This window comes from Plodia interpunctella, chromosome 7, assembly GCF_027563975.2.
Source record: "Plodia interpunctella isolate USDA-ARS_2022_Savannah chromosome 7, ilPloInte3.2, whole genome shotgun sequence".
NCBI lineage: Eukaryota > Metazoa > Arthropoda > Insecta > Lepidoptera > Pyralidae > Plodia > Plodia interpunctella.
This window is the reverse complement of record NC_071300.1, coordinates 9,282,220-9,350,038: the sequence shown is the minus strand read 5'-3', so window position 1 is coordinate 9,350,038 and position 67,819 is coordinate 9,282,220. Positions and strand designations below refer to the sequence as shown.

The window sequence follows — 67,819 nt, the reverse complement described above, 5'->3', positions numbered from 1 at the left end:
GGGGGGAAAGAAAGAAAGAAAGAAAGAAAGAAAGAGAAGAAAGAAAGAAAGAAAGAAAGAAAGAAAGAAAGAAAGAAAGAAAGAAAGAGAAAGAAAGAAAGAAAGAAAAGAAAGAAAGAAAGAAAGAAAGAAAGAAAGAAAAAGAAAGAAAGAAGAAAGAAAAGAAAGAAGAAAGAAAGAAGAAAGAAAGAAAGAAAGAAAGAAAGAAAGAAAGAAAAAGAAAGAAAGAAAGAAAGAAAAGAAAGAAAGAAAGAAAGAAAGAAAGAAAGAAAGAAAGAAAGAAAGAAAGAAAGAAAGAAAGAAAGAAAGAAAGAAAGAAAGAAAGAAAGAAAGAAAGAAAGAAAGAAAGAAAGAAAGAAAGAAAGAAAAAGAAAGAAAGAAAGAAAGAAAAATAGTTTATTTGGTACACAATGACAATTAAAACTAAGTTGACAATACAATCCGGAATTAAAGCATGCACCAAAGTGACCCCCACTCAGCATGTGTCGTGGCTAGGCCATGACGCTGGTTTTCTGCGGGTACCATACCTAAATTAAAAACTAAATTTAAAACTTATAACTACGTAACCAGATTGTGGCACTACGCAACAGTTATGTTGAACTAAAATTACACATAAGAAAAACACAACATTCCAATGCTGCAAAACTATGATATCTGTGAACTACTTAAATATTTTTGAATTTAGTCTTAAAAGTAATAACCATACAACATAGCACAATTAATGTCCTAAATCATATATATAATCATGATAATTAATTCGCACATGAAAAAAGAATATTATTATTGACAATAAATCTTTATTTTAACCGAGTTTTCACAATGTTCACTATTGCTCACTCCATTTCCATGTTTATTCTTGGTCTAAGGTCTTGGATAAGGTTTTTACTTCAATGATAATTCCAAGAACTTTAGTGGCAAGATATTATTATACTGAAAGCTTTCCGACTTGCACTTGGATGCAAATCTAGTAATGTTTTCTCTAATTGTAAGTCTTGTAAGTCTTTTCAATAGATAATATATTTTAAATGTTAAGAAGAAAAAAAAACAAAAGTGTAAAAAACATCAAATTGACGAAATACTTTTATCAGATATAAGACTATCAAACTTGTATGTCAACACGATCTGATTTCACTGATAATTTTGCATATTTTACATGATATTTGTGGATAGAACATGGATTTGATATAAAAAATCCAATAAACGACGACCTCGGTGGCGCAGTGGTAAAGTGCTTGCCTCTGAACCGAGAGGTCCCGGGTTCGATCGCCGGTCGGGGTCATAATGGAAAATGATCTTTTTCTGATTGGCCCGAGTCTTGGATGTTTATCTATATATGTATTTGCTATAAAATATAGTATCGTTGAGTTAGTATCCCGTAACACAAGTCTCGAACTTACTTTGGGGCTAACTCAATCTGTGTGATTTGTCCTAATATATTTATATTTATTTATTTAGGATCTGTAATTTCATTGTCGTTACTTCTTGCCCCTTGAATTTTATGGTTTCAGATCAACGGAAAGTACTATATTGATTTATATCCCTGTAAAATGTGCGACATAACCACAAATAACAAATAATACATAAGAACAAATGTATTGACAGGGCGTGTGGTACCACTCCATATCCGCCCGTGGATGTGGTACGAGGCGACTAAGGGACACATATCTGACAAACAACCATAGCATTCACAAAAAGGGTTAACGTCAGAAAGGCGACTGGTTGTAAAATCACAGCCAAATCTTCAAAATGTCGTGTTTGTTTTTTTACGCGAACCCTGGGCTTTGGGGCGTCACAGCTTCAAATGTAACCGAGAACACGCAATGTTGAGACAGACAACGGACTTATATATTGACGCAAAACGGTGAATCGAATTGGGAAGAGGGGTAAACTTTACACAGTTGTATATTCAAGAGCATGCGTGCGAAGCGGTCGTGGTGAAATGGTTAAGACCTAATCCTGTGGATCGAAAGGCCCCAGGTTCGAATCCTAGTCATGCCACATGAGTTTGTATACCAATCTGACTCATGTATAGCAGTTTTAATCGACCGCCACTTGTGTTTGAAATGGAGAAAGTAATGGCAAACCACTCCATTAATAATGCAAGAAAATTGTTGTGTGTGTTTCATTCCACGTAATGGCCACGACCCTCAGCCATGAGGAATACGACTAGGAAGAGAAGAGAAGAGATATTCAAGAATAAATATTAATAAAAATTATACACGCCGTGATTAGTGTTAAATGTACAGTTGTACACGAATCCCGGCTAGACAACGCGGTTCTGATAAAACGCTGTCGCGTACACAGACCGACAGGTGTCTGGTTATCTAACGAATTGTCACAGAGGCTACATTACTGACGGGTGTAACTGTCTATTGTTGGCATTAACTCACAATATGCTACGAAATTTCACGACTTTTAAACTTTCGCGTTGCATAATTTTTGACGATCTCGGTGGCGCAGTGGTAAAGTACATGCCTCTGAAACGAGAGGTCCCGGGTTCGATCCCCGGTCGGGTCTTGATGGAAAATGATCTTTTTCTGATTGGCTCGGGTTTTGGATGTTTATTTACACATGTATTTGTTACAAAAATATAGTATCGTTGAGTTAGTATCCCATAACACAAGTTTCAAGTAAAGAGTTTCGTTTTTTGTATATTTCACGACTTACCAATTATCATTATCAGTGATAATATGGGGATACAAATCCTAACTTTCACACTTTTCTGGGACAAAGTGTACATGATTTGATTAATTCTTCTATTTAATAGCGTTCAGTGTTCCACTACTGGGATTTGCCCTTACTATTGTTATGGTGTGATTATAATTTACTTATGATATTTGACACAAAATTGGGGATCGAGTCGCACTTGTCTCCTTAAAAGATTGAAACTATAAAGGTGGGTTGCACCAATTAATTTTAAACTGCGCGCCGCTGCCGATAAGACAAAATGGCGTACTTTGCGTTGTTCTACGCAGGTTAAAATCAATGTCAAAGTTAACTGGTGCATTTAGTCGATAACTACTCGTTAGTGACCCTTATCCAATATCTATTTTTTAGGTTCAATAAAAAAGGGCACGATAATAATAAAATGCGTGATGAAATTTATACACGACACGAAAAATTATTGCGTATAATTTTAATGGTGCGAAATTTAATAGCGTTTGCTTTTAACAATATATGGGTGCGACCACAATGTAACAATACGGATTAAAATTAGCAACGAATTCAAATTTGCGGGCATTGGTTACCGCGTCATTTGCAACGGCCGGTTTGGCGGTCCCGTGTTTATGTCCCGCGGGACCCTGATTATTGCTAAATGTTACAGTAACATGGAGTTACATTTTCTGGAAGTGGACTTTTCTTGACAAAACTTTTCATTCTTTTTCATTCGTCATTTATACGAACATCACTCTTGACGGTGGAGTTTCTTCCATCTCTCTCTATCCTCAGCCATTGTTTTGACCTCCCTATAGGATATTAATCTCGCTTGCTCCTTTATTTACGACGACCTCAGTCGGTGGCGCAGTGGTAAAGTGCTTGCCTCTGAAACGAGAAGTCCTGGGTTCAAACTCCGGTCGTGTCTTGATAAAAAATGATCTTTTTATAATTCTCTCGTGTCTTGTATATATATATATATATATATATATATATATATATATATATATATATATATATATATATATATATATATGTATTTGTTATAATATATAGTATCGTTGAGTTAGTATCGCATAACACGAGTCTCGAACTTACTTTGGGACTAGCTCAATCTGTGTGATTAAAAAAAAATGTAAACCATATATATTCTTTCCTTTTCTTCTTTACGCTTCTATTTTGATTTTTATAAGGTTTTTAATCAGATTTTCATGTCGCACAAGATGTTCAAACATTTTTCCACGCCACAGGTCTATAACTTTTAATAACGTTCATTTTTTGTTTCATTCTTATATTTCTTAAAATAAACTATCATCATATTTAGTGCACGTGTAGAATATAACCTAGAATAACACATAGGCTACTTTATATCCCGAAATTCCCACAGGAGCGAAGCCCTGAGGCGCTGGTAGTTATAAAATAATGTTACCAATTTTAGGACTCCGTTGAACGCTTAGCTTTCAAGAAAGGTTCCATTTTCAATGGTCTAAATAATTAAATTTTCGAGAATTTTTGATTTTATACCACAAAGGCATATCCAGTGGCACTCAATTTAGAAACCAATACGCGGTGCTAACGCGATTTCAACTTTCATTTGTATTTGTTTATTAGTTGATTAAACGTTTGTGTGCAATGGAGCGCTAAATTTGAGGTAAGGTCGGTAAAACCCAAAGCGAATTTGTGTTTTTTTTTTTTAATCTTATTAAAATTCCGAACAGAGCGAAATAATTAAATTGTAATCAGGCATTTCTTTGATGTTAAACGAGTCGAAGGAATGAATAATTGATTTAAGTAATTGGAGTACCTAATTAGCTCAATCCATTCTAATATTATATAGAGGAAAGATTTATATTTTTGTTTGTAATGGATAAACTCAAAAACTACTAGGCCAACTTTGATTAAATTTGGCACAGACATAGGCGAAACCTTTAGGAGTGACATAGACAAATTTTTATTTTGATTTTACCCGATTGAATCAGGGGCGAGACTCTAGTCTTTACAAAGAGGTAAGCGTTTGTGAGTTTGTATGTTTGAGTCGAAAATTACTACATTACAAAGTATCTAAGATTGCTATAGGCTCTATTTTATCTCAAAATTCCCAGGTGAGAGAAGCCCCGGGCATTATCTAGTTACAAATAAGTAGGTAAAGTAAATGTGGCATGTGGTTTCACCCTAGAATACGACCAATAGGCCTAGAACTAATCCATATGGATGTCGTACGAGGCGATTAAGGGATGAAATGATATGACAGTTGATTAGACAACAACAGAATGCTTGCTTAACGTTTTTAAACATTTCTAAAAAGGTTTGACGTCAGGCTTGCGACTGGTCGTAAAATAACAGCTGAACCTTGAAATTTAATAATCACTTTTAACGCGAAAAGGCTTAACAGCCAGGAATGCAACATGGTGATGTGAGAGAGAGGTATTAAACAAGGTACTTCACACAAAACGCGTGCATTTCGTAAAAAAAATCTATACAAAATGTTTCTATAAAAAAAAAACACCACTACACTGAAAAGGTTTACGTTCAAGTTCAAATACACAATTTTATTTTCTTTTTCAAAAAAAATTTTGTGGTTTTAATATATATATATATATATATATATATATATATATATTGTATGTATTTGTACCACATGAAGCACATTTTTTTCCCAAAACTCCCACAGGGACGACGCCCCGGGATGCAGCTAGTCAACGATAAAATCTGCTGGTAATTAATCCACTGGTAGGTAGTGCCCCGACCGCGGTGGAAGTGATTTATCACTTGGGTCTTATGGTGCTCCGTCTTAATTTCCATGTGGTGAAGTTTGATTGAGGACAGACCCTTAATATTCGCTCAAAAATTTAAGTTGCTCGCATAATCCACACTAATAACATAAATGCGAAAGTCTGTCTGTCCATCTGTCTGTCTGTTCCGTTTTCACGGCTAAACCGCTGCATTAATTTTGATGAAATTTGGTGCATGCATGTAGTTAAAGACCCCCGTTCATACATAGGATACTTTGTTTTCCAAAAATCAACCCCCCAAATGACTTTAATGGGGGGTGAAAGTTTGTAAGAAAATTGTCTGTTTCGCTTTCGCAGATAAATTTACGCGGGCGAAGCCGCGGGCAAGAGCTAGTTTTCCATATAAATACATCAGATGGATTATGTTATTAGGTGAAAGGTTTATTTTTTAATCCAGTACAAAAAATTTTAAAACATAATTACAATAACAATATACAAGCAACTTATCACCAAACAAAAATAATTTAATGTATTTAATGTACAGGTAATTGTAATTTGTTGTATTTAATGTACAGCTAAATACAGGGCACTGTTTTAAAATTTAATGGCAAAAAAGCACATTTTTCATTCACATTATTCACAGAAGACTAAAGTCTCAATTAAGTATACAATGGAAAAGATAAAAAGCAATTAAAAAAAGGAGTATTCAGGAACAGAACAGTTTTAATATTCCAGAGAACGAACGTATTGATCGGCGAGCCGTATTAAAACGTAAACACTGAGCTCTTAATTTGCATTCCTCATAAGGGTTGCCAATTAAGCAATATTCTTCATTTATTTTGAATACAGTTTTGAAGTAAACTTTGTGTGGCTCGTGTAATGAAGTGGTGATCTTTCAGAAGCAGTCGTCTTCCAGAGGTTCAAAACACTCGTAAGGTGTTAGATTCGTGTCCTAATTTTGCATCATAAGTTTATATAATAATCTGGCTTTTTTGTTTTCATCGACGACCTCTTGCTTCTGGTAAAAAAAAAAACATCGTGAGAAAACCAGCACTCTTTTTAATCATTTGTTAGCTACAGTGTAAAATGGAGACTGTAATGATAAACAATCCGAAATATTCTCAAGATTGTGTTTTTTAGTTTACATGACCTCACGATCCTCGTCTATAAGGAATACGTTGAATTATTAGGTCTTTTTCTAAAAAAAACAATAGTTATAGTTTTATCTCCCAATTAACATAATAAAATTTTGCCTTTACAAGATACAATACAACAAATACTGGAATGTGAGAAAACTCTGATGTTGGTAGGCACTTAAAATCGTAGAATCTCTAGTTTTATAGTAGTATCGTAGAATCTAGAGTTTAAAAATGCCTTTTTACATGTAATTTGTTACTGAAGGGCTAAGTAAGAAACCAATTATTATTTACTAATATGTAATTGAATTTATCGGAAGGTTCTAATTATTAGGTTCGTATTAATAAATATTGGAAAATGAAGAATATTGTCTATGGACAACCCTAACAGTTGTAAAATGTAGATGCTTTAATATCACCGCTTATTTACAACAGGACGTGCAGTATACTTAGTAAATTATTCAGTCCGTCAGTCTGTGCTGTCAGCGGGTAGCATTAAAAATTATAAAAAATGACCAAGTTGTTTCGATGCAGTAATTAGGTTTGCAAAAGGAATAATTTATTATTTAAGCAGTGTGGGACCGAAAATATTATGGCGGAAAAGAGGCGGCCCCAGAACAACATAGCCGAACATTTAAATGCATTAATTTGACTTTTTTAAAATCTATTTTCAGGCGAGGCTTCAGTTGCTTGGTGCGACTATGCCAGCCTCATGGGGAGATTCCATTTTATTTGGTAATATATGCCTTTGCATCATCATTCAGAATGTGTAAATACATCTGGCCTCCCGAGATAACGGTTTGTTCAACGTAATGTTGATCTCACCATTGCTCAAAGAAGGATTTCGCAAGAGTTCAGTTCTTAAGCTTGAGTACTGATCACATTAATGTGCATTAATCTAATATAATTTATATTTTATGTCTTTCGACTAGTCGTTTCCCGAGCCAAGCCGAGACAGTCTGCTAATAGGATTTTATAGTATATAGTAAGAATGTGGATTCATGTATGATTTTAACAATCCATATGAATTATTAATTTCGAAATGACATAGCGGCTGCACGAGTCCATTTTGTCTGCGCAAAAAGAAACCTCATCTCCATACACCCACTGAATGGATACAGTGTTTTACATGTAAAAGGAAAGGCTCTGTACGGGAAAAGCAATATCGTGTTCAGTGGTGTTGCTAGGTATCTGTGGCATGTGTATGTACTTCCTGAAAAATAACTACTATATTATCCTTCGGAGGATATCGTACAAGGCTAATACATACATACAGATAATAGACAATAATAGCACGATACCAAAGATTGATTTCAGTTAGGCGATCGGTAATAAACTCGAAGCCGAATTTTCAAAATTTTATTTTTTACGCCGACTCAGGGACGTTGGGACCATTTTCACGAGGGGCAGGGAGTGGCCGTACCTGCATATTAGCACTTTATTATACTATGAATTCGATCACAAGCGTTTTAACCGCTGAAACGCCGCCGCTTCACAACACAATGACTTGCGGTCCACAGACCAAGCTCATTCACTGTTCAAAACCGCCAATATCTATAAATTAAGCCGCTGTGGACCACACTAATGATAAAACGATACTAGGTATGTAAAGATGTAGAATATAATTAAAATTGTCCTTACTGAAATCACACTTAACCTGGCAACTACTAAACTTAAAAAATATATATTATTGTGGGAGTCTCCTTTTAAGCAAGTCTGCTTGTGCCAGGAGGCTCTGCTCTTTCATAACGCAGTAATTATGTTTTTATTATTACCAAATAAACTGTTTATACACACAAAGCAGATATAACGAAAGTCTTTGATAGTATAGAAACGAGTTCTGTTTTTTAGCGACACGAGTGAACTGTTTATATTTGACACCCTAGAATTTACTGTTTTCATACTAACAAGTAGACATGCGGCCCACCTGATGGTAAGTGGTCACCACAGCCTAGCAACGCCTGCAACACCAGGGTTGTCTACGCGCGTTGTCTACTTTGTGGCCTATTTATATTTTGTTACAGATCTCTAGACTACACAGACGGTGGCGTTTCATATATTTATACAGTCCGTAATTGTGATATTTTTATCTTATTGGATAATCGAATAACTAGGGATGTTGTTCCCTCTGGTATTTTTTCCAGTGAACTGAGCGCGAAGTGCGTGTTTCCATTTCACTTCTCACTATCGAGTCGATTCGAAGTGAGACACAGTGAACTTTGCGGTGTGGTTGTCGTTGCGTCACAATTGCGGACTGTGATTGGTTAGCTGCGTCTCACTGCGAGTCGACAAAGTCGCACTATGTACACTGCACTTCAAATAGTAAAACTCCAAAAAGTTATGTTTACAGAACTAAGTATGATCTATTTAAAAAAATCAGAGAAAAATTTTAACAATTCAATTGATCACAAAAACACAATTGGCGGGAAATTATATTCTCAAATTAAATTACATTTACATTTTTAAACTATATTGTATTTTTTTATTTATTTGCGGCCAATATATTTCAGTAACTAAGTAGACTTAGTATTAGTATTTTTATTACTATATATATATATAGCTAAATAAACTAAAAACTTATACATTATACTAATACCTACGTATATGTACTTCGTCCATGTTGGTTAAACCAAGTAACTTTGTTTTACTTTTATTGCCGCATAGGACGAAAGTAGTTGAAAAAATCTTCCTTTACTTTCCTTTACGTGCCGATTTTATTGTTCGTTTATTCCTAGTTCTATTTTTTATGGTTACTGTTAAGGGTCATGTTTTGTAGGTTATGTTTCTTCCCTTTGCGAAAATGTTATGTTAGGGCTGTTGCCTATTACTGGAAATGGAATCCTTACATATTATAAAAAGAAGTCCTCCTGTAACGTCTGTTTGTATGAACGCGATAAACTCAAAAACTAACGGATTTGTTTTTGTATTGGTTTCCTAATAGTGTGATTTCTGTGGAAGGTTCAGTGTATACTATAACGCAAACGAAACCGGAACGGGCACCTAGTATTTTATAAGTGGTTTAAAGTTAAATATTTATCAAAAATTTTGGAAGACAAAGCTATCTACAATGAATTTTTCACAACAGATTTTTGTGAATATAGTTTGGAATTTTTAATTTTAAAAAAATCTATACGCACTTTCTCATATAAATTTTGTGAAAAAATAATATGTTTGCTATTCGCACTATATTGCGAAAATCTCTTTATTTATTGATCTATAGGTAATTTTTGTGACATTTTTCTTTTATATTTTAATTGGTAGAAATTCTTTTTGGAAACTCGTGATATTGTAATAATTATAGCCGACTAGTTTTTGCCCACAACTTCGTGTATGTGAGTAAAAATCCGTTTCCCGTGGTAATTTCAGGAATTCTTAGTGCTCCTCTACATTGTCCTAGAAACCTACACACCAAATTTCAGCTTTCTACGTCCAGTAGTTTCGGCTGTGCGTTGTCTGTCAATCAGTCAGTCACTCAGTAACGCAAGAGATTTATATACATATAGATGTTGCCCGGGGCTTCGCTCTCTTGGCAATTTTGAGATAAAATATAACCTATAGCAATCTTGGTCAATTTTTCTTTGGTTAGCACCTTTCTAATGGTGATAGAATTTTTGAAATCAGTTCGATAGTTTCGGATATTACCCGCCTCAAACATACTCACAAAGTCACAAACTCACAAACGCTTACCTCTTTATAATAAATAATATATATTCATGTTACTTAAATAAAAGTTATACAATAGATCTAAATTATAATTTAAAATAAAAAAAAACAAAGGGTGCCTGAGCTAGGAAGAAAAATCATCCTGTGTTTCAGGCATTAAAAGGTAGTTATCAAAATAATTATAAACAAAATGTCAAACTTACTTGTACAAAACTAATCATATATATATAAAAATCACATAATAATAAGCTATATTACAAAATAAACAAGTAAAATTATTTTAAAACTATAAGTAATTCTTCTGTTTCTTCATAGGTCATATTTAGGAGGGTTTCAAGGAGGATTTTCTTGTAATACTCTAAGTGAGAGGATAAAAACTTATAATAATAATATAGATATATAGATATGAGCTATAATTATAACAATACATATATATAATTGGTATAGTGTATCCGCTTCTCTTCTTCTGTTTTACCGCTTCTTGAAAGCACTTACAGTGAGTTGTACCAGTCAACTTTGACGTTGACTCTGACCTGTGCGCCACTGACGTTTATATAGATAAAATGGTGTTTGGGTTTTTATGCGCAGGTTAAAGTTAACGACAAAGTTGACTGGTGCAATCCACTCTTAGACATAAGTTTGCTAATCATTCTTGATTGCTAATTCGTACTTAAGCGTCAATTTATTCCTGAAGAACTCGGCGACACTTCCAACGACCTTTAATTAATTAACTTTAATTAAAATTGACTTTCCTCATATAATTTCATTACGCGATAAAATGAAACAAGAGTAGCCTCATAACACGAACAAGTTCCAAAGGAACTCGATTTCTTCAATTTTCATACAAAAATGCGACTTCTGCAACGGGTTTCTTTGTAATACTGTGTACATTTCCTCTCAACGTGAATGACAATTATATATTTCCTCGTACAGTACAGTCGACCACACATTAACCACTATTCTATACACTGATCAAGAATCCATAAATTCCCATCTCTGGTAGATTTGTTCATACCTCCATACTAATGTTATAAATGCGAAAGTCTGTCTGTGATGTGACTATCGTGACTAAACCGATGGGCCGATTAAATTCGAATTGAGATTGTTATATTAATAAATAAATAAATTATAATAATATATAATAAATAATTCATAGTAATCAATTAGCCCAAGTTTAAAATAAAACAAACACCGAACAGCTAGATTAAACTAAGGAGTGCCAATAACATGTACTTTGATAAATTCTTTAATTTGTCGCCTGTTCTCTTAATTTATACAAAGTCTTCCCACGTGACTACGCTAAAGGCTGTGAACATGGTATCTATTTCGTGTCTTTAGTTAAAAAAAAAATTTAAAAGCGAGAAAAAAAAATACGAAATAATCATGATTAATGTTCAATTTAACGTCAAAGTTGACTGGTGGACTCCTATAGTATTTAGTTTTTAAATATGTCACTATCCCAATTTTGGGCAAAGACATATTTTACAACAATTTTCGCAAATAATCTTTGCGAAAATTCCAGAAATTAGACGGGAATAAATATAGGTATTTGACCTCATTCAAAATCGCAAATCCCGTGTGTTAAAAGTGGCTGAAATCACAGGTAAAAGCTAGTCGTGATACAGAATTGTTTTCACCGTTCCACGGCAGCAACCATAAACAAAATCTTTGACTACAAAGTCTCGTAGAGACGTCCATAGAGGAGGAATATCATAGAGTAGAAGGGTTAAAACTGTAGTAGTGTCCCAGTGCTACCACAAACAAAATTGTATGACTGCAATGTGTCCTCGCCCTAACACAAACAACAATAAGGAGTGCTGTTAATCTTGCTTCGACTGTGACCGCTTTATTAGATACGGCGACGTGTATAGAGAAATACGTGGCGAGGAAAAGTTGAATCCGCCGCTGTAGAGTTTTTGGAAGCGACATTATGTTTTATCGAGTCACGGCTGAAAACTCAAAACAATAAACTTGTATATAGTGGAAAAACATACAGATTGAGTTAGCCCCAAACAAAGTTCGAGACTTGTGGTACTAACTTAACTATACTATATGTTATATATATAACAATATATAATGGACATGATTGATTAATATGGCTAATATAATAATTATATTTATTCCACTCATTATATAATATTTAAATAGCCTAAGGGACTTTTTAAGCGGTTGCCGATAAAGTTTCTGATAGCCTGTATATAACATATTTGACAGATAGCGTTAAAAAAATTCTTTCACAAGTGTTAAGTAGGGCTAACTGGTAAATAAATTCAGGCATATTTATCTAGCACTTCGTTTATATATCAGTAAAAAATATATATACAGGAAGTGTTCAAACAGGCATGTCATATCCTACCTACTTTTTAACTGAAAATAATTGCTTTAAATGACACATCTAGGAACACATAAATCTATATTGAGTTTAAACTTACAGCGTACAAAATTTATGGGGGGGCACTTTAGTTCTCCGTGCATACTTGCATATATAGGTGTGTGTGAATCGTATGCTTATAATGCCTCACTGTGCCTGACTTTGCGCTTACACACAAATGTTATCCCACAAAACTAAATCCAAACACAACGGAAATACGATTCATTTTTGAATAGCAGAATGTGACTTTAAAATTCAGTCACAAAATTTCACTATTGCAGTTTTATAAATATATTAACTCAATACGATTTGTAGATGGATTCATATTAATATTTCAGTATAGCATACAGAACGATGCTTTACATGGTATGGTACCAGTTACATTTGTGGTTGTGACGCCACGAAGCCTGGTGTCAGAAAAAAAAAATGATATCAGTAAATTTACACAATTTGGACACATTCTGTTCTGGGGTGGAAATCCGGATAAGTTTTATTTCAATTTTGTTTTTTTTAATTCACAAATATATTATTTATTCAGAAGGTAAATGTCCATGTCCAAATTATAAATAACATAAAGTACTATAAGTTAAAATTAAAAATTAAAACTAAATAATAAATACTAAATTAATTTAACTAAAAAATTGACACTAAATCGTCGGTCGTCGTGCGGTAAAGTTCCCAGAAGGCTGGCGACATTTCCTCTTTGTATGGCCAAACTCAAACGCCACTCAAACCCTTGAGTCCCCAGAGACGTCAACCATTTTGTTTATGTTTTAATAAGACCTACTTTATTAAAATAAATATTCATACAAGTACAATGTTTTTTTTTAAATAAAGTAGGTATTATTATAAAGTCAGATCGCAAGTAGAGTAGACCACACTAAGGTAAGGTGGTCGATGACTTGTGAACGTTTTTTGGCATTGTTTGCTGCATCAAATCAAGCATTATATATTACACCCACCTACCAAATTTCAACTTTATAAATATATAAATATAAATTAGGACAAATCACACAGATTGAGCTAGCCCCAAAGTAAGTTCGAGACTTGTGTTACGGGATACTAACTCAACGATACTATATTTTATAACAAATACATATATAGATAAACATCCAAGACCCGGGCCAATCAGAAAAAGATCATTTTCCATCATGACACCGACCGGGGATCGAACCCGGGACCTCTCGGTTCAGTGGCAAGAACTTTACCACTGCGCCACCGAGGTCGTCAAACTTTATAGTACACATAGAATCCGAATGAAACGACTGTGACATACGGACAGACGGACGGACATGAGTTCTGTTTTCGCCATTTGGCTACGGAATCCTAAAAACGCCGCATTAAAGTTATAAAGTAGTTTCTAAGATCAAGTTTGGAATATAATACCAAATGAGGAACGTGCCAACAGTATAAATTAGCTTAGGGAATAGTGAAATATCTTTTTAACTAGGAAATTCGTTTCTACCTGACAAAATTTTGAAAATGACTATCTGTATTACAGCTACACTATGTTATACTGTATACTTTTTTTTTTAATTAGTGCGTTTTTCTAATTTCTATCCGTGATTGTCAGAGCCTGCTTTCCGATGCTTTCGGTTGGTATTCTAGTTATTATATTTGCCTTCGTCGGATGCATGTTCATAAAAACTACTATACATTTAAGTCAGATTTGTATATTACCTCATGTGGCACGAGTACGATTTGAAGTGCGGAGCGCAAGTGACGATACAAAATGAGCGAACAAACACAACCTAATATTTTCTTCAGTTAAGTTAAAACAATGTCTTATTGTTATAATTTAATGAATGATTAAATACGTAAGTATATTTCGAATGTAATTTCGAAATTAATATTTCGAATGTTTTTTTTTTTTTCATAATAGAAATTAAAAAAAAAAAACAAAAGAAAAAATTGTTCTTTGACCCGTTACGTTTAAAATAGAACGTTAAGTTTAATATTTCGAATGTTTTTTTTTCATAATAGAAATTAAAAAAAAAAAAACAAAAGAAAAAATTGTTCTTTGACCCGTTACGTTTAAAATAGAACGTTCTAGAATTTCAGCTTTATAAGGGACGGACCCCATTACCGTCATATAGCGTTTATAGGGGATGGCTCGGGCGACTCGGATCAAATTATTCAATATGTTATGTTCCATTTTATTTGAAACCCAAGTAGCTTATTGTGTGCTATTGGCTTGGTGCGAAAACGTATTTTTTTTTTTATTAGAAATGGAGGACCGTGCTTTGTCTAGTTTCAAGTTGGTTTTTCAATATGATATACTATATTACTTTCTAAGATTGCGTATTTTTTATTTGTCCGTGTTACGGCCAAAGGACTCGTTTGCCGGGAGAAACTGAATTAATCGTCGTTCTGAACTGAAATTCTTCTTTTTTTTTCTTAAATTAATCTGAGCTTAAAGCATAATCCATATGTAAAAATGTATAAAATTACCATTCACGCAGATGAAGCCACGAACAAAAACCCTAATCTTAGTCCCATATGCATAACCGTCAATTAAACGCACACATTCAACCCCCATATAATATTAAAGTGGATATTATATTCCGGAGTAATGAGAAGACAAATTAAGTTACAAGTCCGCTGAACAACATCATGGCACTTAAAATTTCACTAACCAAAACGGTTTATTCTCGACTATAATGTATGAGGGTATGTGCCCTTTTCTTGGTGCAAGTTAAAAGAGATTAGATGGACCCTAATGATGAGAGAGAAAATTTATTACGACTTCAACAATAAATAAATGAAAATTTAAAAAATGAAGTATTTTTTTTTTTTATTTAAAATAATTTGTTGTTGTGTTTTCATTTTTAGGAATTAAATTTATTAATCACATTCTAGCAAAAAAAAATCTTAGTTTTTATTATCCACAACACATAATGATTATCTATATATTTAATAAAAATACAAATTTAATAATTGCTTTTTTATTTAACTTGACCTAATTGAATTGAAATAAATTTTAATCTTAATTTGTATTGAATGTTACTTGAATATAATTATTTTTATCTTTTTTAATATGATTAATTTTGTATGCCAATTGGCGCAGAATAGAGCACAATTAAAATCAATATCAAAATCACTTTCCCTCATTTAACATAGATTCTATCATGGCACATTTTGACATGACACATTTGAACATTTGACGACCTCGGTGGCGCAGTGGTAAGGTTCTGGCCACTGAACCGAGAGGTCCCGGATTCGATCCCCGGTCGGGTCATGATGGAAAATGATCTTTTTCTGATTGGCCCGGGTCTTGGATGTTTATCTATATATGTATTTATATATTAATATATTATAGCTCAATCTGTGTGATTTGTCCTAATATATTTATTTATTTATTTACATAGTTGTACTTATGTTGTTAAAGGTACATTAAGTTCAAACATGAACCACGTAAGGGCGCAGCAAAATAAATTAATGCGATAGGTACATACAATAAGTTCATGAAAATAGTTAATTAATTAATTAATTAATTAATTAATTAATTAATTAATTAATTAACTATTAATTACCATGTATTCGCATTATAACAGTGCAATTGTTGAACAAATACTCTAGAAACGATGCTATCGAATTTAAGATAAATTGATTATTCTGAGTGAAACATTATATTTAATTAGATGTTGTCCGGGGCTCCGCTACCTTGGAAAATTTGAGATGAAATATAGTCTATAAATATAGCAAACTTAGACCTTTCTAATGGTGAAATAATTTTTGAAATCGGTTCGATAGTTTCGGAGATTACCCGCCTCAAACATACAAACTCACAAACGCTTACCTCTTTATTATAATAGTACAGATTATTATATTTAATTTATGTAGATTTTACTTAAAAAGTAGACTAGTGGGCAAAATTTTAGATTTATTTTCACGTTGACCGAACGCAGTCTGGAACACACGAGAATGAGAGAGACAACTAGTATTCATTTTTGTAGTTGGCTGTAATCCAGACTGCATGTGACTTGGACCACAGTTAACAAGTTGTATCCGAAGTTTAAACATAAATATAATTAATCAAACCTATGCTTGTCAGCCTGTTTACTCTCCCTTCATTTCATACATAAATTCACTCAACTTCGTTCCCTGGGTAGATGTAACTACCTAACTATATGCTTCATAATAAAGCAACAGTTATATAATAATGAGAAGCTCAATAGCGCAGATGGATAGTGCGCCATTGATAGTGACGGTCAAGACACTCTCGCAATAGTCAGTCATTGGATGGGTGAACAAAAATCTTGAGCTCCTGTGTGCTTTGTCAGGTACGTTAAGCCGTTCATTCAAGGTTATATGTGCAGTCGTTAAAACCCGCCAATCCGCAATAGGCCAGCGTGGTCCATGGTCCATACTCCAATTCGTAACGAAAGCCAGTGCCCCAGTAGTGGGTGTTAATATAGCTGTTGATATTGCTCCCGGAATCCCGCCCGAGCCTGGCAGAGGGGGTAAACCCGATAAGTGCTAGCTTGATGTCGTCCAAGAGGATATGCGTGTCAATGGTCTGACTATTGAGGATGCCAAAGAACGCGCGAAGTAAGAAAAGTTGACCCTGAGCTCTGACGCTTTACGGAAACAACCATAAACATTACTTAGATGAGAGAGAGAGAGAGAGAGTATATTCCGATCACGTGCATATTGATGTTTAAACATATTTAGTAGCGGCAGTAAAACCATAGTAAAAAAAAGTAACCTACGTTACCTATAAAGGATTCGTCTGACTCTGTGCTAAATTTAATAAAAATCGGCGCTGTAGTTTTTGAATTTTTTCATTACAAACATAAACACAAATCTTTTCTCACCGCTAGAAATAGCCTGGCCGGTCAAATGAAGAAGGTAAGTACTTTACTTCTTGAATCCCAGTAAATAAACTCACTATATTACCGAGCTTCAGCGTCGTATCTGTTACAGAATTATATTCTACCAAGTGTTCTTTGGCTACTACACTTTGGCTTGCTTTCAGCAACGTAACTACACAGTATAGCAGGTAAAGTACTTTTGAGACTGCGGTAATCAGACGCTGTCATCTTCAGTCACTAATGCCAAAAGGATATTTCCTTCTTGATTCGCATTTATAATATTAATAGGATGTTCTGTTCAAAACAGTTCGGAATTAAATTGTAGATACGTTTTAAAATCAAGGAAGCGCCAAGTTTAGATGTTATAAAATAAACTGCATCTACCGGAAGTGTTGTAATGCAAGCCGGGAAGCACTCCCACACAATTTAGCTTGTACTCGTCACAAGCGTGACGTCACATCTTATAGTTCCGGGCTTGTAGCAAATTGACCGCAAATTCGATAGTTCCGGATTCAGCCAGCTCGTTTCATATTTATATATGGTGTTGTTGATATAGTACATAGTTTAGTGAAATATGTGGAATATTTGAAGACACTGATTTTGCACAAGCTTAGGCATTTTGTCTAATTTTTTTAAACCCCGACGCAAAAAGAGGGGTGTTACAAATTTGACCGCAAATAGTGTCTGCCTATCTACTCGATGTACATGGCATCGTAGCTCATTAACGGATGAACCGACTTGGATGAGATTTTTTTTATTTGATAGATAATTTTTATGCGGTGGTTCTTAGATATATTTGATAAAAATCGGTTCAGCCGTTCAAAAGTTGTAGCGAAATTAATTTTGAAAGTAGTGTGAAACCTTTCCAAACTAATGTTGTAATACATTGGATAAAAATCTTATAAATAACATGTCAAATACATAACACGTATTAATCCCAGGGGTGTGAAAAACAGCGGCGGGTCGCGATGGCACTACAAGTAATGGAGTAACGTTGTACCCAGCCCTAAAGTGAAGAGTTTGCCGAATTTCAACCCCTTGACAGTACGTAAAACGTATAGACTAGGGGCTCGCGACTCGAAGTCCAATTTTGTATATATATTCTTGTTGTTTGAATATTTATTAAAGCTAGAGAATTTTTTGGTATTTATTTTAATAACATCTATAATTAGAGGGTTAAAAATAAATACAGACATATTTATACAAAGTAATATTACATAAAAACGAAGTAATTACGAAATTATGACTTGTTATTTTTAGGCGACGTCGGCATTAAAAGAATACACAGTTTTTTATATAATCAGTCATTTTTGTTTTGTCTTAGATATAATGTGAAAAATTCAAGAGTAATTTTAAGCAAAAGCAATCGATGGGCACCTGGTGGCTTACCATTGATATCCTGAGATACAGGAATCTTCCTAGTTTAGGTGTCAACCCACCATAATTCTTCTTATTTTTTATTAAGTAATACATTAAGATAATCTAAGTAATTCTTAAGTTGTTTTGTAAACTTTTTAATGGTTATGGCGAGACAATAAAGAGATTTATTATCGAGAATTATAATCTCTTAACGCATCACAAATTCGTACCGTCGACTTAATTTTTTGTATGAATGCGATTCATTTTAGATTCCTGAATTGAACTAAGTTACATTGGAATCGTTCTGTAAAAGTTGATAGTAGACCTGCTGATGTAACTGAAAATTCAAATAAAACATATATTTTTTAAAATAATTTCACAAAAACCGACGCCTAATGTCACCATCAATCTAAAAAGAAACACAGGACAACTGAGTACAGTTACTTTCGCGGGAAGGCAACAAAATTGGAGCAACGCTCACGATACCGATATTTCACCGAACAAAAAGAAGTACCTGGAAATGTGATAAGTTGCGATACGTTTTAAGTTATTTCCCGCGCTAACCGTGGCTCCCCTCGGGACACCGGATAAATACCTGTCCGAACCTCTCTAATACCGTGAAATAATGAAAGTATAGAATAAAAAATTCTGTGGCCAAACTAAAAATTAAGAAATATGATGTTTGAGAGATTCCATTCTGTCTGCCCAGGGTCCATTTAAGAAAGAAACGATAAAATTTTAATTCATCATTTATGCCAACATTGTGCTTGCGTGGCAAAAAAATCTTTATCTCATAGGTAGTCGCCTTTTATGACATCCATGAGAGGATATGGAATAGTTCTAGTCTTCTTGAGTGGAAACCATATGCCACATCAAAATATCATTGATAAGTTGTTATTATATTTCTGACCGTATCGTTCACCTATCAAGGATATTTGACCAGCTTTAGAATTGACATCTATAGCACCTTTATATAGTATTTTTTTAAATGCAAAGTATTTCATATACTTGCATTTGTATAGACAAATAATATTAAAAAATAATATATCTCTATCTCATCAGAGCGGTTCCTCCTCAGCCATTCAGCCATAAAGTATAAGTATTTAAAAATGTGTAAAATAAACATATGCATTTCAAAAATTGTACTAATTGATTTGAAATTACATTAAAAACAATTCTGTGTTGTCGATATTTTGTACTAATGCTCCCTCTACACTTTCTTCAAGCTGATCTTTTAAGGGGATGTAGTTAATTCCGTGTAAAGAAAAATGGGGGCGACGCAAATAGGAAAGTAATTTTGACCCGTGTTGAAAGTAAATCTTTTAGGTTTTTATATCTTCCTTTAATCTTTGTATTATTTTTTGTTGATCTCGCCCACATTCAGCCTTTTTGATAAAAATATAGACTTATAATAATTAGTGTACCTACTATTATTCTTGTTACCGTGCTAAAAATAAATTAGATTTTATTAATAAATGTTTAAGCATCAAATAAATGGTGCAGCATTCTCACAATCATTGCAATTAATTTATGTTGTAACTAACTGCACCGCGCGCTGTGTTAAACGTGTTATTATTTTTTTTAAAAACTTACGTTTTATGCACTATTTAAAGAATGAGAATGTATTGAACACAAGTGAGCATTAAAATAAACAAAAGCAATGACAGATAAAAGATAAAATTTTCGTGAATTTTTAAAGTTAATAAAAAATAGTTTTCTAGCTCCCCGACTATGATATACTAAAAACTTCTCGACTACAGCTCAGGTAAAAGGGGAAAGTCTACGACAAAAAAGTTCCCAAGAGTAAGCTAACCACACTATCTAACCTCCTAAACTATTATTTTACTTTCAACATTATTAAGATTAATGATATGATACATACTCCATGAATCAATATACCAACTATATAAACAAAACAATAGTTACACCTATCCTAACTTATATTATAAAAGCAAAATTAATTTTGTCTTGTTTGTTAACTCTTCACGCTTTATTTACCCAACTAATCATCTTAAAATTTCGCGCTTCACACCCATATAATTTACATAAATTTGATAATTAATCCGCCTGTCGTTCCATTTTGTTAAAATTTTAATCTAATAACCCGACATCGTTCATATTGTATCAAATTATAAACAGTGTGCAAAGTGCTAAGAACTGATGTACAGTTATACAATTTGAATATTTTCGCCATAATTTTCAAAGTCAATTTTGTTTATCAAGTTAATTCTGACAGAAATTTCTAAGAGATGACTAGAGGTCTATGTCTCGGTTAATTATTCGCAGTTATTTTATATTTACTGTCATTATCGTTTTACGTCTGTTTACTCGATAAAATGATGTATTACTAATTGTGTTAGAATCTTAAACGTGTTATTAGGTTCTTCAAATCAAGCATTTAAAATGTCAAATCATATTTTTTCGTGTAGTTAATTACGAACTATCTTGGGAATATCGTGAAAATAAATACTTGGACTTTTAAAACTTGATGCCTCACGCCCACAATGCGGCCAGGCCAATAAGATGGCGTCTAGTTTAATGTTGGCGACAAGAAAATATCGCTCAGATTAGTAGATTTTTTTTTAAATTTCGGTATATACCAATTTTTGGAATTAATACTTAAATTATTGTCTCTCAAAGCCATAGTAGGTAGTACAGAAGTTAAATTAATAACAGAAGCAAATAAATTGGAACAGTGTAGTACGAGAACATAGTTCTAGTTAACGACAGTTCTTAGCGGGACGTTGATAAACATCCGGATTACACTTAGGAGAAATGCATTAGTTTGTGCAGCTACCAGTTACATTATCAGATACCATTTGTATAGAGCTCCCAGCTAGATTTAATTGGAATCTTGTCTTATTAATTCAATTGACAGTTTACCAGCTTAAAAATATTTTTTCGTAAATCCTATGTTAGTATTTAAGGAATTTTAAATATCGAATGATTTCTTTTTTATTCGGCTTTTCGCGGTCAGTAGTGCGGTGTCTGTCAGTCAGCGTCAGAAGTGTTTGCTTTTCGAAAAAGACTAAATTTTTTTTTTATCATCAAATTACATAAATCGACACATACATAGTTCCATATAAAAAAAATATTTGATAATTTTGTTACCTATTGTGCCAAGATTTTAACTTAAATTTCTTTACATGACAACGAATAATTATGACAAGCTCGTCCAGGTGGAGCACCCACGATCAGCTCCCAATGAAGGAACCTCTCAACGGTTAAAAGCACAGTCATACATTTTTGTTACAGGTTCCTGATGACAATAAAAGCTTGTATCAATAATAGTAGTAGCATTATCTCATTAGTTTATCTGAAGATAAGATTAAGACAGGAGATATATTATATATATTTATATTAGGGCAAATTACACAGGATTGAAGCTAGCCCCAAAGTAAGTATACATATGTAGATAAACATCCAAGACCCGAGCCAATCAGAAAAAGATCATTTTTCCATCATGACCCGACCGGGGATCGAACCCGGGACCTCTCCGGTCCAGTGGCAAGAACCTTACCACTTCGCCACCGAGGTCGTCAAGGAGAAGGTGAAAAAACGGAGTGTATGATAGATAAGGCATACAATATTCAAAAAAATAGATACTTACATAATACATACATAATTTACAATAGAAACCTCATTGTGTTTTATGAGTTGTATACCCTATTACTGTTTTCTCTTCACTCGAACAATCTCAAATAAAACGCAGCGGTAGCCTGTTAATAGATGGCTGGATTAATGCAGTTGCCAGAGAAGTGCATTAGTCTAATAGATATATACGTACAATAAAATAGCTCCGTCTCCGTGTACGTTGTTCAAGTTTGGCCCTGAATTAGTTGCGGTTAAAACGTTGAACTCAGTTTATCAGTTGATATCTTCAAGCGAATAAAGTTTGATGGGTTTTTAAGTGGATTTTTAGTATATAAGTTTACGATGTTAACAATAATAAACATACAGAATATACAATAAAACTGTTTAAATGGCCATCTGTATTTTTATACAATAATGTTGGTCACTAAAAAACTTGTTAAGTAAACAATAAAAAACTAAATTAGAAGTTTAGTGTTTCATATAAATAACTTGAGGTATATAAATATAAGGACCCCTTTTACCACCAAAATCCGAAGCTTTTGCTGACTAGCTGTTACCCGCGAGCCTGCCCGCATAATAAAATAGATCTACTCCCTAAAAATCACCTCATCCAATCCTCCAGTTTTGAAATGAAAAAAGGACAAAGAAACACACATTTATCTTCATATTATATAACATTATTTTTATCTATTTACATTCTCGATTGAGACGCTTTAAAACTAGTTTCCGCCAGAAAAAATAAATCAACCTACACATGAAACCCTAAAGACAGAAGATTTGTTCATACAAATAAAATATACAAACAACTTGGTGTGAATCGCACCAGTCAACATTGACGCTGACTTTGACCTCCGCGCCGCCGTACGGCGTACTTTGTGTTTTATGCGCAGGTCAAAGTTGACAAAAACCACTTTCAATCTTACAACGTAATTAAACAAAGTCGGTATGCCGACAATCAGACACAGCTCACCTCGCCACATTAATCTAGCTTAATCTGCATGACAACAGTACATGGCAACAACAGTTGCAGCGACAAGCGACAACTCGCGACATCGCGACAATAGCGGGAATGTTAATTGCCGTCATTTGTTGCGCGACACTGACTGATGTTGAAGCTTGTCATATAGAGATTTTGGTGGTTTACGCACTAGATTGTTTCACGCGTCGGCTTTTTACGGTTCCTCAAAAATGGACAAACAAGAAAGTTTTCGTCATGCCTGTCCAGCCGTTCACCTCAGAGGCTAAAAAACTTTAATTTATTTTATATACATGTTAATCTAGGGGACGTAACAGTGGAAAAAACATCTGACCTCTAGACCTAAAGTGGTCGGACACGCAATTGATCAGTTATTAAATGAAGCAATTATATTGTTTTTGTATTGCCATACATTGTTGCCATGTGGTGTGCCGTTTTGATTATCAGCACAAAAAGTAACAGTTGCAGACGTGATAATAAAATACAAAATTTTAAGTTTATATTAGCACGTATGGAACTATAACAGTATTATTATGATATTATGTTATTTAATAAGTTGAGAGAGAGAGAGTATAAGAAATAACTATTTAATAGGTATATCTAAGTATATAATATCGTATTTAAAAAATCCAAATTCCATTATACCTACATCTGTTTAATATGTTACTTCATAAGCTGTGCAAAACACATAACAAAAAATATTTTGTTTAATTTACTTGTTACGCGCTGATATTTCCTAAAACTATCAGCGTTATAATCGTACAGTGCGTATCAAGATTCCTTGGCCACAGTGAATTTAATCTCGCACCGTTCGCCGCAGACCGGCATCTCTATAATTTGATCACATGGCCGGAGATGTTGCTGCACAGTCTGCAGCTTACAACATGGCCATTTAATTACATCTACACGGATAATAAAATTCGTTTGTCTGTGAATTCAGTTGTAAATGTGTTCGATATCTTTATTTACTATACATACTTCCTAAGATTATAAGAGAAAATACATATATATAATAGAAATGATTCGTGTTTTTGTTTTTTAATTTTATGTTTGCATAATCATAATTGCATAATGCATAATCAAAATTACTGGGCACATTTTTATGTAATTTGACACAGAAATAGACAAAACTTTCAGGAATCCGAGCAAAGCCGGAGCGGGTAGCTAGTAAAATATATAATATGTCCAAAATAAATGTAATAAAACTCGCACAAGCACTTGCGAGTTTTATCACATTTATTTTGAATTTTAATTCGATGATAAAAAAATTGGACCATTCCTAAAACTTCTACCTGTCACACTTGATCTTACCTTTTTACCTGTATGACAGGTTCCATTGGATACCTAGTTCAGGCACCAGTTCTCCACAGCAGATCATTTACAATCCTCAAATTGTTTATTGTAAACTTAGTCTAGAAACCTGCATTGTTGTGGAGAAAAATAAAGTTCATTTTTATTTTATTTTATTTTTTATTCGAGTATCGATATTTCGACATTTACTTGTAAAACATATACGTGTGAAGTCTGAAAGTAACATAGGTATCTATTATGTTAGATTATGGAGATCGAGTACGTCATGCACACTCAAATGGTCAAACCGGTGGCGGCGTCGTGGATCGGGTCAGGAGGTTCCCTCTATTGTGGTTGAACTTCTTGACTCACGCGTCATTTCGTGAACGGGTGCTGCCGGGGGAACTGGTCAGCTCGATCTTTTATTAAAAGTAAATATATATATATATATATATATATATATATATATATATATATATATATATATATATATATATATATATATATATATATATATATATATATATATATATATATATATATATATATATATATATATATATATATGTCTGAATTCACTGTCTGAATGAGTTTCTTTCGGCATTTCTTCTCAGCAGTGGTCGTTCCGAAATACTAGTAGTTTGTAGCTTTGGTTAGTGATATTTATCATTTAATTTAGAATATTACGTGAAAAAGTGCCTGTGAAGGCCTAATTTCTGAATAAATGATTTGATTTTGATAATATTAACGTAAATATATTATGTCCGGCAGTGTGACACATGCGCGGAAATTGCTCATGTGAATCACAAGCACATTCTGTAATAGAATGGACCACGAACTTGAACAACTGATCCAGAAATAAGCCATTTTAATGTTTTACAAGTCATAAAGGCTGCGATGAGAAGGACATTTGGATGACACCAGAGCTATCAAAACTACTCCTAATTGTACTTCGCAACTGAGGACCTAGAAGGCGATGGGAAGATCTGTCTTCAACAAGACCTGAAGAAACTACTCGAAAGACAAGAAAACAACTCGGCGCCTCGAAATACCAGAAGTTTGTGGAGGAGGCCAAGGTATATACAGAACTACACGCCTAATAAAGATAAAAAAAAATATTCTTTACCACAGAGAGAAATAGATTTAAAAAACATTAGACGTACAAGTTTCAGTGAAAATTCATAAAGGTACCAGTTTAGTTAATTTCAGTTAATCAATAATAAAAGTGAGCAAAGTTGAACAGTTATTTATCACTGGAAAGGTAGTACCCGTGCATTTAATGCTGTTTGAAAAAAATGTTAAGCATTCAATCTTTTATCAGAAAATTTGGATATTTCAAACCTGTCATCGTAAAGTTTGGGCAGCCGATAGTCAACAAAAGTATTCCCAAAGGGGGTCAATATCAAGCGGTCGTTTATTAAATCGCAGCAAAAATATTCATATTGTTAAATTTTTTACGCTAACCCTAAGGATTCGCGGCGCCACAGCCAAGAACGCAAACATATCGAGTTAAGGGAGAAAGAGAAAATCTTTTAGCATATGTGAAGCACACTAATTCGATCTGACCCCGACTGTTCTTACCATGCATCGTTAACATCAAGTATTTTTATTATCACTACATAGTAGACTAGCGTCCCATCCCGCCTTCGCTCGGGTGAAGATTTCGTCTATCTCTGCACCAAATTTCATTAAACTCGACACAGTAGATTTTGAGTTTATTTTCGTTACAAACAAAAAAACAAAAATACAAATATTTTCTCTTCTTAAAATAAAACGTATGAAGTACGAAAACAAAGTCGTTTCCGTTGTCTGTCCCTATATGTTTAGATCTTTAAAACTACGCAATGGATTTTGTTGCGTTTCTTTTAACAGATAGAGTGATTCCAGAGGAAGGTTTATATATATATGTTACATGCATAATATATAGCCGTGCGAAGCTGGAGAAGGTCACTAGTATGAAATAATAAAGACAAAAACTTAACTAAGCTTTAAAGCTAGCAGCAGAAATTAGCAAAACCTCCGCTCGCCAACAAAGCTCACCACGGCACCGAACACTCACGTGTGTTCGTTTAATCATCCTGTACTCGGAAACTGAAAACTTTTGAATTACTGGACGCTCCTGCAGGATTATTCTTGGGCCCTATCAATGTTTTTATACGCTTTTATTTAACTTGCAATGTAACTAGGTTTGTCCCTAATTCGTGTGGAATCTTGCAACTTAATTTTGAAGTACATATCTTCAACCAATTGAGCTGAAATCTTGTAGATAGATTTACGTTGGACGGCAGTGCATTATTATAAGTATGACCTAATGGTGCAACCAAGAATAGCTACAGACGTGGGAAATCCTCAACGGTTTACTGTTTATTTTTTTGTCACATATTGAATGTAATTTTATCAATTCACTGTCAATTTGAAGCCTGTGTTTTTTGTCTATTATCAGTGCAAATTTTATAACGACCCAATTTAATTTATTTTTCTCTTAATTTCCGTTCTTTTTTTACATTTATAGTAATTTTGATTATTTTAACTGTTTCTTTAAATCCTGCTTTTATAAAATTATAATTTTTCAAATCTTGTCCGAATACACTCAGGGCTTGTTTCTGACAGAATCATAGAGGATTTTTCTTGTTTATGATTAGGTATAGTGCCGGTTGTTACAACCCCACCCGAATCTTAGACATTTGAAGGTTTTTTTTTACGTTGACCTCGAGCTTCACGGTGTCACAGCACCGAATATAAGACTGAACAAGTGAAGATAACAGAGATTAACATTAAATATTCACCTGACACCTACCAGCTTCATTTCAAACTAAAAGAACACATAAAAACAAAACTTTTGCGAGGGAAATAAGGCAGGCGAGTTTCTCCACCTCTAGTTAATTTATCCCTGACAAAGTCTGTACATAACAATGGAAATTAAATTATTTTTGTTTGTCTCGCTGAACGCTAACTTTATCATACATTGATAGATAGATAGATAGATAGATAGATAAATCATTTATTCGTACTACTGTTTCACACCAACATACAATAACAATCTTAAGAAAATTTTAAAGATTACAAATCTAACATGCAGTAAGTGTGCACAGGCGCACAAACAGGCTACAGCTCAGCTCAATGTTGCCCGGGGAGAGCAACCGCTGATTTTCAGCTGTCACCTCAGCGAGGACGCAAGCAAACATAATTCAATGATCAAATAGTGTAAATAGAAATTAATAATTAAAATTTAAAGGTGCTAATATTTGTACATAATACAAATGCAACAATTTAAATGATACAAAATATAAATCATGCAACAAACATACAAAAAAATTATATAATTCAAATGCAATAATATTTAATCAACATACATACAAAATTATATAATTCAAATGCAATAATATTTAATGGAAAATATAAATTAATTAAGGGATTAACACAGCAAAAATAAAATAATTATTGTATAAATATTAATCAAGATCTATTATTAAACCAAAAAAATAGGGTTTGGTTATAAGTTTTGGGTAAACTTTTATCTACGCGGCAACAAAATTGTTAGAGAAATTCGTTTTCTGTATTTCAAGCAAATAAGTTTTGAATTTTTCCTTGAATGTGAGTTTAGTATTAAGAGACCTTATTGGTGGGGGAATATTGTTCCAACATTTTGTTGCCGCGTATTTAAAACTACCCTTAAATGCCTTAGTTTTATGTTTTTGTATTGCCAGAACAGGGCGAGTCGATCTAGGATGACGTTGTGAGGTGAGCTTTAATTTACTAAATAAGTATTCAGGCTTCTCAAATTTCAAAATGCCAAAGAGTAGACTAGCCAGATGCAGTTGCCTTCGAGATTCCATGTTTAGCAAAGAAGATTTAACTAGAAAGGGTGTAATATGTGCACGCGGAGGGATATCGAAGCAAAAACGTAAACATGCATTTTGAACTCTCTGCACCAGCCTTTTAGTATTAGATAAAAGTCTCGGCCCATATACCAAATCGCCATAATTGAGTCTTGAGAGAATCAGAGACTCGCAAATATTTTGACGCGATGCTACGGACAAATAGTTACGAATCTTGTATACAAGGCTGAGCCGATAAAAGCAGTTTTTTACTAGACCTAAAAGATGAGCCTGGAACCTAAGCTGACCGTCAAAAATCACACCCAAATTTCTAGCTTCTTCAACCCTTTCAAGAACCTGATCATTAATCATGACAACGGGATTACTATCTTTCATTTGAATAATTTGTCTCTTTGTACCAATGAACAAGTACTTTGACTTATCCGGGTTTAAAACCAGACCATTTCGACGAGACCAATCCGCAATACTAGATAAATCTTCATTTAATTTCCGAACGGCAGTAGAAATATCACTGGGTGCTGCAGAAATATAAAGTTGCACATCGTCTGCATAGCAATGGAATTTACTGTTTTCAATAATTGTTGCCAGATCGGCACAGTAAATGATAAAAAGCAAAGGTCCCAGAATGGAGCCCTGCGGTACACCATGCTGAATTGATTTTAGCTCTGACATTGATAAGCTACTATCATATTTTCGAAGTTGTACAAATTGCGAGCGATTAGTAAGGTAACCTTCAAACCAAGCCAATGATTGAGCACATACTCCATAATAGGACAATTTTGCAAGCAAAAGACGTGTTCTCAGGCAGTCGAAAGCACGTGTCCAGTCCAAGAGCGAAAGAATAGAACCCTTACCCTTATCTTGCTCCTCCAATAAGTTATCAACGACATCAATCAGAGCTGTTATTGTACCACGCCCCTTTCTAAACCCAGATTGCAATGATGGAAGGATGTTATTTTCTTCAACGTAGGATGTCAACTGATCAGATACTACTTTTTCTAAAAGTTTAGAGAGGAACGGCAATTTGCTTATTGCTCGAAGGTCTTTAAGCTCCTTGGGGTTACTAATTTTCGGAAAGGGGGTCACCATAGCCACCTTCCAGCAGCCTGGCACAACACCAGAGGTTATGGATTTATTGATTATCGCAGTAATAACATTCAATGTACAAGGTAGGGTCAATAAGATCATATCCTTTGTAATGCCATCATTACCAGCTGAGTTAGACTGAATTGAAAGAATATAATTTCCTATTTTATCACTACTTACAGTCTTTAAGATGAATGTCATATTAGAAAATTGTTTATTTTGAAAAGATGAGATTTCAGCCGTTGTATCAATACTGGCATTCGGTAGCTTAAGGAAAAAATCATTGATTTTATTGGGATCATCAAAATAGCTTGGAAGAGTGTGATCATTTTTAGCATTAGGAAGAACTTTACTATTAAGATTTCTCCAAAATTGTTTACTATCATGAATTTGATTATTGATCATAGTATTAATATACGCACGTTTTTCTCCAGCTATACACAATTCTACATGCTTTTTTAGGTCTTTATAATATTTTTTATCGGTGTCTGTTTTTGATTGACGATATTTTTCATGTGCCTGGTTACGTTCATTTATCATTCGTCTGCAAGTATCAGTAATCCAAGGTAAGGATCCAGGTTTAATAATTACTTTTTTTAATGGAGCATGCTTGTCAAAAAGTGTTGTAAGTATGCTATTAAAACTTTCAACCATCAGATCAACCGTAGGCAAATCCAAAACATTTGACCAATTCACTGACTCTAAATCTTGATTGAATTCTTTCAAGTCTATATCATTCAGTGGCCTGTAAGTAAAGTGTCTAGGAGAGGGCTTATGTTTCTTTAATGACAAGATTACAGTTATCATCGAGTGGCCAAAACCCCCAGTAATATTGTTGACTGTAACATCGCGATATGGAGCGTTCGTGCAAACAACATCAATAAGTTTAGAAGAGTGCGAGGTAAAATGAGTAGGATCAGAAACCACCTGAGTCAATCCCATGTATTCTAAAAATGCATTAAATTTAATGGTACTACTGTCAGAAACTGCCAATAGGTCAATGTTGATATCTCCCAAGAAGACCACATAGTCATATCCAGAAAAGTGATTTAAGGAATCCGTAAGGGCATCAATGAATAAATCCTCGCTGACCCACTGTGGCCTATAAGCCGTACCAATCACTAACTTAAATCCGTTTATTCGCGTTGAAAGCCACAACTGTTCAATGTTGTCATTTGGACGCGGTAGATAGCGCACATTGATTTCTTGCTTAATATAGAACCCGAGCCCACCTCCACGTCCACCACGCATATGCTGTGGCCTTTGAGCGGCGTGAAACCTATACCCGGGCGCAACGGGTGCGCGTTCCAACTGATGATCGCTAAGCCACGTCTCATTTATTGCTACAATGTCGGCACTGTAGTGGTCCATCGCCACAAGAAAGTCATCATGGCCAGTATTCAATGAACCCGCATTAAAAAGACCTAACTTAAAGTATTTGAATTTAGGACCCATTATAAATTCCGAAAAAGAAACGGTGTGTACTAAATAAAAAAATCCGAGTTAGCGGGTCACTATATCTATCCAACATAACTAAATATACTAATCTATGTCTACGCTTAGTCTTCACAACAAAAGCAAGATAGCAAAATAAATTATTAAATTCATTAAAAACAGATACTAAAGCAATTTCAGCCAACAACAGAACCACAAAACTGCAGCAAATAAGTTTAAAAATGAAAACAAAAAATACATGCCTACGTTGAAAATTACATAACAAATTAGCCAGACATTAATTGTGATTGTATTTATTAGAAAAAATAATGAATTATTATTAATGCGATTAAACTGAAAGAAATTATTAAATAATTGACAATACAGCCATTTTAGAATAAAATTATGACAAAAATAGGATAATATTATGTTAGAATAGAATAAAATTAAACTACTTAAATTGTGAGTTACAGTTAAAATAGCATGACGAATAACTTTACAAATTAGATGGACTAACGATTTCAGTAGGAAAAATTTTAACAAGGTCCTTTTCACCACGGATGCGATGTCGTGGAGATTCAAAGTGCGAGTCACGACGCGCGAAGATTTTTCCATCTTTTGTCCACACATACCGCCAACCTCGAGATTTGCCGAGTTCTCTTGCTCGGCTAAATAGAAAACGATTGGTCTTAGTCAGACGCTCATTAATATAGAAGCGGCGATGTGGTGCGGGTAGGCCTATGCCCTCAGTCGTAGCGCCCCGGCGGACGCGGGCTGAGCGTAGCAACTCGTCACGTAATGCGCGCCGCACGACTCGGACAACGATGGGACGGTGGCGTGTATTTTCAACCCCGGCCGCTTCTGCAGATCTGCCTACTCGTGTTGCGCTGACAATATCTTGAACTGTCATATTTACAGAGAGCTTGTCAGCTATAGCGGTAACTATATGTAATAAATTTTCACCCTTATCTTCAGGTATATTGGAGATTTCTAAATCATTCCCCAAAGAATCTTGATCACGGTCATTTAGTTCTGACTTCAGCTGTTCGATCGTTGCCAGCAATGACTTATCACTATTAGAATTTAATTCAGAAATTTGATTCTCCAGGCTATTCACACGTCCCTCCAACTGGTTACATCTGCGATCACTATCCTCCAGTTTTTCTGTGAGTTTAGCGATCGTTGTAGTGAAAATCCCAAGCTGAACACGCATCGCTTTCATTTCCTCCCGCCATTGTCGCGCTTCCAGCAAGAATACTTGCATATCTGTCATATCCAATGTATCATTCAACGCGCTACTGTCATCTAGGTTCTGCGACAGGTTGCAGGCCGCCGCGCCTCTATTCAGATTAACTCCATCAGATACGCCGCGCACTGGAGTGTTGGTATTATCCGACTTAGGTTTTTTACTAACACAGCATACGCATTGCCACGACAGTCGGTGTTCACCTGTGAGTGTGTTGTAAAACCTTTGTTGCGATACATTAGCGCAAATTAAATCATATTGCTTTCTGCATAGGAAACATATCAAATATTCTTTATCTGTGATTAAATTTTGGCAACCAGCACACGTTCCGCAGTTACTAGCCATTATTAGACGAAGAAAGAGAAGAAGAAAAAAATTTGAAGAAAAAAAAAATAATAATAATAATCGACTGCTCCTCGTCGGATTCGATCTCTGGTCACCAGCACGCCTAGCGCTTACGTTAACCGCTGCGCTAAGTTCACTTGTTCGCAATGGGCGAAATTAAGTAGTAGTTGAGCCAGTTCCGGAGTAGTTGAGCGGAGTATAACGCACTATAGTCGATGAGTCACAGCATGATCGCGCACTGACACTGGTCGACGACAAATTACGAAGCAAAAATTGAAATTGTTATTTGATGAATTCACTTATATTTGTATATAATTCACTGTCAACACAAATACTAATCGGTAGATTGTGTACTAAGGATTCGTTTAGTAATAATTTTGCAACGAAGTAAGCACTTTAATAGCACCAAATATTTTTAACAACACGGAGATAATCGTTTACATATTGACGGTATCACAAACGGTATCACAACTGACATTGTTTTAATATACTCATGATAATAACAAGAAAAGTTTGTTGAAAGACAAAGACAATTTATCGTTACATCCTCTCGTATTATAAAACAAAGTCCTCTGTCCCGTCTGTCTGTTCGGGATAAACTCAAAAACTACTGCACGGATATTCATGCGGTTTTTCGCTAATAGATAGTGCGGTTCCTGAGTTTAGATAATTATACATAAATTTATATTTAAAAAATGGTAAGCCCTTCTGGCCAACACTGTTTGAAGAGTTTCTTTTGGCATTTCTTCTCAGCAGTGGTCGTTCCGAAATGGTAGTAGTTTGTAGCTTTGATGAACATCATTTAATTTAGAATACGACGTGAAAAAGTGCTTGTGTAGGCCTAATTTCTGAATAAATGATTTGATTTTGATTTTTGATTTTGTATAATTTATTATATTTATATTTTACCGAAGCGAAGCCGGGACAGAATTTAGATTTGCATAAACATAAGTTTACATTATTCAATTAATAAAAACAAAAAACATTAAAAGGAGATGCTAAACTTAATTTCACAGTTATAGTCAGAAGGTTATTATATAAAAAATTATTATATAAAAAATATCTCAGCGAAATTACACAATCGAGAATTCGTGGTAATACCTCCCATTCCCACTCGGCACCATTCGAACAGTGAGAATTTTAAAGTCGCAGTAATCGCTGGAATTCTTTATGATCCCCGTAAAGAATCCTAACGTGTTGCAGTAAAACAGAAACCGGATCTCACCGGTTATTGCCGGAATGTTACCGGTTATGGCTGGATGCTTTTGCTGCATTCAGTATGAGAGTTTCCTCTTGGGGTTAGTTGTTTTATATTGGTTGCTTTTTTTATGTTGCATGTGTCCATTACGCGAAAAAACGAAACTTAACGAATGAGTTTAAAGTGGCCTTTCAAATGTAGGTACATGTTTTAGGGTGAGTTGCAGTTTTTTGCGCACGTTAACGTCAAAATTGAAACCCACCCATAATTCAACTTTTATTATATTATATTTTGCTGTTGTTGTTTTCAATAAAACACATTTTATTATATATCTTAAAAATATTTCCATTATGGACACCAATTTCACGTCAATGTCAAATTAAGCAGAATTAAGAGCGGCAGCTCAAAAATAAAACTGGAATAAATAACTATTATAAGAATTGCAAAAGCTGTAAAAAAAAATTGTTTTTCATTTTATTGGTTTTAAAAATAATGTTACTATAGCTAAATTTGATTTATTTATTTTTTTACAAAAATGAAATTTTTTATCACAAGCCTTTATTTTCAGAGTGAAGGGTAAACTGGAATTAGTTTTTTTTTTTACAAAAATGAAATTTTTCGTCACAAGCCTTTATTTTCAGAGTGAAGGGGCGACTTGAATAAAGTACTGTATTGTCTCATAATCGCGCCGTCGATGTCCGTCCTGGTCCGCGTCTAGTTCAGCACTCGCAGCCCTCCGTCCCAATCGATAGTTATTTTTTTCCTTAGTCTGTCATTGTTTGTTTTAAAAAGTTATAGAGACGTAGTTAGTCAAGTCTATAAAGCGACTGAACACCACTACACAGAGAGTTCTTATTATACTTAATGTGTCAACGGTTGTTGATGAGTTCCCAAATCTGAAATCGTTCCTGGGTGCCCCATCAGGTCGTACTTATCATAATAATGCATTGTCATTCAAACTAAACGTGTGTACAAAATTTCATGTCGCAGCTCAATCAGTTGAAGACATCTCCTTCAAAATCGAGTTGCAAAATTCCATCCGAATAGACATAAGGACATACATAATTACATTGCAAGTTAAATAAAATCTTGTAATAACAAATTTTACATTTTGCTCACAGAGCATTTTATATTAGTCGATTTATTTTCCAAAACTTTCTGCCTTGTAGATTTAACATTTGATACTAAAATAGTTTAGGAACTTTTTGCGAGAGAGTAATTGTATTGTATCATTAAAATTATACTGAAAAACAATCTCATCATGTGTAAAAGGGACTATCAATTTTCTATATAAACTTTGACATTTTCAATGCTCGTAGAAACTCTCGAGATAATTTCACAGACGCACGGCGTGAATTCCCGCTGCAAGCTGGTTGAGATCATAAACAATTCTTAGGTATTTTGTGCACAGTTGGTACAACGGTGCGAGCGCAAATAGCTTGAAAATTGTTAGAAAATGTTGAGACATAGAAGTCCGGTCTTTGCTCAGGTAAAAACGTGAAGTTATTCACCAAAACCTTCATCAGGAATCACACGATTGGTGATCTGTTCTTTCTAGTTTATATCTATTAATATATCTGCATGAAAATCCGTGTAGGATTTTGAGTTTACCGCGAACAGATAGACATGAAGCGTTATTAAACGCAGCAGAAGACTGTGTTTAATAACATGTAAGAATATGCAATGATATTATTTACGAATGCCTATAAAATAGAAATTATTATAAAGTTGAATTTGTATCAGTAGATCAGTAAACCAAGTATATTGTAAATATTTCTATTTTATCTCATATGTCGGACCCTATCGCCGAACTCAGATCGACGTCAACGCGAATGCAAAAACTTTTACTTACCGCAAAAAGCCAGCAATGTATGTCGAATCCGTCCAAGTTTAAAACTGTTTGCCGAATGTGTATAGCCCGCATAGCGTTCGCTTACCTATAACTTTTCAATTCAATTCTTTTCACGAATTTAAAACCTAAGTATTAAAATCGTGCAAAACAAAATTCATGTACTGAATTTAAATTTGATACTGCATCTCTATTACGACGACACGTGAACATTAATCTTCCTGACCATTCTGACATCAGTTGACAGACGATTGTTATGTCCAGCCCTCTCATATCTAAATTCAGTCAGTGGATCGCAAAACGAGTAACAGCCATGTGGAAAACCATACATCATATCATACAGGACTATTTTGGGGAAAAGTCCGGCCTAAACTGGCTTTTTACGATAACGTTTATTAGTTTTAGGATCTGTTTCAACACTTTCTGATAAATACATCATATTGTAATATAACAGAACTTACTACTATATAAATCTATCTAATGTAATTGGCTAGTTTAGTTAGCCTTATGCAATACTTATGAAACACAATTTTTAACGTTATATCTGTGAATCAGATTGGTATGTAATCTCACGTGACACAAGTGGATTCTGAACCTGGCACTTATTGAAATGATCATCATATCGAGTGTGTTATTGCTAACACTGATGTCAGATTTTATTCGCCTAAAGGCATCTGACGTGATTTTTACGACTACTTACCTCCATCTAGTGGCAGGTAGTCGCATACATACTGGTGAACTAAACTGTCCACCAGTGTGCAGGTTTCCTCACGATGTTTTCCTTCACCGGAAGCAAGTGGTGGTCGATGAAAACTATATTTAATTCAGATTGATATACAAACCCATATGGCACGAGTAAACCTTTCGATCCACAGGCGCGCATAACCATTAATTACACCACCGCCGCTTCGTTGTTTATTATTAAAATACTTAATACCTTTATTGAAATACAATGCATTAAAACTAGATTCTTTTAAAGTCCATTTCAGCACAGTTTTCGCCTGCTCTGCATCACTTAACTTTTGAAATGTTTCCGCAATCCCATAACTCATTCAACGGGTTTTGACACTATCGTGGATCGGGCCCGGCGCGAGAACTAAATTCATAAAGAGCCCAAATTTGCCCAGATCTCGCCCGTTGATTCGTGATCCTCAGAATTATAAGGTAAATAGAAGTGCTATCTGCTGCCTTTTTACTGCTATTATTTAGATTCATTCATGTCTTGATCTTTGTCTGTAATCAAATCTTGCAAGTTAAACATAACAAATAGTTGTTGCAATTTCTGATTGGAATTTTCCACATAGTCGCTTCAGTTTCCTTCACAATTTATTACTAATAATTATAAGCACGACCTGTTGGTGCACCCTAGATCGGCTCCTAACGAGATACTCCTTAACAGTTACTGCACGGACATATTTTTTGTCACGCGTTGTATGCAACAAGATCTGAAGACGTTTTTGCAAAAATTGTACAGAAACATATCTGTAGCCTGTTCTAATTGCTGTAGAACACACATTTGTACCTTTCATTTGGTATCTTTTAATAAAAAGAATTCTATTGGTTGTTCGAAATTTAGCTAATAAGCACAGCATAACATGACGATTTCGACAATCTATCTGCGTCACTTCTATCTGCTTTATAATTCTAAATATTAGATTATAGAATGCTCCAAATCCTGACCTTTCTCAATGTCAATTTCGTGTATTAAACGACTCTTTCTTTTCAATCGGAGCGTACAAATGTTATCTGATGTTTGGCAAAACGGTTTGCAAATAGGAAATATACCTACATTTAAATTTTAACCGAGTTCCCAGAAAGAAGGAATTTTTAATAATATGTTCGGGTGTAATTTTTTTTTTTGTTTCTTGCTTTAACTTGTGAAATTATGAATGGAAAAAATGTTGATGATTTTTGAATTTACAATACGAAAATACAGTATATCCGTTTATATCTTCTTCTTCATAGTAATATTTCTCATGGCTGAGGATCGTGGTTATTACGTGGAATGAAACACACACAACAACTTTCTTGGCATTATTAGTTTGCCATTGCCTTCTCCATTTCACACACAACGACGTTGGTGGTCGGTGGACGACGAAATTAAATTACTATAGATTAGTCAGATTGGTATACAAACTCATATGGCACGAGTAGGATTCGAACCTGGGACCTTACGATCCACAGGCGGACGTCTTAACCATTACACCACCACCGCTTTATATATTACCTTATATATTTATTAGAAAAACCCGTGTAAAAGCTAGCATATCTTTCCAAATCTTTATTAAAGTTTTTAGACCATACTCTAGATCAAAATTGATCTGATGATGAGATTCATCTGGGACTTTGAAGTTTTTCTTATCATTGATTTAGTATCTTATTAACGCAAGACACTTTGTGGTTTATTAATCTCCGTGGTTGGTCTCGAAATTCCATTTTAATTAAGAATTTATGGAAATTAACTTTCACTATATAAAATTTAGGAAAATTTCTACGAATTGAAAATAGATTTATTTGATGATATATTGTTTAGTTCCATGAATAAACCGAATTGATATGAGATCTATTTGATGAATATTAATTTAAAATATTCCGATATGAAACTATAGAATGTCTAGACTAGTTTAATGAACTTTTGCATTATTATTGATATCATTATCATACACAAGATGACCCAATGGGGTTAAAACATACCACGAATTAATTTAGAATTATTTTTTTCGTCAAATACGAAACGTCAGCTCAGACCCCGCAATCGTTTATTGGTCTCTATCATCTGAGCGTTATCCCCGTCTTACACCGTCATAGAGTATCAGAGCATAGAATTCACTTTCCTAATATTTCTCATTTATTTTCTAAGTTGTCAGAGAGCTCCTTAGTTGTCAGACCATTTGCATGCATATCATCATATCATCCTTGACGATAAACTCAAACTCAAATCAATCATCACGTAGGTTGTTCATAATGGTGTTAAAGTTACATTCAGTTCAAACATGAACCCCGTAAAGGCACAGCGAAAAAAAATGTAAAACAAATAAGTACCTACAATGATAAGTTCGTGGAATTAAATTGTAATGAATTAATTACTTAACTATTCTATCATGTACTAGCAAAGGGCAAAAGCCCACAACTTCGTATGTGAGTAAAAATTTCCCGTGGGAATTTCAGGAAATCCCTTCTTAGTTCTGTGTAGAGGAGCACTAAGAAGGGATTTCCGAAGGGTCCTAGGAACCTACACATCAAATTTAAGCTTTCTACGCCTAGTAGTTTCGGCTGTACGTTGTCAGTCAGTCAGTCAGAGTTATATATATATATATATATATATATAATAATTTGATATGTAGGTTATTATATATATATATATATATATATATATATATATTCCAGTCAAATTAAATTAAACAATGTTTACGTCAAAATTAAATTGCATTACGAATCAATCTCACGAACTTGAGATAGCGGACGGCCGGTCACTACCGGCCGTCCGCTACCGTTCCGTGACGTGATGTTCACTAACATCACGTCACGGAAGGAGGGCATCATATCTCAAATCTCTCTCTCTCTCTCTCATTCTTGCTTATTCCCATTAATATAGACAAATAGTCAATAAATACTCGTATATTCAATACCATTCAATAGAGTCGACAAACTTTTGCTGACTTATCGAAGCCTATTATATTATTGGAAATACTAGTGAAAAAATTACTGTGACAATGACAAAAAGAAAATTATGACATATCATATTTTACAACAAAAACAATTTTTTATTTTATGCTGACGTTTAAAACTCGACCAAATAATGAACACGATACATTAAGCCTTTCACCTATCAAATGTACTAAAATAAAACGGCGCGATGTAAAATATATTTTATTGCAAGGAAATAAGGGCGAATAATGTTTTGTTAATATTTCTGTGAATTCGAATGTCCAGTGGAAACTGTTTATGAATTATTTTAACGAAACTGATGTGTAATATGATTTATTTAAACTGATACACATTAAATACGTAATACAATTAAGAATTTATACTATAGATTATATATACTATACATTAAATATAGTGATATTTTATATCAATTTTATTAAAATAACACAATACGATTTATTGGATACACTATGATAGTAGGTGTGAACAGGAATATTGCAGTAAAATTACATTTGTTGAGTGCGGATGCGCAGATCTGCGCAAGTATGTATTATTTTAAACTATAGTTGTCTGTTATTCCCAAATAGGCCAGACGTTAATAACCCGGCTTCGCTCGGGCAAAACCATAATAAAATTATACTTAAGAACCTGCTTCAGGAGTCACACTATTTAAAAAACTCACATGAAATTCCGTTCTGTAGTAGTTTTAAAGCGTACGGACAGAAACAAGTGAGTAACGAATTTGTTTTATACTATGTAGTGGTACAAGAACTTGCAGAAGAAAATAGTCAAATTGCAATATAATAACGAATCTGTTTGCCAAATCCGATTAGTTGATTGGTTAATTTGTGTGGTGAGAGCCTGAAAAATTACAAGTTTAGTTATGGATTTATGTTATGGAACGCTAGTGATCAAAATGTGGACACAGAAATTCTAAGATAAAATTTAAATAATAATATATATTTTAGCTTTCAAACAGTCATTTGAATCAACATAGTAAAGGCTTGATAGCTGGCTTTGAGGACCTGAAATCAATAAGTTAGAATCATTCATCGATCTAATCTATTTAGAACAATTATGGTGATTTTGAAGTGAAAACTTCTTTAGCGGAGTTGTGAACTTTATGTGATGAGTAAAAAAATGTTAAACTCGTGTCAGGACATGAGACCTAAACGAAAATTCGTAAGATGACAAAAATGCACAACGTTAATATTCAAATTTTCACTTCTACCGGGACTCTCGAAATGCTACTCGTTTTATTTTTAATGGATATCTCCGTGAGTGAAATGTACCTTTTTTTCACCGCGGTCGGAGTCGCGGTCAACAGTTCATTTTTTATTGTGTAGCTATTAACTTACCGACGTCATAGTTATAAGCGAGAGTTCGCTCCCAAACGCGGTCGTAACTCCAAAATCTTTGTTCATGAAACTCACTATTACGTAATAATTCTTTTTGTCTTTCAGTTGCAAGTTTACCCAGTCAAAGTGTATGAGAGCATCACGTAAGGCATTAGACTGAAATTTAATACAGTATGATATATATATATTCCAGTGAAATGACTAGAGGTCTGTCCCGGCTTCGCTCGGGTAAAACCATAATAAAAAAGTTGCCTATGTCACTCCAGATGGTTTCGTCTATCTCTGTGCCAAATTTCATCACAATCGGCCCAGTAGTTTTTGACTTCATCCATTACAAACAAAAAAAAAACAAAAATATTTTTTTTTTTCTCTTTATAATATTAGTATTAATTTATAATACTTCCATAATATTTTGAATGCGAAAGCCTATGTCTGTTCCGCTGTCACGGCTAAGATCGCTGGACCGATTTTGATTAAATTTAAATTAAAGAACCCTGTTCAAACATAATTACTTTTTTTCAAAAATCAAGACTTAAATTGTATTCATTTGGGGGTGAAAGTTTGTATCAAAATCGGTTCTCCTAGAAAGTCAAGTTCAAAAAAAACCTAGTAGACAAAAGTGTAATGGATCAAAAGTCAATTATTTTCTTATTTACTATATACATATACTATTATATAAATAAATGTAATTACAAACTCTACCTTGGTTTTGATTTGCTCCCCAAACCAATTATAGACAAATACCTCTACGATTGTTGGTGTAATGTTCGTGGCAAAGGTCAAGTCGAATTCCTAGAAAACAGTAAATTTGTTAACATTATAACATTATTGATTAACTGAATACTTACTAACTTTTGACGAAGCTTGTGGCGGATACTTTTCTGTATACGTTTTGAATAGCATGAAATAAATTTGTAACCAATTCTTAATTCAAATAACATATAAAAACTAAAAAAAAACTAAATAAACTTAAAATAAAACGTAACATTTTTTCCTGAAGCATGCCCATATTGAGTAGCGCTGACACTCTGAGCTGTTAAAAATTAAGTATTGAACTATATAAATAAATAACACGTCACTTATGTTCGTTAATTATATTTCTAGCATATATTTCTAATAAATTATTACTAGAAATATATATTGTGTACAAAGAGCGACAAAATCCGAGGCTTTGTTCCTGTTGGAATTTTGAAAATTGACATGAAATATAGCCTACAGTAATCTTGGATAATATACCTTTCTGATGGTGAAATAATTTTTCAAATCGGTTCGGTAGTTTCGGAGATTACCTGCCTCAAACATACAAACTCACAAAGTCACAAACGCTTACCTCTTTATAATAATAGTATAGATTTAAATTGTGTTTACGAATTCTATCATAAAGCATTTTTATTGGCTTCAAGTTAAAATAAATGACGCGGACGTGTCGTGTGAATATAAATAAATAATAAATAATAAAATAAAATTGACATTTATTCCAGTAATCTTGGTTACAATATAAGGCTAGGCTAGCTTCCCAGTGAGTAATCTAAAGATACTCGTGATGGGAATGACCTGCTACTTCCTTAAAAGTATTACGTAAAGACTACAATTGTGAATGTTAATTAAATGAAATAAACAAAAAGGAACAAGGTTACGGTAGAAAATTAATGTGATCATAAGTGTGCAGTGCATGTGTCAGTTGAGATAAATATAATATATAGTGTGAGGAGCAGTTTGGTTTGCGATAATAGTTGTATGTGTGAATCGTAGCAGAATGATAATTAATATATATACTCAGGACTTGAAGTTATAACTTTATGTAGGTTGTATAATATGATAATATATATAAATAGTGTGGAATATGAATACAAAAATACAGGAAAATAAGAACGTACTTTGCTCATTGATAACATTGGAATACAAGACAAAACTATAACGGTTATGAGTGGGACTAGCGATTGCCATTTCAAAGTTTCATTCAGAATGTGAAGATATCTGAAAAAATAATCACATTAACCTTTATTTATCCTGAAATTATTTTAACAAAAAAAAATATTAAAAAAAAAAACTTATGTTAATCACAAAAGACATACTCGACAAGTTTAACATGTCTCAAATAAAATTTCCTCAGATGTTCATTCAAACGTAATTCATAGTTTTCCATATTTTCCTCGTCTTCCTTGTTCACGTTTACAATTTTCACCACGCAATCACTGGCTGAACAATATAAATTCATCAAAAATATAATCCACATATCTATAACGACGTAAGTCGATGCGATACTAGCCATGAAAATAGCATGAAAACCAGTCGCGATTTCATAGTACGGCGACGTCATAGGCAGAAGGGTTGAAGTCGTCTTGGAAATTAGCACCCTTTCCCCTTTAGCATAATACCAAAAAACCCTAACGACATATGAACCCACAGGCAGGACGATGGCAGCAAACATTAAAAACAAAATTCGTTTTGTTCTATGGAGCACTTTAACCATTCCTTCGTGAGAATCTTCGGATATTATGTCAAGAATACACGTTTTTGCTTTTACATATAATTTACGAAACATGATCTTCTCATTGGTATAGAGAAAATACTTGATTATAATTATACCAATGATAGCATACGTATAAAATGCTTCAGCTATGTCTTTAATATCCGTAGTATTCGATAGAATTTCGTACGTACCAAGAATAATGTATATTATCAAAGCTGCGCTTGCTATGTGATGCACAATGGTCGTTTTCCAGGTGGAATTGGGGTTTAAAATGTTTTGGCCTAGTATTCTCTGGATGAGCAACGGGAATGCCATGGTATCGTCGACTATATTCCTGGGTCCAACTGTTTCAGTAAGAGCCCCGATATTAGAGAAAAGTTTCATTTTTGCAGGCGACCACCGTGAACTGTGCTGGCAGATTTATGGGTATGGGTGTGATAGTAGTACAATCGGTGAGAAATGTTTGTGGGTGACAATTTAAAAATATCGCTTTTTATAAAGTGTATTTATTTTATTGCACTGTATTTAAAAGTAGTTACCAAAAAGTCTACGTAGTCGTCTGCACCTCTCTCTGATCTGTGCATTTTTCCAGTTCCTTCCTCAACCATGAACCGTGAAACCCAATGTCCCGCGACCTACTTCTTCGTTACCGTTCCGATTTTCAGCGTTGTTAGTTGTTAGGATATTACTTACTATTATACGGGAACGTGTACAACTTTTTAAGTTTTCCCTTTCTGTTCCGATTTAGGACTGACATTTGTTCTTTACTAACGTAATTTTTTATTTACCTGGGTATCTCACATTTACCTACGAGTAATCTACCAAAAAGTCTACCAAAATCTACCAAATGCAACGCGCAACATTCCTGGTATTACAAGTTTCGGTGACTGCTTTCCATTAGGTGAGAGAGGCCTACTTACCCGGAGATAGGATTGCGCCCGGCGTAAACTGAGCATTTACGTTTTTGCCTTTACCCAGGCAAAATAAACTCTTTTGTTTTTGCATAATGAAGAATTATGCGTGAATCAGCAAAAAACACAATCGGCTAAAAATATAGTCTTAATAAAAGTCTTATTTTACTCAAATGTACCTCTAATTGTCTGTAGTAATTATTCAATCAGGCTAATTAATCTTTAGACGCCTCACCTCCACAGTTATATGCAATTTCACAGCTAAATTCTATGCAATTATGTGTATTATTTAGCGATTCAGTCATTTTACTAAAAGTGTTTCAAGCTCAAACAAAAAGATACCTTTTCGTATTCCAATAAGATTTGAATTTGCGTTTTACAAGAATGAACATTTAAAATTTGCAGTGATTCAACGCTATTTCTCTAATTGGTCTAGAAACTTCGGTTTCGAACAACTTTAGTATTACTTTTAAAGCAGTACTTACCATTAAAATCTGTATTTGGGGAATTCTCCTCAAACATTTGTGCGATTGTCTCGAGATTGTTGTTCTTTCAACTTTTATTGTTTGTGTGAAAATGTTTTCTTTTGATTTGATACTGGAAAATAAACAATTTCTGTTAGTAATTTTAGTTGATTAATTCATTTTATCAACTTTTTTTGTAATTAGCCAAATTCTACAAAACAATAAGACGACCTCGGTGGCGCAGTGGTAAAGTTCTTGCCACTGAACCGAGGGGTCCCGGGTTCGATCCCCGGTCGGGTCATGATGGAAAATGATCTTTTTCTGATTGGCCCGGGTCTTGGATGTTTATCTATATATGTATATTTGTTATAAAATATAGTATCGTTGAGTTAGTATCGCATAACACAAGTCTCGAACTTACTTTGGGGCTAGCTCAATCTGTGTGATTTGTCCTAATATATTTATTAATTTTTTATTTATTTAGTATCCCATAACACAAGTCTCGAACCTACTTTGGGGCTAGCTTAATCTGTGTAATTTGTCCTAATATATTTATTTATTTTACATCTATATTAACATATATTTATCTAATATTTATCTATAATAACGTATATATATATATATACGAAATTAATACGCCTCTTAATTAATATTACGTTATTAATTTCAACAAATAGAAAAATGTTTTACGAGGTAATATAATTTGCTTTCTCTTATGTGGCTTAGAAATATTCCAATAAGAATTCGATATATTTTAATACAAACAAATAATATTGTTTCGTATCAAGAAACACCGTCCCCGGAAATTGCATTTATCGGAGAGGCACTTCGTACGGAAATTCATTTTTGTCTGAATAATTTAATAAATAGAACCAGTGGGCTGACATTCTTCATTAGACATTTTTTTATTGTTTTTTTTTTCAGTTTTTGTTTATTACTAGTCGTTGTCCGCAGTTCTGCCCACGTGAAGTTATGTATCGAAAAAAAATATTTTTTATAAAATAATTAATCTAGCGTAGCTTTTTCTTTTCTGTTAATAGTCCGTTGACCTCCATCTTGCCTAATGGGATGCAAAATGCAAGCTCAAATGATTCATCATTTTTATAAATTATTTTTTAGTTAAAGGTAGCAAATAAAAAGAAATTGAACAAAAAAATTGATAGTGGCGCTATTATGCCAATGTTCCTTAAGCTTGATTTTGACTGAGTTTTTTGATTTAGATGTTGACGTTGACTTTAACCAGCGCAAAACACCGCCGTAGGTACGTCATTTTTTTCTTATCGGCGGCGGAGCACAAGTTAAAGTCAAAATTCACTGGTGCAATCGATCCTAAGTAGGTGTAATAAAGATATTTTTTAAAGTACCTAACTGTAAACATTTCGTGCGACACTTGTCGTGTTTATTTCATCGCCGAGGCCGTCTAAACTACTTTACTGCGTAATCAACGGTTTAATTTCCACGATGTGTGACCATAAACTTGATCACTCCGTAGTTTACACTATACAAGGTTGTTATACTAATCCTCTTATTGACGACCATCGTGACGCAGTGATCAAAATGTCCGCCTGCTATTTGGATATCCTGGGTTCGATTCAAATATTTGCGGTTTTTACTGTTTGTTCTGTGACTATGTCCATCAGACTTAGGGTGGGTTGCACCGGTCAAGTTTGATGTTGAATTTAATCTGCGCACCGCGGACGCTTGTAGTGATGTAGTAATATAACTTCTCTCTTCTTCATAGTCGTATTCCACATGGCTGCAGGTCGTGGTTATTACGTGGAATACACACAACAACTTTCTTGGCATTAGTAATGGAGTAGTTTACCATTGCCTTCTCCATTTCACACATAAGTTAATAATCAACCAGTGTGCAGGTTTCCTCACGATGTTTTCCTTCACCGGAAGCAAGCGGTGGTCGATGAAAACTACTATATATGAGTCAGAAAACTACTATACATGAGTCAGAAAACTACTATACATGAGTCAGAAAACTACTATACATGAGTCAGAAAACTACTATACATGAGTCAGAATGGTATACAAACTCATGTGGCACGAGTAGGATTCGAACCTGGGACCTTTCGATCCACAGGTGGGCGTCTTAACTATTACACCACCACCACACATAATGTAAACTTAGTCTATAATCAATCATTGTATATAATGAGGTAAAAGAAAAATAACATATTTTGAACATGTTTGTATTTTTATTTATTGAACTTTATTTTTCTCTAAAATGTTCTTCCATGTAGCAAATGTTATGGAAGTTTTGTAGGTTTTACTCAAATTTTTGAAAAAAGAAATGTTCCTAGTAAACTGGATTGTAGTGTAGTCAATTAGACTATGACATAATTTAAAAAGGTTTGGCAACGATTCATTTCTCAAATACTTTTTCTTAAAAAAATAACCTCCGTACTAGTAATAAAATTATAATGATTATTCAAGTACGTAAATTAATTGAATGTGTTTTTTGACATAGGTGTCAAAAACACATTGAATTGATTTATTGTTTGTGTTATTCGAGTTGCCTAAAGGCATCTGACATAACTTTTTTGACTGATTCGACTTGTATCTATTCGAATATGTATGTTTATTAATACAACCAAGACCTTGGTGGCTTTTATAACCGCTATAAGTGTTTAATCAGGCTTTTGATTAAAGAACGTTGGATTTTATTACTTTTATAAGCTATATAAGCCATTAGACCAGCTTTATGGTACATATGGCTGAATAGACGAAGGTTCGAATAATAAAAGTTACAGTACATCATACGTTTATAAGAATAGTTATAGATTTTGAAAAATCTCTAATACATTAAACTCAATTTTTACATGTCTCATTAGGTAAACAATCTTACCAAGTCCTTTTCAAATTTTACAGCAATACAAATAAAAGAAAAAAAAACTTTTAGCAAATTACTTTCATCGTTAATAAATGTTTTACTTTATACTTTATAGGTATTAATATTTTATTTTTTTTCAATAAAGACCAACATAAAATATACATCCGGCCCGGCCTAATTTTTTTTTTTACAAAAATGACATTTTTGTCGCAAGCTTTTATTGTCGTCATTATAGATCTTGTTTCATACAAAGCGTGACAAAAACATGTCCGTGCTGTTAAACGTTGAGGAGTTCCCTCATTTGGAGCCGATCCTGGGTGCACCGTTTATCGTAATAATGCATTGTCATGGAACTGAAGTGACGTGGGAAATTTCAACTGTAAAATATAAGTAGAAGTAGGTGAAATTTAACTTGTAAAATTTGATTACAGACAGACAAACATAAGGACAGGTGATACTAAATAAAAGCTTGTTAACTGTTGAAGTTCTCGCTGACATTGTTGTGGATAAAGTATTTTTTTTATGATATTTTTTTAAGATTTTCTATTAGAAGTCTGTGATTTATAAAGCGTGTACAATTTAATTATTCATTAGACCGCAAATTCAAAGACTTTTTAAATGTCAGTAATATTTTACTCATCCATTTGTGCAATAAAAACTATGAGCTTTTAACTTCAAAGCTATATAGTTATGCAAAGGGCTTTTAAGTGCTTACGTTCTAAAATATGATTATAACTTCATTATCTTAAAAGTAACAATTATATATATGGATGTTCTAAGAGCGTTACGACCGCTGCGGCCACTCTGCCTACTACTAAATTTGTCTTTGTTAAAACAAAGACAAATTTAGTTTTTCTATCTGACTTTAAAACACTGGGGTAATATCAATTTTATTTATTTATTTATCAATTTATGTACACAAAAAAACTTACAATACAAATTACATTATAAAAATGAGTACAAGGGTGCTACTTATTTCAAATGAAATCTCTTCCAGTAGACCCGTGAGAGGAGATGTGGAATTTTATTAATGACTGATTTTGAAAATGATTGCTTTCTCAAGAAAATCGACGGATCTTAATGACAGCGTGGCCGCAGCGGTCGAAACGCTCTGATAACCACTCATATGTAGTTTAGAGATCGTAAAAAATCATTTTTTTCCTATCGTTGTAGTTAAACATAATATATACAAACATATATGTACCGTCTTTATCCCTTACAGGGATGACAGAGCCTAGAGATGTGCGCCATACGGCGGGCGGCGAGTTTAGTGGCAGGTTGCTGAGCTATCGCCTAATCTAAGAGTATATAATCTTCAGCTTATTGACCATTCTTGATTGACCATTTTTACAAGCATTTATTTAGTTTCATCTGTCCCTTTGTCTGTCTGTAATCTAATCTTGCAAGTTAGATTTCTCCTACTTCCAGTTGATCTACAGAGTTGAAATATCCCAAGTCGCTTCAGTTTCCATGACAATGCATTATTATGATAAGCATGACCTGATGGTGTAGCCCGGATCGGCACCAAACGAGGGAATTCCTCAACCGTTTACAGCACGGACATGGGGTTTTTTGTCAGGAGTTTAATCCTATAAGATCTCTCTGACGACAATAAAAGCTTGCGTCAGAAATGACATTTTTGTAAAAAAAACTTGTATCTTTTTCGCTCCTATAGACCAGCATGAGACTTTCTATCTCACATTACTGTCGTATTCCGTATGTCTGAGGGTCGTGTCATGATCATTGAGTTAAACGAAACACACACAACGACTTCTTTGGCAATATCAATAAAGTAGTATACCATTGCATTTTTTATGCGGCAAACAAACATGCGGCCCACAGGCACCTGATGAGAAGGGGAGTTATATAGTAGATGGTCTAACTTAAAATCTGGTATAAGTTTCATCGCGATACGTTGCTTAGATCCCGAGACACTAACAAAACGGGCGATGCCGCGGGCAAGTGCTAGTGTTATATAAATATAAATCATATTGTGCCCAAGCTGTCTTTCATAACAATTTCCCCACAGTGTTTTCCTTCACCGGAACATTCTATATTAACACATAAATTAAAAGGCAAATTAACTTAAACAGTATTACACACTTAAGGCGCAATGTAGTCGCACACTAGCGCCATCATCACAATTTTATTTAACAACTTCGTATTTGAGTAAAAATCCCGTGGGCATTTCAGAAACCCCTTCTTAGTGCTCCCCTACACTGTTCTAGGTCCCCTACACACCAAATTTCAGCTTTCTATACGTCCAGTATTTTCCGCTGTGCATTGTCAGTCAGACAGTCAGTAACGGAAGAGTTTTACATATATAGATAGAGCTGGTATGAGGAGGAAAGGATTGCTTTCTAGAAAGGTTATTGTTAAATCAGGTAAGGTTGCCTTCATACTTCAAAGTATGTTTATTATATCATAAAATTTTCGAATTGTTAATTATTTCTTAGATACTTACTTTTCTATTTCAATTAAAGTTTGCAATGAGATTATTGTTATGTAAAACTACCTCCAAACATAGAGAAAGTTACACTTGACATTTTGTTCACATCTTGTTCTTTAGAATTGTTTAATGAATATGCAAAACTATAAAAATCAAATCAATTAGAAAATAATCTTGGCAAATTATGCCACACTAGATAATGAATTTTTTTAGAGAGTATTATAATACTCTTAATTGTAAATTGTGTGATATCTCTGAGTGTGACAAAATTGTGTGATGGAAAACTATAGTTTTCCATCACACAATTTAGTCATAGTTAACTAAATCGAAAACGGTAGCCACCGAAATCCGTTTATACAACTGTGACCACATTGTATTATAGAAAACTAGAATATTTACTTTTTTCTAATAAAATTTTTCATCAAGTGTGGCACAATCTAAGTCCTACATATTACTATAAATGAGAAATTTTGTGAGGATGTGTGTATGTATTTTACTCTTTCATGCAAAATCTACTGGACCGATTATTATGGAATTCACTACACTACGGGTAGAAAATAACCTGGAATAACACATAGGGTACTTTTTATACCGAAATTAATACCAGGGCGCAGCTAGTATTGGCAAAAATGTGTTGGTGATGTTAATGTACATAGCACCTTAAGACGATAACCGCAGGTGGTGATTTAGCAGTTGCGTGCGAAATGTAAAATGAAACGGTGCATCGTAACGTTTAATGAGAGACTAATTAATTCCCTCATAGCTCGGACGCAAATAATAAACACAAGAATATATTAACATATGCACACATGATACACATGTGTTGTACATGTGATAATTTTTGCAAAGAAAGGTAGTTTATATAAAGGTATGTAACCTGTTTCTACAGGTTTATTTAATATGAAATTCAAATCTTAATATTTAATTACAAAAATCTGAACACTAAATTAATTTACTTCACAAAATTTAAGGAATATAAAAAAAGAACACGTTTTTCCTCTCCGGTAGTCGATGATGAAGTCGTTGCCTCGCAGGTGCGGAACGGTGACGTTTTACAATTTGACCGTTGACGTTTGTTGACGTTTCACAATTTGACCGGAAGTGGCGACAACACAAACGGACGTATCAATAATTTATTTGAACATTAGCTGTTTACCCGCGCTTTCTCCGGAACAGTTTTGTCTTCGTATTAAAATGGGATTGGGACAGTTGAAATAAAATATCCATCATAGAGCATTTAAAATACACACAGAGCCATTTAGTGCTTTTATTGCAAAGTTTTTATTAACATTTTCATTTGAACATAACAATTTATTAAACACCAGCGACCCGCTTCGCTCGGATTAAAACATAATAAATTATACACCTAACCCTTCCTCAGGAATCATACTATCTATTAGTGAAAGCCGCATGAAAACCCGTGCAGCAGTTTTTTTTTATTGTCGCGAACAGATAGACAGATGCGGCAGAGAGTAGTTTGTTTTTGCTACTTTGCGTGCTATTAGCTCTTCTCATATAGTTGTCTATAGTTCCCACGGGTTAATCAATCGGTTACGAATAAAAATCGAGACAAATTACATAAACAATTTATTCGGTAACTTAGCGACCGTAGTACGGGTTATTACATTAATATTGCGAAACGTGTGAAAAATCTTTTTAAAACGTTTTTTTTTTCTTTTTTTTGACACCAAGCGAGCGATTACTCATTCTCTGGTTGTTCAACCAATGGCAGGCCGTAGCCGGTGGCCGCATTGGACCGCCAGAGTGGGCACGAATTGAGCATTCGTTCATTTGTTAAAATAATTTTAAGGCTTATTTTTTAATCAACTCGGAGTCTAGAGCCTCACAGAGAATAAAACCATTAGCAGTTCCTTTATGAAAGATATTATTTTCCCATTCAATTTTGAATTAAACTCCAAAATCATAATTCTAATTCTATGTCTTATCTAAACGTTTCTCCAAGTTTTTCCTCGGACGTTGAGCGAAGCCAATGTCCGCTTTGCTACTATTTTGCCATCACTTTACACGTCGTCAGCATTCTAATTTGTTTACCACCGTAAAAATAATATGTTCAAATTAAATGATAAACTTATCAACTCAGCTCTGGAAGTTTATATATCCACACACCTAGACTCATTACGGCAGGTTTACCCGACAAATTCCAGAAGTCTAGGCTCCCAATTAGTGTTGCCGAAATATCGATAGTTTTACAATCGATAGTTTGAATTTCAATCGAAAAAGGCCATAGATATTTTTGGAGTAATACTATTTACAAAACGTAAATTAATGCTTAAGAACTATATAACAACAGTGTAAAATTGTTATGAGTAGTGACTCGCCGTACCAAGTATAAACCTATACAGGTTTTTGTTGGTGGTACTTGTGTTTTTCATATAAAAATATTTTAACTTAAAAAAATCAAACCGAGATGATGATTAGACTATCGATACTATATATACTATCGATAGTATTGTTATGCAATATTAGATTTACTATAATACTACAATAAATCTAATGTCGAACCGTGATTAAACTATCAGCTTTCGACACTATCGATAGTGTATCTAATATTTCAGGGCAATAGCTATCGATACTATTGCTTTTCCTCAAATCGAAACGCAATCGATAGTTGACAATCGAGCGGCAACACTAGCTCCCACAAAAAGCAGAGTTAATTTTCTGCCCGCTCGCACAGATGTTCTCCTTTTTCAAACGTTCAACACCTTACTTTTGTGCCTATATTAAAACAGTTTCTTTGAAGGCTCAGCCGCAGTTTATTAATTTTTTAATTAAGTCTCAAAAAGGACTTATTATGATTAAAATCTACATTAAAGAAACTGTTAGCCTGAACGCTGGGTGAGACAATGTAAACCAATATTCACGTCGTAAATTATGGTGCTAATTTAGTGTACATAATTCTTGTTTTTTTTTTAATGAAAGAATTTTGATAGTATTTGTAAAAGGCATCATCATTGCCTGATTATTTTGTACTAGATGTTGCTCGGGGCTTCGCTCCCGTGGTAATTTTGAGATAAAATATAGCCTATAATAAACTTGGATAATGTTCCTTTCTAATGGTGAAAGAATTTTTGAAATCGGTTCAGTAGTTTCGAAGGTTAATCGCCTCAAACATACAAACTCACAAACGCTTACCTCTTTATAATAATGGTATAGATATGTATTTTAATGTGTTGTATTTATCCCATAATAGAACTAGTAAAGTATACTTGACGTTTACTGTAAAATTTTACACGACTCTTTTATTATTTTGATATTAAAGAATGAACAATTTAAAGATATTTTGCGATTGAATTGCTGTTGTATTTTACAATTTGTCTTTTCCATTTGTATTTTGTTTTTTTTTTTTCATTCAAATATCATGTCATTTTCGTAAAACATATATTTTTACGGGTACCTAGTTATATGTTTTTCTTTAGATTTTTATTAGACTTTAAGAAAAAAAGTAGTTTTACTAAATTAAAAAAAAAACAGTTCATATTAATTTATTTATTTTTTTCACAGCGTTTATATACTTATACCTATATATAGGTTGTTATAAAACTTTTTAGTTTTGTATAGCTTTTGACTAATGAAAAAGAATACTAAGACACTTCAAAAATAAACTCAGTCATACAAACATTTTAATTTCTTTTAATATCTTAATATTCGTTATCAGCACGAAGAGCTCTAGAATTTAAAGGAATTTAAGCAGATATATTTTTGTTGTCACTATCGCTGTGTATTTTATAAAGATTTTGTGGTTTTCTTTCGAATAAACTCGGAGTTCGAGACTAAACAAAAAGGACTCGAAGATGTCATCTGGAGATCAGTTAAATGGATCAAGTCTACGTTCTCTCGCGGGGATCACTCCACTAAAAGGGCGAGATGGATATGCGATTTGGAAATTCCGAATGAGCATGTATTTAAAACATGAAAATCTGTGGAATTGTATAAGGGGTTATCCAGAAGGTGACAGTACTCCTATAAATGTGAAAGAAAGAGATGATGAGATCACTTTGGCCAAGATATGCTTGACTTTGGATGGCCCAGCCATCACAAACGTCAGGAAATGTAAGAGTGCTCAAGAAGCATGGAGTGCTTTAGCAGCTGCTTACGAGGATAAATCCTTGGGACGTAGGTTAGCATTGGAGCGGAAGTTGTACAGGTACAATTTAAGTGATTTTGATTGTATGGAAATGTACATAAATGCCGTGATGTCTACTTGTCAGGATTTAGCAGATATAGGCAAAGAGATTGAGGATACATCTTTAGCAGCGATATTACTAGGAGGTTTGACAGCCAGATATGACCCTCTAGTAATGGCACTCGAGAATACTACGATTCAGATTACGAGCGAATATGTCAGAGGGAAATTGTTAACAGAATTTTCAAGGACATCTGTAACTGAAATGATAGAACCTGATACTGCTATGAGTGTTCAATGTAAGAAGCGCAATAAGAAAAAGGAGATAATTTGCTTTAACTGCAAGAAGCCAGGTCATAAGAAACCAGACTGTCCAATTTTGAAAAAGAAACGGGAAGGAGAAGAAAAAGGCAGATCTTCGAATTTACTTTGTGCTTTGAATGGACATACAGTAGGGGAAATCAACAAAGATAAATGGTATGTAGATTCTGGAGCGAGTGCGCATATGTCCGGTCGGTCAGATTGGATGGAAAATATTAGAGATTTTCCAATAACTGAAATAACCATTGCAAATGGAGAGACTTTATTGAGTGCCGGAGTAGGTAATGTTCCTATTACCACTAATTCTAACTCAAGACGTGGTATTAAAGAAGTAAAGATCATTTCTAATGTAGTATTAGTTCCTAACTTAGCTATTAATTTAATTTCAGTTAAGAAAGCAGTCGAAAACGGATTTAGTGTTCTTTTTAATCAAAAAGGTTGTACATTTTTTGATGCTCTTTCTTTTTCTTACACAGGTGATGCTATGTTGCATGGGTCCTGTAATGGTGGATTGTACTCCTTAGATTGTACTGTAAGTCTTCCCAAACAGTTATCAGCGTTCGAAGTACAGTGTGATGTATCAAATTTTCGTTTATGGCACAAACGACTTGGTCACTTATGCCGAATAGGATTACATACATTAAAAGGTAGTAATGTTGGCGTAGAGTATAAAAACGTTGATAAAGAGCCCTGCATAGCGTGTATACAAGGTAAACAGGCTAGGAAACCTTTTAAACCCATAAAATACCGCAAAGCAACATCTAAGTTAGAATTAATTTTTTCCGACCTCATGGGACCTTTCCAGGTAGAGTCATTTCAGGGTAATAAATATACTCTAACTTTTATTGACGATTTTACACGTATGGTTTTTATTTATTTTATTTCTTCGAAAAGTGAGGTGAAAAATAAATTTTGCGCTTTTAAGGCCATGATAGAACGTGAGACAGGGATGAAAGTCAAAACTTTACGGACTGATAACGGTACTGAATACGTTAATAAAGAGTTATCAGACTATTTAGAAAAGGAGGGAATTAGACACCAAACTACGGTTGTATTCAGCCCACAACAAAACGGTGTTTCTGAAAGAACAAATAGAAGTATAGTAGAAAAGGCACGTTGTATGCTTTCAGATAGTTCTTTGCCTAAAAGTTATTGGCAAGATGCTGTACAGGCTGCGGTTTATTTGAAAAATCGTTGTCCGCATGCAAAGCTGGACGGCAAAACGCCTTTTGAGGCTTGGTATGGTAATAGTCCTAATTTATCTCATTTGAAGATATTCGGTTGCCGAGCAATGGTGAAGGTTCCAGATTTTCATAGAAAGAAATTGGATCCTAAGGCGCAGGAATGCATTTTTGTTGGATATTCAGAAGATCCACGAAGTTATTATTTTCGGAAACCAAGTTGTCCTAGAAAGTTAATAAAAGCTAGAGACATCGTTTTCTTTGAAAATGTGTTCTCAGACTTGGAAGTTCAAGAGACAGAATCCCATCCTTCAACATCAGTTGATGTATTTTTTTTAGATACGCCGAGTAGTCACACAAGAAGTCGAATTTCATCAGAAGAAAATTCTGTGGGTGTTATACCTTCGCGACAGGAGCCTGAAGTGGATCTTCATCAAGTAAATGATCCAAATACTTCAGAATTTTTTACTGCTGATGATATTTCTGATGAAGATGATTCAGGAAATCAGACAGTAATTTCTCCTGAAGAACGATATCCACTCAGAAATCGTTTGGCTAGACGTGATGATGCTCATATTGTCAGCCATACAGGTGACATTGATGAACCCCAGAGTTTCAAGGAGGCTATAGAGTCTGGAGATAATTTTCAGTGGCGATCAGCAATGGAGACTGAGTACAACTCACTGATTAAAAACAAAACCTGGACATTAGTAGAAAGACCAAATAAAAGGGTTGTGCCTTGCAAGTGGGTGTTCAAGATCAAAAGAGATTCGGATGGAGCAATTGTCAAATATAAAGCAAGACTAGTTGCAAAAGGTTTCAGTCAAGTTTGTGGTATTGACTACAATGAAACTTTTTCGCCAGTAGTACGCAATTCATCTCTCCGTACGCTGATAGCATTGGCGGCAGAAATGGACTTGAAGATGCATCATTTAGATGTAGATACTGCATTTCTAAATGGCGATTTGGAAGAAGAAGTATACATGCAGCAGCCTGAGGGATTTTCTGAACAAGGGGCAGAAGGGAAAGTATGTCTGCTCAGAAAATCGATTTACGGATTGAAGCAGGCGGCTCGTGCTTGGAACATAAAATTGCATCAAACTTTATCTTCTGTAGGTTTTACACAGACTTCTTCGGAACCTTGTATTTATTTGAAAAAGGTTGGTAATGAAACCATAATTATTGCGGTCTACGTTGATGACATAATTATTTTTTATAAAGAAAATATATCATTAGACAAAGTCAAAAGTGACTTAATGAAGTATTTTTCATTGAAAGACTTAGGCCCATTATCTTATTGTTTAGGTTTAAATATAAATAAATCCATTCAAGGGGAAATATATTTAAATCAGAAAACGTATATTGAAAATGTGTTGAGTCGATTTAACATGACGCAGTGCAAAGCAGTTTCAACACCTTTGAATAACAACAAATTAGAGAAGAGTAAAGGTAATAGCGATTCTTCTTATCCTTACCAAAACTTAATTGGTTGTTTAATGTACCTCGCGGTTAATACTAGACCTGATATTGCGTATGCAATTAGTTATCTTAGCCAGTTCAACAACTGTTTTGATAAATCGCACTGGTTGGCAGCTAAAAGGGTTTTACAGTACTTGAGAGGTACATCGGATTTCTGTATTGTTTACAGAAAAACTGGTAAATATTTGGTAGGTTTAACGGATGCAGATTGGGCAAATTGCATAAGTGACCGGAAGTCATACACTGGATACTATTTTGTACTTGCAGGGGGTCCAATTAGTTGGGAATGCAAAAAACAACCAACGGTTGCTCTCTCTTCGACAGAGGCAGAGTACATGGCTTTATGTAGTGCTGCAAAGGAAGGCGTATTCTTACGCAGGTTAGTGTGTGACATAACTGGTAGGTTTGATACATTGACACTGTACAACGATAGTCAGAGCGCTCAAAAGATTGTGCACAATCCCGTCCATCATAGCAGGACAAAACATATCGATACAAAGTATCATTTTATCCGTGAAAAGATTTCTGAAGGAATAATAGATGTAAAATTTCTAGCTTCGGATAAAATGAGTGCCGACATTCTGACTAAGCCTTTGAGGCGAATAGCACATGTCAGGTGTATAAAGGATATGGGTTTGATAAATATATTTTAATTTCTATTTATATTTCTTTATATTCTTTATATAGCTATATCGGTTATTTTGTATCATTTTTCAGATTTTTTCTGTACGTTTTGATTCTTTTTCATTAAAGGGGAAATATGTTATAAAACTTTTTAGTTTTGTATAGCTTTTGACTAATGAAAAAGAATACTAAGACACTTCAAAAATAAACTCTGTCATACAAACATTTTAATATCTTAATATAGGTATACTTATACCTACAATGTATAAGGAAATACAAGCTTTCCCGAAAATATTAAAAAAAACAATTTCCACTTTACTTAAGCTCTTTTTAAATAACGAGATATATATTATTAAAACAGGTACAGTCAGCGAGATAAACATTGCGCGGGGGCCAAGGGGCCAGTCGGGGCACATTATAAAATCGAGTGGGTCGCTCGGGGCCCGGCTTGCCCCGATTAATTAGTATTTACTGGAGTCTGTGGAAATATAAACGAGGTGTGCGTTGCGGAGCCTCTTTATCAGCGATCTGTGTAATTGATTAGAAGTTGAAATAAAATTACTACTTATACTGATACTTTTGTCAGGACTTAAAAAATAAAATAAGTCTTGTGCCATCTTACCCCCTGTGAAATCTAGATGAAATTTCAAATATCATAAAATGTTGTTTTTCGTACATCTTCAAGCTATTTAGCTTACTACTATTTCTCCGTCGTTCATCGTTGCTTTGATTGCCGTCGACAGATCAATCCATAACAAACTGGAAATCGCGTGAGTCTGCGGTACATCGTCTACGCATATCAATATAAAAACCTATAGTAAACAACGGAGCACAACGGAGCGGTAACGCGCTGCGTCGACGCAACCGTGCAATTTATTCAATATTAATTCGATTATTTTTTTATATATTAAATTAAATATTAATAAATATTATTATTATTATAAGTTAAATATTAAAAAATAAATATTAGCAATTAAAATATAATAGTTTATGTACTTATATTTATTTAAATATTTAGTTTTATTAAATTAATCTAAATTATATTAAATGAAGTAACATAATAAGTAAAATGTATTTTATGTTTTCTCTTCGAAATCGCTGTCACTGAAACCCCAGCTCCCTGTTTTATACGTTACAGGTGCGAGTTTAATAAAGGCTTAGGTGCGTATTAATTATTGCAAGTGACTGTACACAGGCCATTATTTCTATAGTCACATTAGGCAAATTTAGCCGGTGCTCACTGCACATAAAGGTTAATATAGCTTGCTAATTTGTTTCAAAATACAATGAGAATATCAGCAACTGCTCTTAAAATATTTCCAATGATAAAATTTCCCAAATTGTTTTGCTGAAATTATTAAATTGTATGATATTTTAAGTGTTCAAATATAACTTCAAAGAAAATTTCTCGAAACTTCAGACTCATGAAAACTAACTTGAGTTAGTTATAAACTAAAATATATTCTTAAGTAAATTGCAGTAGTAAAAACGCACAATAAAGTTTAACCATATAAAAAATGAAAAAGAAAATTATTTTTCGGAAACAATTGTTATATTTCATTTAGGATTGTGCCATAAAGTTTTACAAAATCAGGAGTTATTTTAATCATAATCGTAATAATATTGCAAATGCAAAAATATTAATGTTTTTGATTTGATTTCGATCCGACTCAACTGCCGATTTTAGTGAAATTTACCGTACCGAGCTCGAAGCCTTGAGTGTGAGTGTTGTCAGTTAGTTAGTCATAATCATCATGGCAGATACTCTTAGCAATTATATGGAATAAAACACACACACAACGACTTTCGTGGCAATTTTAACAGAGAGTGGTTTGCCATTACCTTCTACCTTTTCTTCTATACCTCAATTGAAAAATCTTCAACTAGAGTTCAGGTTTCTTCACGATGTTTTCCATCAATCGATAAATATATACTAGTTTACACTGTACAAACTCATGTAACACTTGTAGGATTCGAACCTGTGACCTTTCTGTTTATATGCGGCCAGGTCGTAGAGCCTGGACGTCCGTCGACAGACAACGCAGAAATTGTTTGAAGTTTAGACGTTAACGCACGTCAGTGTTATTATGCTAAAACCTATAGAAAACAACGGAGCTGCGTCGTCGCAACGGATCACGATCAATGGGACATGGCTCCAAATCATTGGACCATGTAGTATCTTGTGTCTCGTGTTGTACACCTCATCTGGAGCACGGACGGTTACTAGTTAGCTATAACGGTGGAACATCCATAACGTGGTGGTGATGTACAGTTACATGCGGGGATGGGACACGTAACCTTGCCGTAGGCTACAGACCTCCACTTGTGTAGCTAGTGCAGCTAGTAAGAAATATTGTATCGTATACTGTTTAAAACTCAGCACGTGTCGCGAACAGGTAATGGAGCTCAATCTATCATTTATTGAGACGTCAGAAATCCATTAGCTTGCCGACGGTGGGGCTTTGCGACGTCGTTTCATGATACTTATGTCGTTTCTGATATTAATCCAATGTACCTAACTAGCAGCGCGTCCCTGCTTCACTCGACTAAAAGCGTAATAAATTTTATATTTAAACCTTCCTTTTGGATCACTCTATTATATAAAGAAGGAAGCGGTGGTGGTGTAAAGAAGCAGTGGTGGTGTAATGTTAAGAAGCCCGCCTGTGGATCGGAAAGTCCCAGGTTCGAATCCTACTCGTGCCACATGAGTTTGTATACCAATCTGACTCATGTATAGTAGTTTTAAACGATCACCACTTGCTTCTGGTGAAGGAAAACATCGTGAGGAAACCTGCACACTGGTTGATTCATTCATGATTTCCTGCATTTGGTTGAGAAGGCAATGGCAAACCACTCCATTAATAATGCCAAGAAAGTTGTTGTGTGTGTTTCATACCACGTAATGACCACGACCCTCAGCCATGAGGAATACGACTATAAAGAGATTATATAAAACCCGCATCAAAATTCGTTGCGTTTTAAAGATCTAAGCATACATACGGACAGACGCGGCAGGGGACTTTGTTTTATAATATGAAAGGATGAACATTGAAAATGTAACAATTATACAATTCTCTTTCGGTTTTGTTAAACAAAAGAACTTCTCTTTTAAAGTGATTATTATATTGATACGCTATCAATCATATACTCGTAGGAGAGTATGTGTATTGCAAAGTGCCTTCAAAATGGCGTAAAATAGTCCCGAAAATATAACTGGGCCGAACCCCCGGGCGCAGCTGTCTATCAAAATAATTCTCAAAGCTTCAAACAACTAGTGCAATACGTCTAATAGAAAAGAGTTGTATCACGGTGTGTCACGAACAGGTAGTAATGGCGCCGGTCAATCTATCATTTATTGAGACAGAAATCCATTACGGTTCTGTCGACTTGGCTATGATTTTTCTTTCAAATGACCGACCACTAATATTATAGTCTACTTTGCTTTAAGTATTATCTTTAAGGATATATAAAAGTAGGTAATAAATTATTTACATTGATTTTAATTATTTTGACGACCTCGGTGGCGCAGTGGTAAAGTTCTTGCCACTGAACCGAGAGGTCGGGTCATGATGGAAAATGATATATTTCTGATTGGTCCGGGTCTTGGATGTTTATCTATATATGTATTTGTTATAAAATATAGTATCGTTGAGTTAGAATCCCATAACACAAGTCTCGAACCTACTTTGGGGCTAGCTTAATCTGTGTAATTTGTCCTAATATATTTATTTATTTTACATCTATATTTTTTTTATAAAAATAAAATAAGTAATTTATGTCGCTAGCTTTTACTCGTATTGTAGTAATTCTTGTTGCTTTCAAAACGTGACAAAAAACCGCTCTAGCCGCTTCCTTACTTCCATCCGTGCAATTAACCATCTTTCCATATACCACCAGGTCATGCTTATCTATAAGTATCTTATTATATAAAGAGGTAAGCGTTTGTGAGTTTCTATGTTTGAGGTCGGTAATCTACGAAACTACTGTACCGATTTTAAAAATTATTTCACCATTAGAAAGGTACATTATCCAAAATAAAGGAAGCGAACGGAAGCGAAGCCCCGGGCAACATCTGGTCATACTGAAAATGAGGCGACGTGGAAAATATCTACTTTGTTAGATAGCTGATGAAACTAAATAAATATTGTAGGCTGAGCACACTAACGACAGCTCCTCAAGTTAGATAGAACAATATCGATATATTGACACGTCCTCAATCCACATCCATGTCAGCAAGCATAATGCATCACCTCTACCTTTGTTTGCACTCGCTGCATTTCAAACAACGTCCGAATTGTTTGCTGAGTGCATTTGAAAGTATAAGGGAAAAAAACATGCAAAAATTAAATTAAAAAACAAAAAATCCAACTTCTTAAGAATCCTTGCGTTGAACTAATTGTATCCATATTGTTGTATTCGAAAACAAATTGTTTTACACCAAGTCCAATTGCTTTTTAACATCACCTGTCTGAGAACACTCGGGCAGCATAAAGAATATTCATACATACATGATACTTACGCGAGAAAAACCATACCCATCCTTTGTAGTCGGGTAAAAATATTTTGACGAAAAGAGATGCAATCATTCAAATACATTGTACAAACTCGCTCTTTCATTCACGAGTTTTTGATTTCAATTTATGGCTATGATGTTCGGAAGCCCCTGGTCTAAATAAAAATTAAATCAAACAATTTTGAGTGTGTGTGAGCTGTGGTTTTAAGGCAGTCTGTCTACCTGAAGACAACCCTTTTAAGGAATTTCGCCTATTAAGGCTTTCTAACCGCTGGATACAATATGCACGGAAGGATATAATCTTCTTCATAGTCGTATTCCTCATGGCTGAGGGTCGTGGTCATTACGTGGAATTAAACTCACACAACAACTTTCTTGGCATTAGTAATGGAGTGGTTCGCCATTGCCTTCTCCATTTCACATACAAGTTGATATATCAACCAGCGTGCAGGTTTCCTCACGATGTTTTCCTTCACCGGAAGCAAGTGGTGCTCGATGTATACATGAGTCAGATTGGTATACAAACTCATGTGGCACGAGTAGGATACGAACCTGGGACCTTACAATCCACAGGCGTCTTAACCATTACACCACCACCGCTTCAAGGATATAATAATAATATGTATTTATTTTCTCCACAAAAAAAAAACAATATTAACATAAACTTAACAGGAGTAGTGTTATACAGATATATTGTGGAGAACTGGTGCTCGTGTTAGATGCCCGTGTTAGGTTCCGAAGATATAGAGTAGACACAGGTCCCCTCCAATACTTAGAATAATCTCAACTTACAACCTTGTAAACATTACACCATACAGAGAGTGGCGTAAAAGCTTTACCTCCAAAATCCCGATGAGAAGATCTAACCAACCTCATCTTTACAAGACTCAGCCGCTTTGATCATTTTGCTCATAATACCGAATCGCTTAAACTTTTGTTGACATAATTGTTAAACTTGAACACGAGACTTAGCGAAAGCTCCGAAGTTCATGCTAAACTTAAACTGACTCTATTTACAACTAATAAGAATGTTACAACGAATTTCTGAAACATTTTAAACTACTTATGTACCTATTTGAATACATTTGGAAACTGTATCTGTCATTCCATCGCTAAAATTTTATTACAATATGAAAACTATTAATTTATTGAATTCGTTATGCCGTGTCTTTGTCACTCTACCCCCTTCTATCTCCACTTAAAAAATCACAATAATTCATTGCTCCGTTTTGACGTAAGCAACAAACATACATACACATTTCTATCAATGAAATTAAGTTTCAAATACGAGCAGCTACGCACTAGCTACGGGGCTTCGTCCCCGTAGGAATTTCGGGATAAACAGTACCCTAACCAGGTTATATTCTACCCGTGTACCAAATTTCATAACAATCCATCCAGAAGAACAACATTTAACATCCTCACAAACTTTCGCATTAATAATATTACATCACATGACGTGTTGGTCCTTATAATTATCTGTTACATCTTAAAATAAATCATTTCATTTCATTAGTACGATATTATATAATATACTTTTCTAGTATACTTTGTAAAGATCTTTCAAACTAACTACGGCAAATTCACGAAACGCAGATAATAAACAAACAATAGTTTCTGTATTATGTAACATTATATACAGCTACCCTAGAGCCTACAGCACCCTGTATACATATAAATGGTGATCTTGCGGCTGTAAATCGAGCCGGGGTACAAGGGGCAAATCCTTTTTAAGAGATTTACTACGGGATTCGCGAGGTCGCTCCGTTTTGCGCCTGTTTGACTTGCTGGCTGGTCTAATTTATGAAAATTAGCGGACATTATTTTGTTTATAATATATCCCCGTACCGGCTTCGCTCGGGTAATACCATAATCATTATCTATTCAAAAAAATCTAGAATCACTATCAATCACACAAATCGCTTAGGTAAAACTATAATCACTATCTATTCAGAAAATCTGGAATTTCTAAAATCTATTAAAAAGAACTGCATCAAAACCCGTTGCGTAGTTTTAAACATCTACGCATACAGAGAGAGGAAAGCGTCTTTGTTTTTTACTACCTAGTGATTACCTACTTGGAACAATTGAGTTTAAAAAATAATCAATACTCTTCTATTGCAAACTCTCGCTCTCTCTTTCTAACCTAAACGTTTTCCTGGTTCCTTCCTCAGCCAACCTCGGACACCTATATCTTTTCTTTTCTACATTTTCTCTTCCATTTCAAATGATTTTCTACGTTCTAAATTCCCAGCCATGCCATGCACACCATTCATAAGCCAGCTATAACATAAAGCCAGCACTTGAGTATGCCCCTTTTGCCAGGACCAGATCTTATATTATAGACCGGTACATTTATTTTACCTAGATAGTGAACCTCAGAAATATAAGATGTTTTTATTACCATAAATAAAACAATGCTGTATTTTTAATTTTTAAATCTGTTCCAACTTTTTTTTTAATCTTTAGATACTTACTTGTTTAGTTTTCTTTTTGCCGTCCTTGCAGAACGACATTGTCGTTATAATGCGTATGGTGACTTTACTTATTATTATTGTTTTTCAAGTATATTGGTAACACCAGCATGATTTATCACGCGAGGCATAGGATGCCTTGGACCACAAGCTAACGTTAACTTCAACCGCTCCATACTTTTTAGTTGTACCACAATCTACAGTAAAAGTCTATAAGACGAAGTCGAAGCAAGGAACAAAGGTGCACGTTATCTTGTTTCGTGTCCCTATGTTGCTAGATCAAAAAGATTTATAGTGAGCCTAGCTAATCTTGTTCAGGCTAATAAGAATGATTCAGAACATACCCCAGAAAATTGATATAGCGAGATTAAACGACCTATAATGGAATCGGAATGTAATCCGGCGTCCTAGGTGAGCGGAGAAGTGCGGTACACCGTTAATCGACGTTGTGTATATAGATTATTAGCGGCCCGTCCACGCTTCGCTCGAGCAAAAATACATACACCTTCCTCATAAATCACACTACCTTATGTTGAAAACCGCATGAAAATTCGCAGTAGTTTTTGAGTTGATCGCGAACAGATTCCGTTTGAGACAGAGGACTTTTTTAATAATTGTGAAAGGATAAGGATTACGGCGACTGTTTACAAATAAAACAATATTTATTATTTGAGACAAAGAGGACCACAACACAAGTAAATTTTATATTGCAAGACAAAATTCATGACTCGAGCGGGTATCGAACCCAAGCCTCTAACTAACCTGGACAGTGGTCTTAACCTCTGAGCAATTGAGACCATATCTCAGAGTTATATCATCTCCTATCGTCTTTAAGTCGACACGTATAGTATTAAAATCAGCTTTGTAGATAGGCACTCTTCTACACAACAATAATCTTCTATTGATTTTTATAGCATATTGGATGTAGACGCATCGCGTCACGTCGTGCGGCCTTGCTTATTTTGTCGCTCACTAAAAACCCTCAGAAATGATGCTTGAAATACAATTACTATGAGTGATGTGTTGCAATATTATATTTCTTTGTTAGATTTTCTTTGCGATCGTACTACCTACGTAGATAAAACCTACCTATTGAAAGATCACCTACGTACATTTGAGCAAAAATACACGTTTATTTGTTTTCAAAGCAAATTAAACTATAGATAAACGATATTTTTCTTTGATTCAATACTTTAATTTTTCTTTGATAAACAAAAAACACTATTACCTACACAATTTGGACGACCTCGGTGGCGCAGGTGGTAAAGTGCTTGCCTCTGAACCCTGAACCGAGTGGTCCCGGGTTTGATCCCCAGTCCCGAGTCATGATGGAAAATGAACTTTTTCTGATTGGCCTGGGTCTTGGATGTTTATCTATATATGTATTTGTTATAAAATATAGTATCGTTGAGTTAGTATCCCATAACACAAGTCTCGAACTTACTTTGGGGCCCACTAACACAATCTATGTGATTTGTCCTTTAAAGAAAAAAAAAACAATTTTTCGCAAATATATTAACCCTTTCACGGACACTAAACGAGACACAAAAGGTAGACGTAAAGTTTTTATATATTATAAGATTACAATTTCATAGTTTATTATTTTTATCCCCCTTTTTGGAAGTGTTGATATTTTCTTTGAAACTTCGCATAGATGATCTACCCAAGGTACCTTATCTCACCGCTTCGTATGTGCTCAGAGTTTATGATCATCATCATCATGGGGTGCCATCTTCGATCATTGAAGTTTGGAGGTCAGCATACGGAAACCCTCGCGGCTTTGGGCCGCAATTTTCAGTTGGTTGTATCTAAGTCCGGTCCAATCTTTTATGTCATCAAACCACTTTCGTCGAGGGCGGCCAGGAGATCTTTTGTCAGGGATTTTGCCTTCAAGAATCAGTCTTACAAATTCAAACTGGGGTCCCCTTTATATGTGGCCAAAGAAACCAACTTTCCTCTTCCGAATAGTGGTCATCAGTTCCCGTTGACACTTAGCTCGTTGCAGTACTATGATATTGGATGTAAAACTGGTCCACGGAATCTTGAACATTCTGCGCAGCAATCACATCAACACAACCACCAAACAAACATTTGGGATTATGATACACATAAAAAATGGCGAAACGGTCTATGAGATCTTTGGGCTAATAGAAACCCAAAGAAGTTTATTACAGCAAGATCTCAAAATTCTCTCTCAAAGCATTGTCTCTGATGCTGGCAGACTTCGCAAGCAGGTCACCTGGAGAGTAGGCTGTTGATCATCGCGGCTTTGAGCCTCATCATTATTTTTCTCATTAGTGCAGACCTGTCGGGAACGATTACGGATGACGAGGGAACTTAAAGCGTTGTGCACACGGTGGTGTTTGCTTTTACAAGCTTTTATTTAGTTCATAAATGAATAAATAAATAAAATAAATATATACGGACAAATCACACAGATTGAGCTGGCCTCAAAGTAAGTTCGAGACTTGTGTTGTGGGATACTAACTCAACGATACTATATTTTATAACAAATACATATATAGATAAACATCCAAAACCCGGGCCAATCAGAAATAATTTTCCATCATGACCTGACCGGGGAATGAACCCGGGACCTCCCGGTTCAGAGGCAAGCACTTTACCACTGCGCCACCGAGGCCGTCAACATCGTCGTCGTCAAGTTTCACCTGGCCCTTTGTTTGTCTGTCTGTAGTAAAATGTTGCAAATTGAATTTCACCTACTTATGCTTTTGAGTATTCCGCGAAGTTGAAATTTTCCACGTTGCTTGAGTTTCCATGACAATGTATTGGCATGACTTGATAATTATGGTGCAATCAAGGTCACCTTCCAATGAGGAAACTTCTCAACGGTTTACTGCATGGATATAATTTTTTTGTCACGCGTTGATTACAAGATCTTTCTGACGACAGTGAAAGTAAAAATCTTGTGACAAAAATGTCATTTTTATAAAAAATACTTGTTATCAATTTTCAACTGAACTAACACTCGAGTGACAAAACGTAAAGCTAAATACGTTCAATTAAGGAATGATGTAATCTTCTTCATATTCGTATGCCTCATGGCTGAGGGTCGTGGTAATTACGTGGAATGAAACACACACAACAACTTTCTTGGCATTATTAATGGAGTGGTTTGCCATTGCCTTCTCCATTTCACACACAAGTTAATAAGAATCAACCAGTGTGCAGGTTTCCTCGCGATGTTTTCCTTCACCGGAAGCAAGTGGTGGTCGGTGAAAACTACTATACATGAGTCAGATTGGTATACAAACTCATGTGGCACGAGTAGGATTCGAACCTGGGGCCTTTCGATCCACAGCCGGGCGTCTTAACCATGACACCACCGCC

The 67,819-nt window shown here is 34.5% G+C and overlaps 2 protein-coding genes across 2 annotated transcripts; both read right to left on the bottom strand.

The window, feature by feature from the left end:
- Nucleotides 1-31,245: 31,245 nt before the first annotated feature.
- LOC128671267 (uncharacterized) lies at nt 31,246-32,997 on the bottom strand. The gene has a single exon (XM_053747608.2). It carries the CDS (start codon nt 32,538-32,540, stop codon nt 31,446-31,448), a length of 1,095 nt encoding a protein of 364 aa, XP_053603583.1. The 5' UTR covers nt 32,541-32,997; the 3' UTR covers nt 31,246-31,445.
- Nucleotides 32,998-39,449: 6,452 nt separating this feature from the next.
- LOC128671275 (uncharacterized) lies at nt 39,450-43,461 on the bottom strand. Its single transcript, XM_053747621.1, has 5 exons — nt 42,669-43,461; nt 42,471-42,570; nt 41,296-41,385; nt 40,594-40,749; nt 39,450-40,260 (listed from the first exon to the last, which is right to left on the bottom strand). Exons 1-5 carry the CDS (start codon nt 43,448-43,450, stop codon nt 40,207-40,209), a joined length of 1,182 nt encoding a protein of 393 aa, XP_053603596.1. The 5' UTR covers nt 43,451-43,461; the 3' UTR covers nt 39,450-40,206.
- Between the last annotated feature and the right edge of the window lie 24,358 nt (nt 43,462-67,819).

Coding starts and splice junctions, on each gene's coding strand:
- LOC128671267 (XM_053747608.2), bottom strand. CDS start 32,540: ATGGCTAGTAACTGCGGAACGTGTGCTGGTTGCCAAAATTTAATCACA.
- LOC128671275 (XM_053747621.1), bottom strand. CDS start 43,450: ATGAAACTTTTCTCTAATATCGGGGCTCTTACTGAAACAGTTGGACCC. Junction 42,571..42,668: donor AGACATGTTAAACTTGTCGA/GTATGTCTTTTG, acceptor TTATTTTTTCAG/ATATCTTCACATTCTGAATG. Junction 40,261..40,593: donor CGCTTATAACTATGACGTCG/GTAAGTTAATAG, acceptor TATTGATTTCAG/GTCCTCAAAGCCAGCTATCA.